General features: G+C 44.9%; 2 protein-coding genes and 1 long non-coding RNA gene across 7 annotated transcripts in view; 1 reads left to right on the top strand and 2 right to left on the bottom strand.

The window, feature by feature from the left end:
- Positions 1-2070: 2070 nt before the first annotated feature.
- On the bottom strand, positions 2071-14891 carry TP53INP1 (tumor protein p53 inducible nuclear protein 1). Of its 4 annotated transcripts, none has more exons than XM_028736469.2 (4): positions 14736-14891; positions 8194-8484; positions 6625-7054; positions 2071-4557 (listed from the first exon to the last, which is right to left on the bottom strand). In XM_028736469.2, exons 2-4 carry the CDS (start codon positions 8303-8305, stop codon positions 4308-4310), a joined length of 792 nt encoding a protein of 263 aa, XP_028592302.2. In that variant the 5' UTR covers positions 8306-8484; positions 14736-14891; the 3' UTR covers positions 2071-4307. The 4 variants fall into 4 exon arrangements, with proteins under 4 accessions (XP_028592302.2, XP_028592303.2, XP_028592306.2 ...); XM_028736470.2 differs by having other exon boundaries at positions 14702-14882; XM_028736473.2 differs by lacking the exon at positions 14736-14891 and adding an exon at positions 13058-13471.
- Positions 14892-25830: 10939 nt separating this feature from the next.
- Positions 25831-41170, bottom strand: LOC144328679 (uncharacterized). Its single transcript, XR_013393878.1, has 3 exons — positions 41051-41170; positions 26560-26648; positions 25831-26372 (listed from the first exon to the last, which is right to left on the bottom strand). It is a non-coding gene; the product is annotated as an uncharacterized LOC144328679 (long non-coding RNA).
- Positions 41171-59290: 18120 nt separating this feature from the next.
- The window catches only part of NDUFAF6 (NADH:ubiquinone oxidoreductase complex assembly factor 6), a 21335-nt gene continuing 19677 nt past the window's right edge, over positions 59291-60948 (top strand). The window contains exon 1 of one of the 2 annotated variants that reach the window (XM_028736461.2): positions 59291-59515. In XM_028736461.2, coding sequence (XP_028592294.2) covers positions 59307-59515 — 209 coding nt within the window. In that variant the 5' untranslated portion in view covers positions 59291-59306. The remainder of the gene's footprint in view (positions 59516-60948) is intronic. The other variant, XM_028736462.2, reaches the window with a different exon arrangement.

Genomic DNA, 60948 nt, shown 5'->3' with positions numbered 1-60948 from the left:
GCCATCAATTCAGTTGGCATTAAAAAATAAATCAGTGTACTCAGGGTTGTGGGCCCAAGCTTGTGGTACTCTCCGCCACCTGAAATTGGACAAGTACTCTCCTTGCTGAACATCAGGTGCATGACTAAGGTTTCATTGTTCCAAGATGCATGCTAAGGTAATGTCTGGTTTTATAGAAGAACCAAACCACTTGAAGCCAGTCTTACAGATGAAGCCCTTGCAAAATGACTGGGGGAATAATGCTTACATGTTTATGAGTTTTCAAAGGAAGCAAGTTCTCAATGTGAGGGGGCAAGTTCTCAATGTGAGGGGGCAGACCACCTACAGGGCGCTACGCCATGTAGCTGGCGCTATTAAGGGAATGTTCTTGCTTGCAAGCTTCGGTCAAAAGAGACAGTAGGTAATGGGGTAGAAGTACCTCCGTGCAGAGCACAAGAATATCCAGCCAAAGGCTGGCTCTGCTGGAAACCCTCATCCCATCTGGCTTATTAGGTGTAAGGATTTCTCTCCCCTCCCAATCCTGTGGGTTTGTGCAGTCACAAACTTGCGGTGGCACACTCTGTAGAGATGTGCATTGATTTTCACAGTGAAATAAATGAGCTCTCTTCATTTTTATAATGAAAACGGAAAGGGAAGAAAACAAACTGCAAAGTGGGGAAAGGGGTGTGTGAAATCTATTTAGGGCAGGCACCCTCAAACTCGGCCCTCCAGGTGTTTTTGGACTATCATTCCCATCATTCCCGACTACTGGTCTTGTTAGCTAGGGATGATGGGAGTTGTCGTCCCAAAACATCTGGAGGGCAGAGTTTGGGGATGCCCAACTCAGGGCTTCCCCAACCCCCATTCATTTTCAAGTTGCTTTGCACTGGCTACATAGTCTGAAATGTGGTGTATATGTGCATCTCTCTGGGGCATAGAGAGCGTGTGAAATCAAGTAAGACAAACTGTAAAGCTCTACCCTGTATGTGGATAACCCTTATGCTATGTCTGTACTGGGCGCTTTTAAAAATTGGCTGGTTCCTCATCTAGCCTTGGCCACCCTGATGTGCTTTAGATGTTTTGAATTACAGTGGTACCTCAGGTTACATACGCTTCAGGTTACAGACTTCGCTAACCCAGAAATAGTGCTTCAGGCCAAGAACTTTGCTTCAGGATGAGAACAGAAATTGTGCAGCGGCGGCGCAGCAGCAGCAGCAGCAGCAGCAGGCCCCATTAGCTAAAGTGGTGCTTCAGGTTAAGAACAGTTTCAGGTTAAGAACGGACCTCTGGAACGAATTAAGTACTTAACCCCAGGTACCACTGTACAACCCCATCAGAAGCGGCTAGCACAGTTTAAGCCATGGGTAGACAAACTAAGGCCCGGGGGCCAGATCCGGCCCAACTGCCTTCTAAATCCGGCCCGTGGACGGTCTGGGAATCAGCGTGTTTTTACATGAGTAGAATGAGTCCTTTTATTTAAAATGCATCTCTGGGTTATTTGTGGGGCATAGGAATTCATTCTCCTCCTCCCCAAAAAATATAGTCCGGCCCACCACAAGGTCTGAGGGACAGTGGACCGGCCCCCTGCTGAAAAAGTTTGCTGACCCCTGTCTAAACTATCTGAAATGTGCAGGTCTGATATTGTTTGTATATATGAACAAAGGCAAATCCTATGCCATTTAAGTGGGGATCACCAAAAGGTTGCAATCTGCCGAAGATTGGATGGATCTCCCATTGAAATCAATGCAGAAAAAGAAACAAGAATAACCATCAAGAAACAAAAGGAATGCAATTAATATAAATGGAAAATGTAACTTAATATGGAATTAAATGGGAAAACAATGCCCCCTGCCCCGTATAAGCCAGATCCTATAGATGTGATGGAACATGGGGGAAATATATAAACACATTGAAGTCTATAGACAACTTGTTGCCGTTGAGCTGCTTGTTGGACATCAATCCCAGCAGATATGGGCAATGGTCAGGTATAATGGGAGTCACAGTTCAGCAACTTCAGAAAGGCGACAGGTTCCCATCACAAAACTAAATGGTATACAGAACCAGCTGAAGTATGCACCTGCTATACTGCAATAACCATTTCCAAAGGGGTTATGTTTAATAAGTACCATAATAGCGTATCTCTGTCTCATTTTTTGCACAAGAAACAGATTTGCAGTAACTACTCAAGCACAAGCTACATTGAGATATTACTGTATATTGTAGAATCAGGGTGCTAGAACCTTGAATATCTAAAGAACTGCTACAAGGACAAAACAAAAATGTCTCTAGAAAGAAGCTGCCATTGGTAATGCATAGACTGGTGTACAGTATTTATCCCAACAGAAATATCCCTTTTTTTAGTCTTCAAGTTCAAGTCTGCTGTATACAAGTCACTTAAAAAGGCACAGTTTTGTTTACAATACATATGAAAAAACAGTTTAAGCAAAGTTATTGAATCACCATTCAGTACAGCACAAGGCCCCCACTTCTACAAGTTAATACATTTTTTTAAAAAAACCCCACACACTATATAAAAAGTCATACCTACTCACAAAACACATAGCATTAGAAAAGCAAAAAAATTCTAACAGTCCAAGACTTCCAGGCACATTATAGAACTAGTAACATAAATATGCAAGACAATTAAGAGTCAAACATAATGATGTAATGCAATCATTCCTTTCCCAACTGTATTATTTCCAATATTAAGAACCAAAAAGCACATATATTTGTGCAACAAGCTTGTGTGTCTACCTCAAAAAAAGATAAGCTTCCATCACTAGAAAGTTATCCAGTAAAATAATGGTAAGGAATATTTGTATATCTCAACTAGAAAGCCTAACTTCAAACGTTTGCTAACATACGCAAATAAGGTGGGCAAGGTAATCTTCATTTTAATATTCCTATAAACAGGAAGGAGAATGGTTTCTGGAGACAAAAGATCAAGGCTAAGAACCTACGCAGAGCTATTTGCTAATACTTTATTTCAGTTAGGCAAACCTCTAAACAAGTGTACCTAGGACCACAGTCAAACACTGAAGCGTTCCTGAGTTTATAAATATATCTGTGGTGTTTGTCCATGAAACCAAGAGAAGCTTAACAGTATTGGGTAACCACTGAAATAAGGTAAAACATTTGTGTAACTTTAAAAAATGAACAACTGGCTGAAATTCAGGATATCCTAGTATGGAAGTAAACAGAAAAATGGCTCTGAGGAACTCCAGATGTCAAGCATTAGACTCAAAATATTAATTTGTAGACAGATGAAGACTACCACCACATATTTCTTAAAACTTCTAAGTTATTTGGACTAACAGGTCAAATTAAACCACTTTATAATAGAATGTTTGCTGTTTTTTAACTCGTTAAAAATATATATTAGTTAAGCAGGTAGTATTTCAAGTGAAGGCGAGTATTGGTCAAGTGATCATCTGTCTCTATACTTATATTTTATAGCCTGAGACACTGGAAATGTTTGTCGCTGTCTTTTGGGTCTAGAAGGTCCAACATACCACAATGACCCTCACTTGCATGCCTGCTTCAGGCTCTGCTCTGTGGAGGAAGCTGGCTAAACCACACTGAGCAATGGAGGTTAAGCAGAAGTTGATGGGAGGAAGTCAGGTCGCACAAGATTCTTCTCCTGCCCCATAGACAATTCGCTCGTCATTCAGAGTTCAACACCATACAGTCTATCTCATTTTAATAACCGTGTTCAAATGTTAACATCAAGGGTGGGGGAACTGTGGCCCTCCAGAAGTTGCTAACCTGCAACTCCCATCAGTCCCAGCGAGGTTGGTCAACAGCCAAGAATGATGGGAGGCGTGGCCCAGCAACATCTGGCAGGTCAAAGGTTAGCCACGCCCATTAGGTTAAGAGGCTATACAGTATACACAGATCGTTGCAAGTGTATGGCTGACCCTGAGTAGTTCTGTAACTGCATTTGGACTACAAAGTGATGTGTCGCCTGCTCTGCCTTGGTTAAAAAGGCCAATATAAAAACAAACCCACCCATCCATCCATCCGTCATAAAAAGTTTCTAGAAAGTCATGTACAAAAACGAAAAGAGCAAACCCCCAGTCACACAAACACTATTGTACTGATATGTTTCCGAACCATGAATAAAATGTAGTAAAGTCATTCTGTGAGGCGCACACGGCTACAACAATGTGGTTTACAACCTAAATGTAACACTTAGTGATTGTGTAGAAATAACTGTTGATCAGCCTAAGATTGATCTCGCCTTCATTGCCTACACATGAAAAATACAAACAGCAAGTCAACCGATAATATTTTTTTGAAGGAGGAAAAAACAACAACGCAAGATGCCCTCAGTAATTATACTGACGCTGGCAAGGCTGGTGAACAAACAATCCGTTGTTCTTGAGTTGCCGAGAGTAGCAATCCCTGGTGAGGTTTTGGCGACGGAGGCAGTTTCTGTTCAGATATTGTCTTTTGTTGTGTTCTTTTATCCACTGGGAAGGACGGAAACTCTTGGTCTGTTCGAGAAAGGTTGAGTGAGCAGTGATTGCTGCAAAATAGCATCGGATGTGTTGACCCCTTTCACTTTGGGCTTCTGATCTAGAATTCAAAGGAGAGAGAGTTTATGGCACAACCACTGATGGCCTGCATGTCAAGACACTCTGGTGACAGCGACACAAGTCAGTGTGTGCTTGTGGTTGGCACAAAGGTAGCTCTTTGTCATGTGGTAAAGATCTGGTCCTGTGGGTTTAAGAATCCTGTTTAGGGGCAGCATCAAGGGTGGGCATGGCTGGGCAGCTGTCATGCCCCAGTGTGTGTCTCTCGGAGGGTGGTCTCTGCTGATCTCTGGCCCTGCTGCTGCTCCTGAGAGCAAGGAGAAGAGACCTCTACATATGCCTTTGCCTTCTCTCCTCGGGAAGGTGCTATGGATTGGGTCCAGAGGGAGAGGCAAATGAAAAGGCCCAGGGGACCTAACATGGAGCCCCCTTCAGAGGTTGCTGGATGACATCTCTCATCTATCGCAGCCTGCATAGCCAATGGTCAGGGAGGGCGGGAGATTTTTAGAAGAAAAGTTGTGATGGTGGATTGGCATTACAAAATGTTTAAAACAAATACACCCTTCCAATATCCTATCCTATCCTAGTACTGTACATATACAGTTAAACGAATCTTGTTTATATTTTTGGCAGTATTCAGCAAATGAAGTGGGAAATACTTAAGTGTGAGGTGGTCTGTTGCTGCTGGAATTACTGAAGCCTTTGTTGCTTCTATGATATACAGTGGTACCTCGGGTTACAGACACTTCAGGTTACATACACTTCAGGTTACAGACTCCGCTAACCCAGAAATAGTACCTCGGGTTTAGAACTTTGCTTCAGGATGAGAACAGAAATTGTGCTCCGGCGGCGCAACAGCAGCAGGAGGCTCCATTAGCTAAAGTGGTGATTCAGGATAAGAATAGTTTCAAGTTAAGAATGGACCTCCGGAAGAATTAAGTATTTAACCTGAGGTACCACTGTATTTAATAAAATCACACCATGTTAAATATCTTTTTTGTTATGCCTTTATGTAAACACATGAACTTTGGATTAACTATTCAGATAGGGTCCAGTTCACGGTTCTATCCTACCAATATTCTAAAGTGGAATTTTTCAAATATTTCCAGCATCTTGTAAAAATTAACGAGCTGCTAATAGAAGAAAACGGATTAGATCCTTATTCTTGCAGTCCGTATTTTGCCCATCCAAAAGATTTACTAGTGCAAGCTCCCTAGGGTGGATGGGAGATGAAATCCTACAATATATGGAGGACCCTGTACCCTGTTTCTGCTTTAGGCAAAGGGCTTGCACAGATTAATGTTCGCTATTGAGCTCAATGTACGTGAACCCCCTTTGGGCTGGTGCTGGATGCATGTGATGGTGGACTCCATTATGTGAAGATGTGCTCTTGAGATAGATGGGAAGAAGTATTTTTTGTGTGTGCCTGCAAAAGGATGGATAGATGGATGGATGGAAGAATTTATGTATGCATATATGGTCTGGAAGGGAGCGATGTGTGGTCTGAGTGTGCTTGTTAAAGAGAGGGGGACATGCATTGTGTATATGTGTGTCTGTGAAAGGTAGACAAAGTTAAGGAGAGGAAGGCAGGAGAAGAAATGGGGTTCATTCAATTACATCAGAACATTGTAGTAGAAGCATTCATGACGGGGGATGAGTAGGAAGGAGGCTGTACCATAAGGAGAAGAGAGGAAAATCCTTGCATGTACCAAGGATAAAAAAATCACGGGGGGAGAGGATGGGCATATACCAAATGGGAAATTTGGTTGGGGAGGGAGTAGTGTCACAAATACAGAGAAATAGTAGAAATGTACCAGTGGGAAGAATTGGGGGGTGAGGGGAAGAGAAATAAGAGAAGGAAAATGGAGCATACTAAGGAGATTAGTCATGGGATGATGTGCGGGGTGTTCTGCACATGTTTGAAAAGCTTCTTTTGCACACAGGGAGTTTTGCTAGGTGTCTTGGGCTCATCCCACCACCAATGGAGGGTAACATTTCATACGTCTGATGAAGTTGACTGTATTCCAAAATGTGCTAATTTTAAAGGAATATTTTTCCCCTAGTGAACATTATTTGATTTTCTGTACAAATCAAGGAGCAAATATCTTACCTAGGATTGCTTACATCACGAGGCTCTGTCTCCTCCTCCTCCTCTTCTTCTTCTTCCTCCTCCTCCTCATCACCACCACAGCTCGTCTTGTTGAGGCTGTGGCGGGTATTATGGACTGCATATACAGACATGCTGGGATGCTCGATCAGAAGGTTCTCCAAGGGGCTGGTTTCCACTTTGAGAGCGGTCAGGCCACCCGCAGTGAAACACGGAGGTGGCGTGATGAACCAGCTCTCCTCCATGGGGCACGAGTCAAACTGGATAAAGCAAGATTCACTGGCATCAGCCAAACATTCCAAGGAAGGAGGCGGACAAGAGCAGACGGGTGAATTGTCCACAGGCGATGCTTTATGGATATCTTCTTCTTCTTCCTCCTCCTCCTCCTCCACCTCCTCCTCCTCTTCAATCATTGAGAAGTTAGTACAGGTGTCTATTGGGAGTTACAACAGCCATTGAGATAGATGGGCGAGGTTGATTGACGCAGCCAGAGTTCAGATGGTTTACAGTAGGTGCAAAGAATATGTTCCCCCCTCAAGATATTGTTGGACTACAACTCCGCAAGCATTGGCCGTTCTGGCCGCATCTGAGAGTTGGAATTCAAGAACATCCAGAGAGCCATAGGTTCCCCAGTCTTAGTTTGCAAGGAACAAAATATCCACAATTTTATACCGCTAATGGATGCTTGGAAGACCTTTTAGGTAACAAGTGTCTAATAAATGAAATAATCGGTTGTACTCACCTATGATTATTGTTGCCAGTGCAATTTTTTTTAGTAGTACTATGGAATATTCTCCCTTTCCTCCCCCCCCCCACATGCCCCCTAAATGTGTCCTGGGGTTTTCCCCAACCTCTGGAGCAGATTTGGGGATGGCGTGAACATTCATGGGGGCAAAATCCCACTAATTCTTGCTAGCAGAAGAATAGGGGCACTAGTGCAATAGGCAGTGTAAAAACACAGGAATGACAAAATCTGTTCAGGTCTTTACATGGGATGATGACTCTCCTTCCATGGTAGAGCAGGGCATAAATGCCCACTTCTCTTCTATAGGGATAAGGATACAGATGGTGACCATTTTGCGTGGGGGTTCCAATCCCAGCCCCAATGCATAAGCATGCATTGCCCTGTTACACCCGCCATGCTCCTCTTCTGGGTCCAAAAGGACCTGCATGTTGGTGATAGCATGTCAACTGGTCATCGGCCGTTTTACGCAAAGGTAAGCATCTGAACCAACCCACAAATCCTTGCAGAGGGTGGGGGGTGGCTTACAGTCTACAATAGTTGAACAAAGTTGGGGCAAGGGAAGGGGGAAGAGAGGAGAGATCAACCATTTATAATTACTGAGTTGTGGAAATTTGTTGGCAGTATAGAACTTGGCCCAGGAAAATGCCCTGTGATGGGGGCAAGATACTTTCCCAGCTTGAACAAGCTGTTTTTTATTCCTTTTTCCCCCTTACACAATTTCATGTTTAACATGAAATATTCCCTGCAATTAAAAAAAAAAACCCTTTGTAAACAGAAAATAAAACTTGCTTCCTGATGCAGAAATTATAGTGAAATGGAGATCTTACCGATAAAATCCACCAGAATCCACTCCTCCTCTTCTTTCTCGCTGAACTCTGGCTCTTGCCTGGGCAAATTATTGATTTCTCCCACGAACATATTATTCAGCCTCTGGAACATTACTAAGGCAATAACAAGAATCTGGCTGGAACGTCTTCGTATGCAAGAGTTAAGGTACAGGTTCACAATGTACTAGCCAAGGGCGCAGGTAGAAGATTAAAGTGCACAAATACTTTTATCTGCTTAGGCACAGAACACGGGGAGGCATTGCTTTCTTTGTAAACGGTTGCTACAAAATCCTGCAAAAAAGAGAAGAAAAAGTCTTAATGCTACATGCACACACAGAAAACATATACTGTTCAGTGGTTATTCCACACATCACATGGCAGCGACCCATATTTGTCACTGAGCCATGTGGAGCTGCAGGCACCATTATCAAGTAGATTCAATGGCACAATAAAAGGGCAGTTTCAAATTTCTATAGAGGGGAGCTGGTTCCAATGGTGTCTTCAGGTATAAAACAACCAGTGGCTTTTCAAAAGCATTAGTTCCATTTTTTAAAAAAGAGAAAACAATAGCACTATAGAAAATCTGAGATAATTGCAGGACAATTAAGATTCCTCATCTCTTTCATCTTTATACTTGCCCATATAGGTGAAACCATATGGGCAGGGGTACCTTATATAGCAGGGACGCGGGTGGCGCTGTGGGTAAAACCTCAGCGCCTAGGACTTGCCGATCGTCAGGTCGGCGGTTCGAATCCCCGCGGCGGGGTGCGCTCCCGCTGCTCGGTCCCAGCGCCTGCCAACCTAGCAGTTCGAAAGCACCCCCAGGTGCAAGTAGATAAATAGGGACCGCTTACTAGCGGGAAGGTAAACGGTGTTTCCGTGTGCTGCGCTGGCTTGCCAGATGCAGCTTGTCACACTGGCCACGTGACCCGGAAGTGTCTCCGGACAGCGCTGGCTCCCGGCCTCTAGAGTGAGATGGGCGCACAACCCTAGAGTCGGACACGACTGGTCCGTATGGGCAGGGGTACCTTTACCTTTATATAGGTGAAACCAGGCTCACAGGGTAATCAGCTCTGCCCCTTTAACCATCATATTGTGCCCCCCACCACTGCTCCATAGATTCCCCCCCCCCAGTCCTGCCTGGAGGTGCCAGGATTTGAACCCGGGACATTCTGCATATAAAGCATGTGCTGTATCACCAAATTAGAATGCTTTCCTTCTCTCTAGTCTCCAACAGTAGTTAGTTTCCTGGAAGCGCTAGGGCTTAAGGTTGTATCTAAAGAACAGCCCGTGTTCTGGAACTCCTGGTTCTTAATCCAAATATTTTCTTCAGAGATGTTTCAACTCAGCTGCAAGGACAAACTTATCAGCCTCCTCCTCATCTCTTATTAAGTGTTCTAGGGATAAGCTTTACAGAAATAAAAGTCCATCAGTTCTATAGTACCACCTTCACCGTTTCAAAGATAAGCAATATCACTGTTTCCAGCAGGGGGCTCAGAAGCGCAGGTTTTAAGTTAAAAGTAGCATTCCCCCCCCCTTCACTTATCAGGATAGCATTCTGCAGCGAGATTCCAGTTGCACAGGTAGGGGGTCTCACTAGTTTATGGAAATTGTCTTAATGCTAATGATATTGAGACACTGAGTTCTTGTTGGAGGGCATGTGGCAGCCAGATACGTGAAAGTAATGGCACATTATACAGTTTACATAATCTCAGTAGGCCTGATCTATGTTTCCCAAACTTACTGTAAATGGGAAGTATTAAAATGTTGAGGGGAAACCAAGTAAGAAACACAAAGATTGGTAGAAGGCAGAGCAATGGAATAAGGTCCAGGACAGGCTTCTCTAAGGAGGTCCGATCCCTGCCCTCTTATGCATTGACTGGAGAACACAAAAGCTACCCCAATATTTCCCAATCAGGCACCATCCTGTACACAGCATTATCTGATTCCCTATATTAATTTTCATAGCTCCAGTGCTGGGGGCTCTTTTTCTTCAGGGCTTTTGCTACTTAGGAATTCTTTCTCAGATACACCTTGATGCACCCGGTGCGGGGGGAGAGAAGAGAAGAGAATCACCCCCCATGTTCTAGGCATTTGGGTAAGCTGCCTGGAATTTCCCCCCAGATCTACCTTAAATTATACTTGTGCATCTTCTCACTACCCCTTGCTTAAATCTACTTCTCCCCAAGGCACAGGCTAGAGCAGGCTAGAGCAGGGGTGGGCAAACTTTTTCAGCAGGGGCCGGTCCACTGTTCCTCAGACCTTGTGGGGGGCCGGACTGTATTTTGAAAAAAAGAATGAATTTCTATGCCCCACAAATAACCCAGAGATGCATTTTAAATAAAAGCACACATTCTACTCATGTAAAAACACCAGGCAGGCCCCACAAATAACCCAGAGATGCATTTTAAATAAAAGGACACATTCTACTCATGTAAAAACTTGTGGATTCCTGGACCATCCGCGGCCCGGATTTAGAATGTGATTGGGCCAGACTGGCCCCCCAGGCCTTAGTTTGCCTACCCATGGGCTAGAGTGAGTGACTTTTTTTGGCAGGAGAACAATAGATTAAAAGGTACCAACAGAACACCAAGTTAACTCCTCCACCTTTTCCCCATAAGCCCTTCAGTTTTTAACTCTGCAGCCACCCCATTGTCCAAAAGCAAAAGCCTTGCAGAGAGATTCTCAGACATGAGTGGGCAGATTCAGATCACCCATCAGGCCTGTGCTCAGGCTGGCAGATTCTCCAGGGTCTCTCAGGGAGGGGGCACTGTCTTGAGTGGGTTATTTAGTGTAAAGCATTGTTTGCCCTTCACCCGACAGGCCCAGGGCAGAAATATGCACATTCTAAATAAAAATGAAACAGTACTATTAAAACAGCATAAAACCAAATATGCAGCCGCAACATTAATTCAGATGTGCAGTACACCTCAACCCTCCACCAAAGACTGGGCAAAGAGGTATATCTGTGCCTACTGCCAAAATGATACCAGTCTCAAGGCAGTGAGATGCATCATTGCAAAGACCTCATTGCAAAGCCGAGCTCATTCAAAGCTGTGCAGCAGGCAGCAGCCAACAGGTAAATCATTTGATAAAATATTTTTTTGCACCATTCAGGACTTTTCTTCTTGTTGATTTTCACTGCTTTCAAAGGCAGCTCCATGAAAACTGAAAACAGGTTGCAAAAGCTTGAACAATGGCTGGCTCCCTCTAATCCAATCAGCACAACTTTGGTCTGGTCGACATATAGAAGAGAATGAAGTTAACAGAAGAGACTGTGATATATCAGGCTGCCATTAGAGGGTGCCATCTTTTTTTTTTAAAAAAAGTACTGTATTTGTATTTGCATTGTTTTTTGTTACCACTGAGACAGAAACAGACACCAATTAAGGGGAGACACAGATATGTTGAAAGACAGGAAAAAGATGGCCATGAAGAATGGACTGCAAATCAAATGATATTTACAATAAACATAGTGAAGGATAAAAAAAAAATGATTCCTGCCCTGTGTGCAGTTTGAAGTGGTATTGTTAATTTTACCATGGAAGAATTCTGCTACCACATTCCACTATATGGGTGGGCAAAAGTCTTAAAGAGAACTTAGAAGTTTGAAACTGCCTACCGTAAGAGCTGAAAAGCAATCATGCAAGCATTCTCCACCCACCCACCCACAACCATCTCCAAAAGCCCTCGGAAGCCTAGCAGAATGCTCAGAGGTTGCATCAAATGTGAAATGTTCTTGCAAAGCAAAACAAATGCAAGTCCAGAACAGTTTGCCAAAGACTAGATCCTTCTGTGGAAAAATAAAAACTTGTGAAACTTTAAAACACACAGGGGGAAAAAACAACTAACTTCCTTGCCCCACAGAGCATCAGGAACTCCTATTGGAAAGTTGCACAGCAGAAGGCCCACTATACTCAATGGGGAGGAGCCATGAAGTCTGATCAGCAGCTGCATGCAAAAGCAGAAGGTCCCAGCTTTGTTCTGGTGGCATCTCCAGGTAAAGCTGGAAAAGATCTCCATCTAAAAACCCTGGGGAGCTGCTGCCAATCAGGGCAGACACTGGGTGGACCAATGGGCAGGGGTCTCAAACTGCAGTCAATGAACCAGAGCTTCATCCAGGTTGTCCACAGTGTGGATCTGTGGTTGTGCCCATACTGTATTGATTTTTATTGCTGCTTTTACATTTTATTGCATTGCAATCTGAATTCTGTAAATCGTAATACCATACAAAGCAATTGAACTGCAATTAAGAATAATAAGTCTAGCACGACACATCACAATTACTACAGGCAGAGAAATCTTGAGTGGTCTGCCAGTTTTCAAGTGATCTATGGCAGTGTGTGTGCGTAAAATTTGGGAAGCATGGCCAAAGGCAACTTCCTAATTGTAGTTACATAAAGAGTGACTTACACAACTGCTTATCCACAGGGGGTGCTGTGTGTGTGTTATAGGAACCAACTCCTGGTAGCTGAGGTCCCTTTGGGGACCCCATAAAATATTTGAGGGGGTCAGGGCCCCCCAAGCTGATAGGCACTGTCATTCAAATGGTGTGTGCGAGCCACATCTTGTGATCAATTATGTAGGGCAGGCTTACCTGGCCCCCCCAATATTTTAAGTTGGCACTCCCGGGGGGGGGGTGCGTGCTTACTAGAGCACATAGCTTGCTCTTGTCTGTTCATGTATATTGGGCTTCAGGGTGGGGCCTCGGCAGGTATCACGCCTCGGGGTGCCGACCCGGATTGCCCCCCTCTCCCCTCCCTTGGCGGCCGTGAGTCACCAGTTCCTGGTTTGTTTTGATCGCGCAAGTTGCCTCTTCCCCGGGCGGCGCCGCTTGGCTTCTCCGGCGAGGTTAGTCACACACCTGAACCCGACTCAACTTCGGAGTCCAAGATCCGCCCCGACGGGAAGAGACGGAAGCCTTACACCAAGGGAAGGGCGGTCTCTCGGCACTGTCAACAAAACAGGATATGCGGGAGGCGGGGGGGAAAGCAACCCGATCCCTTTCCAGCCCCCTTGGGCGGATCAGGCAAACCCCAGCTCCTCCTCGGCCTCAGTCCCCCCACTCCCTCTCCAGGGGGCGGGCAAGGACGGAGACAAAAGGGAGGGGGAGTTGCTCCAACCGCAAGGCCGGGTAGAAAGCGGGGAGAGGAAGCGGAGGGCATCCACAAGGCGCGTGAATTGGCTGCACTGCCTGGGCAGTTGGCTTGGAAAGGACATCTCCAAGGCCGGAGAGCTCTCTGTCCACGCCCCACGGCCCTGGCCGCAGGACGACCTTCACCCCCGCCCTTTAGGGGGAAAAGGGAGGTCCCCTCCTCTCCGCCCGCCCAGATCGGCGCCAGACTCCACCCTGCGCCTCCCTCGCCAGCAGTTTGAAACTCCGCTCCGGGGACGGAGCGCGCAGGGTAGGTGGGCAAACGCTCGCGCCCTTCTCCGCGGGTACATAAAGTTTGTCCGCGCCGGATTATTATTCCGCAGGAGCGCGCGCGGAACGGTGCCGGGATCCACGCGCGCCCCCGCAATTCATATTGAAAAGGGGATCCCGAGCCCCGATCCTACAGATCTGGCGATAGTAAGGTTGAAGGATGCGATCCTATGCGAGCTCGCATCGGGATAAAATCACTTGGCACTAAGCACACACAGGAGCCGTTTATTTGAAATATAAAGTCGCACCGAAATCAGTGGGGCTCTCCTTTCAAGTTAGTATGTTAGGGATAGTGTTGTATTATTATTTTTTTAACTACTAATTTATATTTAACGGGCTATGGGCTGCACTGCTAGATTTCACGAAAATAAGAGTTAATTCCGCGAATTTTAATAAAACAACCCCACCACCATCACCAAACGAAAACACCCTTTAAGGTACTCGAGAGGACAAGTTATAAGACGCCTTTTCTTTTCTTTTTTTAACGATCTCAGCCTCAGATGAAACCCGCAGCAGTTTCATTAACCAGGAAGTAGGAACAACTGAATTTTGCAGGGCTCGCTTCCAGGGAAGCGGCTTCGCTGGCTGCGAGGCTGGCTGGCAAAACTACGCCACAAGTGGTTTGTGAGCAGCCCAGTCGGAAGGCGCTGCCGAGCGACGGACAAAGCTGGGAGGAGGATCGCGCAGTAATTTACCTTTAAGGAAGTAGAGCCGGGGGGGGGGAGGAGGAAGAGAAGATAAGACTTTGAGAGTTAGTTCTCCCTGCATGAACTCCGGTGTTATTCGCCCCCCTCCCCGCATCTCTGCATACTTTGCAGAGGGACGAGACGGACCCTTCCCAGAAAGCGGAACGCAGGAAAGCGCCAGTGGGTAAGCGATTCTGCCCAGCAGCCAGATATATAAATATACTAAACTTTATAGGCGGAGGAGATGGTGGGAATCCCCCTTGCCCAGTTCTTAAAATAGACCAGATTTCCTTTTCTCTCCCTCCCCCCCCCCCGGCCGCATCCAAACGGAACGCGCACCCAACGCCAAGAATATCGCGCCTAAGGTCACTTGTGGCCAAAAAACGCCCACACGCACCCGGTACAAAGGACGCCCGCAGCCCTTCACTCACCGTCCGCAAAGCAGCCGGGCAAATCCGGAGCCTGGACGGCGGCGGAGTGAGGTAGATGGCGGGGAGTCTGCTCCTGCGGGCGCCCCGAGCCCTGTTGCACCGGCCAGTCTGCGCTCCCCGCAGAGCCTTTTGTTGTTATAGAATCCGGCGAACAGCTGATCGGCAGCGCCCGCCCCCTCGCCCCGCCCCGCCCTCCTCTTTTGCCTCGACGTTCCCACCCCGCGGCGCGCTGCTAGCAGGGGGCGCGCGAAGGAAGGGAAAGAGGGCGGGCCGCCCAGCCGCGCCTGCACCAATTGGGAGCCCCGCGGTGCTCCGGGACGCGCCGGGACAGGCTGTCACTAACGCACGTGACGCGGCTGTGCGAGCTGCGGAGCCAGACGAGGCGGCCTGCAGCGTCCGGGATAGCGAGCCCGGGCAACAAAAGGAAGGCAGGGAGAAGGAGAAGCAGAGAATAGGAGAGCTGCGGAAGGAAGAGGAGGAGAAGGGGTGCGCGGAACGAAATGGGGAGGGGGGAGGGAGGGAGAGGCATGGCCCAAGTGGAAAAATACAAGAGAAGTTGGGCAAGGTGCGGGGAAAGAGCCTGGAAATGCACAGCCCTCGTTTATTGCTACCCTCTCGTCTTCAGAATACCCAGTTCCCACCCTGGGAGCCGAGGAGACGTCATTCTGACCAAAGTGCCAGGCCACTTTGGAAAGTCCCCTGCACGCAAGTGTCTCCACACAATTTTTCCAGCCTGTCTTGACCAAGAGAGAGAGTGAGAGGGCATGCTAGGGGCATGCTCAGTTTGGAAGTGAGCAAGGTCTTGAAGGATTGGGCACACACACTTAACAGCCATGCACCCCAATTATTCAGGGCCTGATGTTAAGTACGGTTTTTCTACAAGCCACTTGCAGCAATTCCACAATATGTTTTGATGCCTGGGGCTGAAAATCCAGTGGTTAAAAATAATGGAGTAGGAGTTATTTGGGTGCCCATTAATGAGACCCCCAGAACTGTCAGCTAAGGCTGGCCCTGAATCTCTTGGCAAACCCTTGCGAAAGGACTTCTGTAGTGCTAAATCAAAAGCCTGCATTTCCTTTGTGCGTGTGTCCTGGATGTGTACACTGGCTGTTGTTGCCCACCATTTCACTCCTGCAGGGATAACACTGTCAGTATTTGAAAGCCCTCTATAACCCAAGAGCGTTGTGGCCAAGGAATGAAACTTATTCATGTCTGTTTTGTTCTGGTTTGGGTTCATCTGTGACTTAAGGTCTTTCACTTTGGTTCATGCCAACCAAGTTTCACACTGGGACTCTGCTGGCCTAAATGGCAAGCTTTTTGTAAAACAACTAACTCCCTCTCAAATGTATGCTAGTATATAAAAGTGGGGACCTGCAGTAATAGGTTGCAGTGTATTTCCAACTCCTCTAGCAGGAATACTCCTTTTCAGGGCTCTAACTAGTGTGGAACAGGAGCCTTGTAGCTGTTTGTGATTTGCAGGGAAGGTGAAGATTAAAGTGTTGGGGGGGGGGGGGAGAAGGGAAAATTACCTTGAAGTATATCCAGAATTAAAAGGAGGCGATTTGAAGATGGGGAATAGGATTGGGTAGGAAAGCTATATTTGTGATGCAACAACTTGCAGATGTGATGAGAAAATAAAATAATACTGATTGATACATGTTATTTTGATGCAGTAGGTTTTTCTGTTTTTTGTTTAAATGTAGAGTAATATTACTATGTAAGTAGAGTCCACCAAAGAACGTCATCAGAAGTCCAGTTGACAAGAAAGCATATGGCAACTCAGGCAGGAGAAAATTCTTGTGCTTTGCAGCCAAAGTCTGCAGGGAAGAAAAAGAAAGCAAGAAAGGGGTCATATAAGGACACTCAATATAGGTTTTTGCTTCCTCTTTTATAAAAAAGTGGAAAGTTAAGGGCAATCTTTCTAGAGTTAGTTTCCTGGTTTGCTTGCATGGTGTTTACATGTCCTTTTGTTCATCCCACAGTTTTCGATGCATTTTCCAATCACTTTTGAAACCACAGAAGACTGTTTTTTTAAAAAAAATAAAAAGTGGGTTCTCTCTGTAGCACTAAGTACCACATCCCATCAGTACAAGGATTTCTGCTTGTACAGTGGAATGCCTTCTCTCCCTTTTCCCTGCACACCCTTAAATCTGTACTGGGTTTTCTCCCAACCTTTCAGAGCAGATTGGGGGAGGGGGGAAGAGTACGTGGGGAAAGGAGGAGGGAAGGTTCATTGTGCAAGCAGAGATCCTTGCACTGCCAGAACTCAGTAGTATATTGTCCAGTGGATTTGTTGCAGTTGGGTGATGGAGTGCTTCAGTCCACTTTAATTTCACAAACCTAGTGCTCTGGTATGTGCTTAACTCTCTACTGCAGAATATTGATGGTCTGGTGACCTCCTCGGGTAGCTTCCCACGTACACTAACAGCTTCTGAGTCTCCAGCTCTTGTGCTGGTAAGCCTCTTGTCCAGGAAGAGAGAGAACCATGAAGAGACATGTCTGAGATAAGGAGGCTATTTCAGCAGAACAGAGGCAATGATGTGATTTGTGGCTTTTCAGTTTGCATTATATGTGGCTGGTGCAGATGTGGAAATTCATCCCACATCTGCAAAACAACAACAACAACATCCAAAGCATGCAAAATCTAGAGCAACTCCAAAAGGGAATCTTTAGGCCCAAACATAAATGCTGCCTTTTTTCTTCTTCAGGAAACCTTGCATGTTCTATCTGACTGGCCAGAGAAACAGGTTTGGTGGGTCCTGTGAGGTGATGTAGTGACTTAATTAGACCAAATTGCATCTAATCAATCTGTGAACTCCTCCCTGTGAGCTCTTGTTATACAGTAGAGAGTATGCAGGGCTTAGGGGACATCACACCCAATCCCTGGTTAGCCAAAACCTTGGTTACCCTGAGTGGTAAGCCACCAGCTTTCAGCTTCTCCTACCTCACAGAGGTGCTGTGAGGATAAATAGTATAGAACACCTTTTGTAAATAGGTCAGATAACCTGCCGCCCCTGGTCTTTGAGCTGCCCCCCCCCCCCGCCAGCCCAAAGAAAGGTGTCTTCTCACACTGCCCCACAGGGGTTTGGGAAGAGGATTCCCCAGTCTTAGTGGCCCAACAGAGACTGGCCAAAGGTGAACATGAGGCCAACACCTTACCTTGGGAGGCAGCAGCAGGCGCTGCTGGGCCTGCAAGTTGGAAAGACTCTCAGTTTCCAGGCAGGCCTTGAACACAGCAAGCACAAGAAAGGCCAGCACAGCGCCTGCCTGGCCTCACACTTGTCTGTCCGTTCCCAACAGGCTCTGTCCGTTCCCAACTGGCTGGGCTCCCTTGCTCGCTTTCTTGCTTACTCCAAGGCCGCCTCAGCTCCTGGCAACCAGCACCCTCTGGCCAGCCCCAGAGGCAACATTCGCCTGCGGAGCTTGTAGCCAGGGCTGCTGCAGCAAAGAGCTGTGCAAGCCTTTGGGAGGCCGAGACGCATCAGAGGAGGGAGGGAAGGAAAGAGGGACAGAGGCCAGTGTTGCCTGTGGCACACCAACCATAATTCAAGGCACCCTAGGGTGCCACGGCACACTGGTTGAAAACCACTGTCATAGTAGATGGGCAGCCTGATTCTATGCATGCTTAAATGTAAAGGTAAAGAGACCCTGACTGTTAGGTCCAGTCGCGGACGACTTGGGTTGCGGTGCTCATCTTGCTTTACTGGCCAAGGGAGCCAGCGTACAGCTTCCGGATCATGTGGCCAGCATGACTAAGCTGTTTCTGGCGAACCAGAGGAGGGCACGGAAACGCTGTTTACCTTCCCGCTGGAGCGGTACCTATTTATCTACTTGCACTTTGACGTGCTTTCGAACAGCTAGGTTGGCAGGAGCTGGGACTGAACAACTGGAGCTCACCCCATCGCGGGGATTCGAGCCGCAGACCTTCTGATCGGCAAGCCCTAGGCTCTGTGGTTTAACCCAGAGCGCCACCCACGTCCCCGCATGCTTACTCAGACACAAATCCAACTGAATTCAATGGGACTTACTCCCAAGTAAGTATTATAGGAGAATTAAGCCTTTACTCAGCTGTAGCAGCAGTAGTAACTGCTACATCACTTAAGGCTGAATTTCAATTTCTATTCCGATGTAGTAGCAGTGTTCTCTTAACTTTACCTGGTGTCACAGTGACCTACTTGAATGCTAAAAATCTTTTTTGAGTGCTATTGAAGAAGACTGGAACAAATATAGGACAAAGCATTTAGGAGGTGGCTTTGCAGTTTTGCTGGTAGGAACAAACTAAGATTAAACACCACATTTTAAAAGACAGTTCAGTTTAAGAAATGACCTGACCTGGAAACTTGAGATTTTGCCTTCAGGTCTCCTTGCCCCAGAGCTGCAGTTCTTTCTCAGTATTTGCCTCTGCTATCAACATTCTATACATATATTTATTTATTGTATGTCAGGAAATTAGAACCATTTCCAGTCCCTTTATTAATCATTGACATTGGCTTCAACCATGTTGGCATCCGTCTGTCTTGAGAGACAACAGAGTGCACGCCCAGGGGTTAAATCAAAGAGCTGCATCATCAGCACTGAAGTGACCTCCCTGGGACGCAAGCCTGGGCAGTGTGTATGGAGGTCCTGGGCTGCCCAGACGATAAGAACCCCCCCTTCTTGGCCTCACTGATGTGGTCCAGAGGAAAGCAGAGCAATGCATTTGACACCAGCTTGGCCACAGGAGTTGCTGAAAGAAGGTGTACAAGGTGCCACCCAGCGGCCTTAAGGGACTCCACTCCGCTCTTACGGTGGCAATATTAGCAGCCTCTCGACTCACAAGTCTTAGATTCCAAGATGGGTATGAGTCTCAAAATGCAATCCAGGAGACATTTAGCCAGTGTGCCTAGTGAGACACACTAGCAGGTACCCCCAAGCAGGCCAGTATTATACATCTAAAGCACATTACTTTCCCCCAGGACTAAACTGTTGGGGCCTAAATTGTTAAGGGTGCTGCCATTTGTATCTCTGTAATCTACAGTTTCCAGGATTCTTTGGCGGAACCCATGTGGTTTCAATGTATGGGTTGTATACCATCTTATACCCTGCGCATGTGCATCTCTACAATCTGCTCCAATATGTGCATTCTCCAGTTCCTTTCTTCCTGCCTATTTGGGGATGATTACCCTTGAAAAGCCAGGGCTGACACACTGATAGTGCGCAATCTCTGGACAACACCACCACCATCCCCACTTAAAAACCCCCAACAACCTTGGAAGACATGCAAATAAATGATGACATCCACACCACAAAAATAAAAAAAGCAACTCTGCTCTTGACCACACCTGTCCTTGTCAAAAGAATGCAAAGTAGTTTGCTGTTGATGCAGAAGTAGGCTAGAACACACAAAGGGAGTGGTCTGAAGTTCAATGAAACATAATAATAAAACAGCAGCTAGCAGAAGGGCAGCGTTTTTGGAACGCAGCAAGTGGCCTTATACAAGAGCGGAGTATTTATTCATCTAGCCCGGTATTGTGTATTTCTGATGGGCATCTGCTCTTGGGCTGTCTCGGGTTACAGGACTTTCCCATAACCTGCTACCTGATCCTTTGAACTGGAGACGCCAGGATAAGACCCAGGACCTTCCAAGCACGTGCTCTACAACAGAGATAGGCTCCTCCTCCTTATTTAGAAATATACATACTGCAGGAAATGGTGCAGGGAAAGGGAAAGGAGAGTCCCACAGCATCACATTACTCATTGTAAATTTTTAATAGCTGCCTAAGAGCAAGAGGCCAAAGCGCTTACATAAGTTCAGTCAGGAGCTCATTCCCTGACTACATGAACTGCTCTAACAGGCCACACTGTTTAACATGCATTTGTGGTGTTCACTATGTGGTTCTGCTACCTCTGTGACACAGGAGCTGGTGGTGGCACATGGCCTGCTTCTCTAAGAAGGTGACAATGGCTTGTGCTGTCTGCTCAGCATGGTGCTGCTGTGGCAGCTACCCATAGATATGGACATTGTTAGACTGGCAGGGGGTGAGCCAGAGGAGACAGTGCGGAGACAGTGCCTCTCTGGCACTGCCCCATAGGTCCATATTGCTGTGGAGATCTTTGGGCTGTGATGCTACTTGCCCCAGTTCTCCCCTGTGGAGCATCATGCTGTTTGCGTACTCTGGCCTCAGGCCCGTCCAGTACACATGCCACCAGCTGACCCCCCCCCCCCCAGGCAACACAGAAATCTCTCCTGCTGCTTTCTGTCACCTTGGCCTTATGCCCCTACTGTGCCCCACTGCCTAGGCCTGCTCCAGGACCTACTGTTAAGACCACCCTGTGTCCCCCACCCCTTGGCCTCCCACCAGTATGGTGGTTGCAATATCCAGAGAGCATTATTATGGCTGGCAAGTAAAGCAGTTTCCTGGATAAAGCCCAGCCTTCCCCATGTTCCAGCCTTCTGGCTAGTGCAGGTGTAACAGGTAGGTTCACATACAATTCCTCATATTTATGGGCACAAACTGCTGGATAATATTTTCTGATGCTGCTGTGAGCTTTGTCCTTCTAAAGGCAACATGTTTATCCAAGTCATACAGAAGACACTCTCTACTGGCACATCCTCATCGTGGACATGAATCAGCAGTCCAGACACCTATTTCTCTCTCATTTCATCATATACGTATTGGGAAATAAAGGAGATAATGATCTGAGCTTTCCACTGTGTACATTACATTAAGTTTTTGGCTACAGGGGTATTTGCATATTGCCCTTTAAGTGTGGTAGATTAGACAATTACCAAGGAGTCTACTTGGAAACCAGGATATCTGGATTTAGTGCAGTTAAACATTTCCTGTGTAATTGTAGCAGGTTGATGACCCAACTTGCTAAGGAGAAAGGGAATAACCACCATTACCCAGCTTGATCTGGGCATAGAGAGGATCCAATTCCAATATTGTGGCTTCCTTCCCGTTAAAAGTGGCCATGTGAACAGAATGTGATGTCACCGACATGCAGAGTTTGCTGGAGCTCTTAATCCACAGATTGTAATGATCCGTCCCATTTTTAGCAGGATTACTTCAGCAGACCTCTGGTGCCAATGTTCGAATCATTAGAAATTACCTCAGCAGGCCCTCACTGGGAAAATGTCCAGTGAGACTTAATGGATGACTCAAGAGGGTAAACGGCGCTCTGAGGAACCAGTATGTCCATCAGAATGCAATTGCCTCAGAAAAGCGGTTGTCAGCCTGTGTGCCAATAAATAAATGGTATGTGTCTCCTCAAGGTTAACTAGAGCCAGTCCTACCATTAGGCAAAATGAGGCAGCCATCTTAGACAGCAGATGCTAGGCGCTGGCAGCAGTAATTCCTCATGGGTAAATGGGGTGCCCCCCCAAAAAAGAAGGGAGGGTGGAACAAAGCATGCTCAAACCCATAGAATATGCAGTACAGATATTGACCTCTTGCTCCACCTCAGTGATTTGGGTTTGGGGGGCCATATAGGTAGAGAAAACAGGCAGCACGCTAGTGTGGATTATATATGCTCTACCTATTGATCTAGAATAAAATATTATTTTAAGCCCAATTTTGTGCAACTTGACCTGGAAGGGAGAACACACCGTTTCCTACTTGACTTTAGGCAGCAAAATATATTGTACCCATGCTGAGATAAAAGTGTTTTAGGTCTCTCAGCATGTATCATTTCAAGGTTCTCATTTGAAAATGCCCCATACAGACTCCATGTGTAAATTTGTAATCTCTGAGAGAAGGCGAGAGAAAAACCTGCAACATGTCTGGACATGACTTCTGATGGGGCTTTAGAATTCTGCGTCTCTTTGACCCCTTTCCAGGATAAACAGAAGCAAACTGAATTATGATAAAGCAAGAAAAATGCAGGTGTATTTAATTTGTATAATATACAGTGGTACCTCTGGTTACAAACACCTTGGGTTACAGACACGTCAGGTTACAAACTCTGCTAACCTGGAAGTAGTACCTCGGGTTAAGAACTTTGCCCCAGGATAAAAACGGAAATCATGCGGCGGCGGCACGGCAGCAGTAGGAGGCCCCATTAAGCGAAAGCGCACCTCAGGTTAAGAACAGTTTCAGGTTAAGAACGGACCTCCGGAACAAATTACCGTAAGTTCGTAACCAGAGGTACCACTGTATAGAGAATGCCCAGCTATGTGTCATTCCCTGATGCAAACTGAATTATGATAAAGCAAGAAAAATGCAGATGTATTTAATTTGTGTAATATATAAAGACTGCCCAGCTGTATGTCGTTCCCTGATGCAAAATGGGCACAGATTTTGTTCTAAAGTTCAGAGACTATTGAGGCTCACGTGAATCCTTATCAAGTCATATTCAAAGAGGGGAAGGCATGGCAGAAGCCATTCTGCCCAAGATGGCTGCCTGAAGGTGGATTTTATGACCATACACAATAAGTTGGACTGTTGGTCCAGCAAGCTCAGTGTCATCCACACAGAATGGCAGCAGATCAGCAGTGTTTCAGAGTTTTCCCTACGCTTAATGGAAAATGTCAGGGGTTGAACCTTGGACTTTTTGCATACAAAGGATATATTCTGCCACTGAACTACACCCCTTGTAGCCAATGCCTTTTCTGATCAACTTAAGTTAATATGTGATGACGGAAACCAACATTACTGAGACAGGGAATTTTGCCCTGGCAGACAGGAGTGGATTTATTTTATTTTATGTCTGGCTGGTGTTACTTGATTTCCAGCTGCTGCATAGTAGTTAAGGTCTGCACTATGTCTGGTATTTCAGGGAATGCACCTGGGGAGGTCACAACTTGTACTTCTGGAATGACAAGATCAACTCTCTCTTGTCTGTCTGTCAAAATTTGCCAGTACAGAAGGTGGTTTTTTCGGTCAAACCGAAAATAACTGTTCTGTCCAAACTGAAAATCTATGTAATGCAAAGTTGTGTAGTGGAAAATTTTCAGCTGCCTGCTGGAGCTCGTCATTTCAGCCTTCATAGCCACAATCCCAAGGAAAGTATGAAATGCAGGTAGCTGGGTCCATCAACCCTATCCCAAAAGAGCAGCAGTACATAACATAATGCTAAATCTATAAGGGCTGGCATGACTTCAATCCTGATGCATAGTTTCATATGAACGTAAGACAAGCCAGCTAGATGAGGCCAATGGTCCATCTAGGCCAGCATCCTGTTCTCACAGTGGCTGATCAGATGCCCGAAGGAAGCCCACAAGCAGGACATATGTGCAACAGCACTCTGCCCACCAGAGATACCCAGCAGTGGAGGTAGAACATAGCTATCATGACTAGTAGCCATTTCCTGGGAATACACTCAATTGCATTCAGTGGAGCTTTCTTTTGGCTGCATACGTTTGTCTTGTAAACCACAGTTTTAACAAGAGATCTTCAGGTAGGTGAAATGCAACCCTTGGCTTTTCATTAGATACTTGTCTGATACTTGTCATTAGATACACAAATAAGTGTTACCATTTAAACTGTGAGCATTAAGGAGGATTATTTTTCTTAGGCTGCTTAATTGTCACTATTTTTCAGACAGAATGCAATTTCATACCAGCTGATTCAGCTCACACAGTTATTTCTATTTTTTGCAATATGGAAAGTGATGGGAAAATGCACTGGAAATGGTGGGTAGTGATAATAATAATAATAATAATAATAATAATAATAATAATAATAATAATTTATTTGTACCCCGCCCATCTGGCTGGGTTTCCCCAGCCACTCTGGGCAGCTTCCACAGAGACCAAAAATACACTAAAATGTCACACATTAAAAACTTCCCTGAAGTTTAACAATTGCTTGTGATGTAAATTCCCCACAAATAAATCAGAACAATTGTTCAGTAAACAGTTGGACTTCGCATAACCTCCCCACAAACTTTGCGCAAACAAATCAGGATGAACGCTCAATAAACAGGTTATCTGGAAGTGACCTTATTCTCAGACTTTCCCCATGCAATTAAAGCAAAACCTGAATGCCTCATTCACTTGTCAGAGCAAGGAGAGTCTATAGATTAACCTGGCACTCCAGCCGATGACATCACCACTCCTTGCTCTAAAAACATCTGAGAGCCACACTCCTCTGCATTCCCTCCCACTATAACCACTAATGCAGTGAAACTGCGTACAGTACTGTATATGCTTGTGCATCTTGGACATGAATTTGTTCAAGGAATCCGTACTTCTGTACAAGTTCTAGAAGAGCCACATTCCGAGAACTGGAGCCAGCCATAAGATTTTCCTTCTCTGCCTTGAAACATCTTCCAGCCTTTGGAATTCTGAACAGCCCCATGATTCAGTCAAGAAAGAAATGCATTTACAGAAGGGCACTCTTGACTGTATGGAATATTTGACAATATCTGAGTGCAACCAAATAATAGCAGGTCAATTGGGCTGGCATGCTGACCCTAGACGGCTTCCAATCCATTCATTGTCTACGATTGATCTGGGAATGACTTATGGCCCACTACAGTGGAGCTGTCAAGTCTAATAAGCGAGCAAAGCAATCTGACTGCACTGCTGAAGACAAATGGTTTGCACCTATAAATCTCTAGTAGGCAGGCTGTCACTCAAGTTTTTACTGGAGATAATAATGGAACTAAGGTTTGAACCTATAATGCACCAGGGTTATTTTCCATGCCTTTAGTAGGAATCAATACATTGTGACAGAAGCATTTTGCAATTGAAGTCTTGCAGGGTGCTCTGCCACAAATCCTTCCTGGACAGCAGAGGCAGCTTTTGGAGCTGTGCTTAATGCTAGTTTAGCCAGAGAATTCAGACAAGCTAAAGTAATGCCAAAAGCATTGTGATTTTCCCTGGACAACACAGAATTTCAGCACTCGGGAAATTTTCATACACAAAGTTTGGATTCAATTCCCTTAATGGATCTTAATGTTGACAAAAATGTATCACCTATTGAACCAGCTCCAGCATTGCGCAGACCCCATGTAAAGTGCTCTCTGGTGGGCCCCATATTACACTGGGCTTATCTGACAGTGGCAACAACAGCAGTATTTCAAACTGGGGCAGAGGGCTATGAGTTGCTGTTTGAATTTCCCACAATGCCCAGGAACCTCAGTAATGCTATTGCAGGGAACTTAAAATAGAGTCTAGCCAACTCAGCAGTGTGAAATGGGGAGACCTGAGGCAGGCAGGCGTCAGCTCTGGTGGGGCCTGCTACTTTAGGACGACAGGTGCCCACATCAGGCCTGCATCTATTTTTCTTCTTCATTAACAGAATTCACATGTGGAGCCAACAAAGCTTCTTAGTGTCTCAAGTGAAACATACATGAATGAAAACAACCACCACATTAGAGTCAGTATGTTATGGTTGGCTCCCTACTTTCTAGTTTCTTCACCCACCCTTTAGTCTCTACTATTCATTGGGTAAGTTGTCAAGTTTATTAAACACTTTCAGAGAAAGAAGATAAATTCCAGGGCTCCTTAATAGTTCAGGGAATTTCCATGCAAGCACATTCCACAGCTGGGAGGCGAGAGAGCTGGGCTAGAGAGAGAGAGAGAGCTATCTCTGCAACAAAGGAAGGGTACCTTACATGACCACTTTGTGAGTAATTGTACTATCATACTGCTCTTTGCATGCTGCTTTTCAAAACCAAAAAAGCCAAAGCAGCTCACAGTCAAGAGGTTACCTATGAAAAATATCAGAAAACACCATCAAAATGCTGTTATTAAAATTGCACGTTAAAGAAATTAAAAATCTGAAACTATCACAGCAGCATTTTAAGGAGCACATAAAAATCCAGTATGGGGTTGTGGTTAGAGTGCTGGACTAGGATGAGGGAGGTCTGGGTTCAAATCCCCCATTCAGCCACGTACCTTGAGCCAGGCACTCTCTCTCATCTTAAGCTCCCCCAAAGGGTTGTTGGGAGGTTAACATGTGGACAATGTACACCACCTTGAAATCCCTGGAGGAAAGGTAGGATATATAAATGTAATAAATAACACAATCAAATCTCGAAAGTGACCCCATTCCCCACTTTCTCCATCACATCAGATCCGTCACACAAATCGGCCTCCAAATCTCCAGCTGTTCTCTGGCCTCAGCTTATAGCAGCAGAGGGTGTGTGTGTGAGAGAGGGGGGGGGGAGAAACAGACAGACAGACAGACAGACGGACAATCCCCCCTCGGCCCTATTCTGTTCAGATGCCCACCCCTGCTTTTCTCACTAACAGGCTTGGAGTAAAATATCTGTTCCCAGAGTCACTGCTCAGATGGGAGGGCCAGCTCCTCCCAGTTTATTGCAATGGTCTCCACTAACACAGGCTACCAGCCACTGGCAAGCCGCTTAGGCACAAACAGGAGGTGCCAAACACTAACAAAAAGTGGTCGGTTGCAATAGAGTCCCTCAGTCAACCCTGCTCCCCACTGCCTAAAATGAGCCAAGAAACTCATATGTCTACTGGTTCAATCAGTTTGGTCTAACTCACTCTAAATAATAACTAAGCATACAGACTCCAGTTGCCGAATGTACCTTAATATGAATGCTTTTGCGATATTGCTCATGTGGATACCAAACACTATTTCCGTGAAATGTGTTTGATATATTTACAGCTGTTTTTCTTGTACCTATATATTATTGATTGGTTTACGGTTCTTGTGAGCTGCCTTGAGCATCGGTTGGAAAAGTGGCTTATAAATTAACTTGATGATGCTTGGTGACTTCTTAATTCATGTTACTTAAGTTGCCCTTCAGACAAAAACATGTTTGTATTATTTTCTATACAGATGGCTTCCATGCAAGAGCAAAGTAATGTCTGAACAAATCCAAAATCTTCCTGTGGATTCATTCTCTGCATTTATATGCATTCTAAAAACGGAGGGGGGGGGGGGGAGAGAAGAAAAATAGATATGGTCCAAGAGGATTCGAAGACTTTTTAGCTTGGGTGCCCAGAATAAACACTGACAAATTGAAATGGCAGCGTGGCCAGAAAACTCTTATTGTGGATACTAAAAGTTGTGTATGCACAGGTGGGAGTTTCTATTTAGATCCAGCTGTTTCCCCCACACCCAGCCAAGCAGACAAACCACATTTTCGACTTGCATGTTTAAAACAGTTTGCAGTGTTCCAAATCTAAACCAAGATAACCAGCTGCTTAAAGGGTTAATTTTTTTCCTGCTGCTGCATCTCTTTTGTGCACAACTGATGTGTTTACAAGTTGACTACAACAGACTTTTAACATTCTGATAAAACAGTTGTTGTTGTTTTTTTTAAAAAAAACAGCAGCAACAACAACCCACAAAATTCTAATCACAGGCTTATGTGCAGTGGGCATGGATCAGTTTCATCCAGAATGGTAGTTCACAGTACACACATTGTAGGCTTTTCTTAACATGCACGTTGTGGCCACGTTGTTACAAAGAAAGGTAAAAAGTTTAGGATCATAATTTATCATGGTGAAAACACAGAATATGCACTGTACTGTACATGCTAGGACTGTTGCAAACCCCAGAGATGTCAGTCTTGCACTGCCAACTTGTTTGGCACTTTCTCTAGTTGTGAGGTTACAAAATATCATGCTTTTCCCACACAAAAGAGGTTGCAGAAGAATTCTGTATTTTTTGAGATAGGCCAGAATACATTTTGGGAATGGTGAAGCTTTCCCGTCTTTTCTGGTTCCATAGATGTCCTATATGTTCTTTCTGTAAACTGCTTTGGGGTGGGGTTTTTAAAAAAAACAATCATGCAGTAAATTTTATAAAATATTTTTTTTAAAAAACACTGAATACCTAATAGTTTTGGCAGATTCCCAGTCAGATTGGGAAATAGTCATTGTATACACACACTCATATAAACATAGCATAGGGAGGCTGATGGGATTTTCTTTTCCTGTGTAGCCCAAGTCAGTGAACTGGAATAAACAATCATTGACAGCCTAGAATCTCTCTCTTGAACACATGCATTGTGATGGAAGATTTTTTAGAAAACCCGTTTTTGGAAAGAAGTTTCTCTCTACGTGCATATTTTAGGCTTGCAGTCCGTTGTGCTCAATGGTGCTTACTTTTTTTTTTTTTTTTTTTTAAATATTTTATTAAGGATTTTCTTGTTTTACAGAAGTGTAGTGCCTCATATATATTTTTCCCCATGTAACATTTTTACAAATCCGTTTCATTTGTTGAGGCATTAGGGGGAGAAGAAAATAAAAATAAAAATAAAAAAAGGAGAGAAAAGAGAAAGGGGGGTGGAGAGAGGGAAGATGGATAAGGGTGGGATTGGGTGGCGGTGTTTCTATTATGTTTAATGTGTGTAGAGTTTGGTGTCAGCGTGCTTGTGTTGTTCACTTGTGTTCCTTTGGTGGTGAGAGAGGTTGGGGTTGGCCTAGGGTGTGATTGTTTGCTTGTGATTGGCTGTGGTGATCTTTGTTTTCGTGTGTGAGTGAGGTGGGTGGGTGTTTTGGATCAGGTTAGCCATATTGATTTGTATGCTGTTGGTGGATTATTGTCATTGTCCTGTTGGGCTGTGTGTGTGATAAAGGGGAGCCATACCGGGGTGAAGGCATCTTCTTCTGTTTGTCCCCGTGTCAGTTTCAGTTTATTAGTTAATTTTTCTAGTAGGGCTGTTTCCCATACTATTTGATACCATTGGTCCATGCTTACTCCTGACAGGTCTCTCCAGTGTCTGGTTATGGTGTTTCTGGCTGCTGAGAGCAGGTGGGTTATGAGTTCTTTGTGGTGTAAATGGGCATTGTTGTCTTGGAAGATGTTTAGTAGGGCCAATTCTGGGGTGGTGTCTATTACTTGCTTAGTTATTTTACAAATTTCTTGTATGGCTGTTGTCCAGAATAGTTGGATTTTGGGACACTCCCACCACATGTGGAAGTATGTGCCTGTGGAGGTGCACCCTCTCCAGCATTTTGGTGAGGTTCCTGGGTGTATTAGCGCTAGTTTCCTTGGTGTTAGGTACCACCTGTAGGTGAGTTTCAGTGTGAGTTCTTTTCTTTTCGTTGATATGGATTTAAAGGGGGGTTTAGACCACATTCTGGTCCATTGAGTGGGGTTTATCTCATAGCCTATGTCATTCTCCCATTGATTTTTGATTGCGTCTAGGGGATTTGCGAGATTTTGGAGTAGTATTTTGTATATTGCGGATACCATCCCTTTACCGTTTCCCTTTGTTGTTAGGAGGAGGTTTTCGAAGGTTGTCAGGGGCCTAGTTGCTGCTGATTTTACTGTTGGGTTGTTTAAGAGGGCATGTAGTTGGTGTTGTGTTAACCAGGGCATTTGGGTGTCTTCTAGTTTGTCTTGTATTTCTTGTGTTGACAAGGGTTTGTTATTTTTATAAAAGTCTATTAGGCGATACAAGCCTTTGGTTCGCCAGGTTTTTATCTGGAGGTTTTGTGCTGCATGGTGGAATAATGGGTGGTATGCCAGGGGGATTAGTGGGGATGGGGTTGGGGATAGTTTGCCTATTTGTGTTTTCCATGCTTTGAGCATGGTCTGTGTGTACCTGTTAAGTGTTGTGGGAATTTTCTTTAGTTTGTTTGGGAGGAGTGGGTATGTTGTGGTGCAGGTGTTTTCAATTGTGTCCTTCTCTAGGTGTACCCATTGTTTTGTCTCATCTTCTAGTATATATGGGATTATATGGCGTATTTGGTTGGCGTTGTAATATGCTTCTATGTTGGGGATTCCCCATCCTCCTTCTGAGGTGGGGAGGTGCAGGTATTTGGGGCTTATTCTTGGTTTTTTATGTGAGAAGATGAAAGAGTGTAGTTTTCTTTGCCAACTGTGAAGTTGGGTTGAGGGGATCCAGATTGGGAGGGTTTGGAATAGGTAGGTTAGTTTTGGGAGTGTGATCATTTTGATCATGGCTATTTTGTCTGAGAGAGTGAGGTTCATGTTATTCCATCTCTTTAGGTCTTTGTTAATTTGTCGCCACAGGGGCTTGTAGTTGTGGAGGTATAATTTATTGAGGTTTCTGGTTATTTGTACCCCTAGGTATCTGAACTTGGTGTGGCAAAGTTTTATTTTGGTGACCTTCGTGAGTTCTTTTTGGGTGTGAGGAGGGGTGTTGAAGCACATAGCTTCTGACTTTGTGAAATTTACCTGTAGGCCCGACACCATTGCAAATGCGTTGAGTTCTCTGATTAGGGAGGTTGCTGTGCTTATGGGGTCTGGTGTTGTGACCATTAGGTCATCTGCAAAGAGCCCTAATTTATAGGTCCTGCCTTTTATTTCCACTCCCTTGATGTCTGTGGCTGCTCGGATGCGGATTGCTAGGGGTTCCAGAGCCAGGATAAATAAGAAGGGAGACAGTGGGCATCCTTGTTTCGTGCCTCTTTGGATAGCTATAGTGTTAGAATCCATATTGTTAGTTCTGCATTTTGCTGAGGCTTGGGAGTATATTTGTTTGAGGATTTGTAGGAAGTTGGGGCCAAATTTCATGTTAGTTAGTACTGCTAATATGTATTTCCACTCCAAGCAATCAAAGGCTTTGAGTATGTCTAGGGACATAATTGTCAATGGGAGTTTGGTTGCCTTGCTGTGTTCGATCAGGTTCAGTAGTTTCCTGATGGGGTCTGTTATATTGCGGCCAGGGACAAAGCCAGTCTGGTCTGGGGCTATTAACTTGTGTAGGAAGATTTTTAGGCGGTTGGCCAAGATTGATGTGAATATCTTGTAGTCTTGGTTTATTAATGAGATTGGGCGGTATGATTCTACTTTGAGGCTGTCTTTTAGTGGTTTTGGGATGGAGACTATTTTGGAGTGGGTCCAGGTTTTGGGGATGGGGCCTCCTTTTATGATGTCGTTGAATAGGCGGGTCATGTAGGGCATCAAGGGTTCTTTGAATTTCTTATAGAATTCTGCTGTGAAGCCGTCTGGGCCTGGGGCTTTGTGTGGTTTCAAGTTTTTGAGGACCGCATCTATTTCCTCTGGGGTGATAGGGCTATCCATGAATTCCTGTTCCTCATCAGTTAGGGTAGGCATGGTCAGTCCTGCTAGAAATTTTTTGATTTCCCTCTCTGGTGGGTTATGGGAGGTGTATAGGTTGGAGTAAAATTCTGCAAATTCTGAAATTATTTCTTTGGGGGAGAATGTTATGTTGCCGTCTTTTTTGGTGATGCAGTGTATTCTTGTTTTGAGTGCTTTTTTCCTACATCTATTTGCTAGTATTCTGGAGTTTTTCCCTCCATATTCATAGAAACGTTGTTTAGAGTATAGAATGTTGATCATTGTTTTGTTGATTTCTAAGGAGTCTAGTTCTCTCCTTTTCTGTTCTATAAGTTTGAGGAGTTTTTTAGATCCTGTTTGTTTGTAGCGTGATGAGAGGGCTGTGATGTCTTGTTCTATTTTGCTAATTTTTGAGGAGGTTTGTTTTTTAAGGAATGTTTTCTCTTTTATGCAAGCTCCTCTGGTGACCGCTTTCATTGCGTCCCATAGGAGGGGGGTTGTTGTATTGTTTACATCGTTTTCTTTGAAGTAGTTTTGGAGGGTTTTTGTGAGACTCTCTCTAATTTGTTTGTTTGTAGTTAGGATGGGACTGAAGGACCAGGATGGGGTGGTTTGTGTTCCTTCTCCTATTTTAACAGTGACTTCTACTGGGGCGTGATCTGTGATTTTAATGTTACCTATGTTTGTTGATTCTACTGAGGGAATCAGACCCTGTGTGAGTAGAATGCTGTCCAGTCTGGACACTGTATCATGGCGTCCCGATTGGAATGTATGGCTGATGTCTCCCGGGTTTTGCTCACCCCAAATGTCATAGAGACCCCTGTTTTTTAGCATTTTTAGTAACTTGTAAGAGTTCCTGGTTGTTGGGGGTTTCCTTCGGAGGAAGGTTGCCCATGGGGTTGTGGGGTGGATATCTTTCAGGGATATACCTTTCATATTTAGATTGAGGTCCCCTCCTAGGATTGCTTCCCCTTCAGAGAAGGAGAGGAATTTGTTTAGTGTTTTCTGGAAGAATTCTAGTTGTTTCGTGTTTGGGGCATATATGGAGCCGATTGTCAGTTTGATTTTGCCATCTAGTGTCCCTTTAGCGAAAATGAATCTGCCTTTTTTGTCCTTGAGGACTGTTGTGGCAGTGAAGTTCAGGTCCCTACTGAGTATTATGGCTACACCACGGGCTTTCCCTGAGCCTTGTGCGACCCACTGTTGACTAAAGCGGGGGTCGCTCAGGAGTTTGCTGCCTTTGGGTGGATTGTGTATTTCTTGTAGGAAGGTGATGTGTGGTTTCATGGTGTTTATGTATGAGGTGATGCGTTTTCTTTTGATGGGGTTTCCCAGCCCCCTCACGTTTAATGTAATTGCTTTTAGGTTAGCCATTTTGTTTATCTATTATGTGGGGCGATTCCATGCCAACCCGTTCGGGTTGTCTTGTGTCTCTCTCTTCGTGTTGTTTAAAGAACCAGTGGGGTTGCGCTGACCTAGGGTGTGGTGGATGGGGGGCTAGTAGGATTAGAGTGAGATTTGGGTTAAAGAGTAGGGGGTAAGTTGTAGGGAGTTTCCTATATGTAGTCATATAGGTGTTTGTTTGGGGTATTTTGGGCCATCTGGCATTTAGCCAGTTGGTCCTAGGTCTCAGCTGGTGTGGAAGGCCGTGTTCAAGGACAGGCCGTCCCCCCTGTTGTCTGCGATAGGGGGTGATCAGCGAGACAGTGTGAAGTGACTTTGTAACGTCGCTGTCAGGTATAAGGTTTGTAAGCAGTGTTGCCAGTATTATGAGCAACATTGTTGGTGTGTTGGGGTGGGGATGTGGGTGCTGGTACGCTCTGGTGCCACCATAGTGCTGGTTGGGTATCAGATTTTAGCCTGATTGTGGGTTGTGTTATTAAGGTTGGAGTTGTTTTTCCTTAGTATGGAGTATGAGGATGTTGAAGGTGTGGGTGATGGGGAATGTGGTTGAGGTCGTATGGACTGGTGTTGGGGTGGGGATTTCTGTGGGGGTGCGGGGCTGGGGGGGGTGTTGATGGTGTTAACTAAATCTATGTTTTGGGGGGGAGGGGGAAAAAAAGGGGGGGGGGAAATCACCAGTCCTTCAGTTTGTGGTTTTTTCCTGGTTGCTTCTTTCAGCCGGGGTTGTTGTTGTTGTAGGGTTGTCCATCTGCGATGAGTTGGTTTGGTTGATCTTGGTCTGGTTTCTTGTGTCGTATGGTCGGCGGGACGGTTCTGAGCATGATGCTTGCCTGTATTGGTTTGTGTTGTTGCGCCGCTTCTGTTGTATCTTTTTCTTCTGTACCATTGTCCAGTTGTTTGCTGTTGTTTCCTCATGGTTGGGGCTGTCGCTTGGTGGGTTTGTCGGTTTCCATTCCGGCGGGAGGTCGAGTTCAAGGTTCTTTAGTAGTTGCAGGGCCTCGGGTATGTTGGTAGCCATGTGTTGTGTTGTGTTCGTTGTTACAATGAGGCGGAAGGGGAAGCCCCATCGGTATTTGATCCCTGCTTGTTGGAGACGCTGGGTGCATGGGCGCAGGCTTTTCCTCCGGTTTAGGGTATCCTGCGATAGGTCCTGTAAGGCCAGAATGGGGGTTTCTCCATATCGAAGGTTGCTTGAGTTTCTGAGTTGATGCCATATTTCTTCCTTCTTTCGGTAGCGTGTGAAACATACAATGATGTCTCTTGGGGGGGCGCTGGGTTTTGGCATAGGTTTTAGGGCTCTGTGAGCCCTCTCCAAGTCCTCTGCCTCAAGTTTCAGGCTTGGGATTGTGTTTTTCAGCCAGCGTATAATTAGGTCCGCTGGGCTTTTCTCCTCTGTTTTTTCAGGAAAGTTGCGGAAGCGGATGTTACAACGTCTATTGCGGTCTTCAAGGTCGGCTTGCTTAATTTTCATCTCGTTGTGTTCTGCTTCCATTTGGTTTACCAGTTCGTCCAGTTTCTTGTTCACACGTGCGTTCTCCTCCCGGTATTGTTCTATTATTCTTTCTTGCATTTGGTTCTTGTTCTCTAGAGCTTCCACTTTGGAGGTTAGATTGTTGATTAGTACCTGCATGGGAGCCATTGTGGCCTTCAGTGCTTCTTCTAATCGTGCTTCCATTTCCCTCAGATCTCGTTTCGTTATTGGGTGGTCATCATCTTGAAGGGGAGCTACCATCTTAGCATTGTTTGCCATCTCCCTGGTTGGTGTCATCTCGGTCTCCCTGATGGTTTTGGTTTGAGGTTGGCTTGGCGTCCTCTTGGGGTTGGGCGTGTGATGGTTAGGAGTTGTGGCAGTGGTGATTCCTGGGTATTGTTGGGTTGCTGAGCTGATCAGGCTTTGTTGGCTGGTGGCTTTTACAGAGCGTTTCGATTAGGTGGTCATTTGTGTCACTTCTAGCCTGTGTTTTAAGAACTTCTCTAGGGCTTCTGTAGATGCCTCAGCGGTGCCGCCGAGGCGGGGGGGGGGGCAGGTAAGCAGAGATGGGTAGACTAATGGACAGACAGTTCATATAAAGGGAAGGGGGTTAGCAGGTAGAGATGCAAGAGATTAGAGGGTATATGTTTAATTTTCCTCCATTTTTAATTACTTTCCCACAAGCAAAAAATAACAACAATAACCAGGGGGAAATATTATTCTTAAGAAAAACAAATCAAACAAAACCATGCAGTTATTTTTTGTTCTCCAAATGGGTATATGGAGGAAATTTTTGTTTTAAAAGAGAGTGGTGGTCGTAGCTGGGGGCGAAAGATTCCCCCCTCAGGAGCAGGCGAACAAGAGCTTTAAAAAGAGAAAGAAAAGAAGAATAATTGTATGGCTCTGCTCTGTCTTTTAAAAAATAATAATAATATGTCCCCCCAACCACCGCCACCACTCTCCGTCTGCAGAAAAGCAACCAAAAATGTACGGGTAAAAGATAAAAATGAGAATTAAAGGTAAAAAAAAAAAAAGGGGGGGGTGTCTTTAAATAGAGCTTTTTATTTATTTATTTATTTTTTTAAATGAGTAAAGTATAGGTAAAAGAGGGTAGGTAAAAGAGAGTGGAAAGTCTGGGGCGGAGTGGCAGTCCCAGGAAATGGCCTGTGATGGTTCAGGGCTGTTTTCTGGATACTGCCATTTTAAATCTTAAGAGGGGGGTTTGAGGTGGAAATAAAGTGAGGTTTAAATTGAGGATGTGTGTGTGGAAAAGTGTGTCTTTAAATAGTGAGTAGAAAAGATAGAAATAAAAGTAAAGATTCAAATAAAGGGTGGCTGCAGCAGCAGTGGCCCCTCTTTTAAAAAGAAAAGTGGTAAAAGTAGGTATATGGGGGGGGAGGGATAAGAAAGATGTATATATATATTTTCTTTAAAGGGAGGGAGGGAGGGGGAGGAAGGGGTTAAAAAAAGGGGGTGTTAAAAAAAAAAAAAAAAGGGGGGGGGGAAGGTTGTTTTTTCTTTTCTGTGGTCTCCTTTGTTATGCAGCTTCTCTGTGTTCTCCTTGCCGCTGGAGCTCCCGGTAGGGCTCAGCCACGTGCGTTGTTTTTTTTCTTCCCTTCCTCCCCGAAGCCTATTTTGCCTTCACCGTGCTCACCTACCTCTCCTCTGCTTTCCCGTCGGCAGAGATGGGGGCAGCAACGGTAAATTTGGGGCTCCTTTTTCTTTCTTTCTTCTTCTTCCTCTCTCTCCCTTTCTTTCTCCCTCTTTGCGTTAGTTCCACTGTCCTCCGGGTTTTGGAGCTCCTCTCGGCTGTTGGGGGGGGGTCGGGTGCCTTTCCGGCTCAATCAAGGTCGTGGGGGGGTGTTTTGGCTCCTTTGATAGATGCCCGGGCACCCCCAATTCCTCTCCGTTGGCAGTGCTGGCAGCAGCAGTTCTGGGGGGTCCGGGAATCGGTCACCAGAGCCTTTTACTCTGGCTGGCTTCAGGAGCTCTTTTCTTCTGCTGCTGCCGCCATGCTGCCTCGCCGGAAGTCCCATGGTGCTTACTTTTGAATAGATATATATAGTTGCACTTTTAACACATTTTAAAGAAACGTTGTGACGATTTTTTTTGCTTTGTTTTTGGAAGATCATTTTGGAATGATCTTTGGGAAGATCATTCAGGTTGAACCTACAGAAAAGTAAATAAACACTATTCTTCCTGGATATACTCACAACCCATACTTTGTCTGTTCCAGATGCCAAGATGAAAAGACCCAGCTGCCAATGGTAAGATTCACATTACTCCAGGTGCCTCCAGACCACCGAGGTTTCATTAGTGCTTTAATACTGTATTTATGGTCCTATTTAGCAGTATCTTTTATGATTTTGCTGTTATCATCATGTGAACCACCCTGATAATTTCTAAACTGAACTGTGGTAGAGTATGTATATTTATAAATCATATTAAAACATATTTTAAATAGGTTGGGGGCAATCCAGATGATACTCGTGGGTTCTTTCCAACACCATGATCCTGTGGCTGTCAGAATCTACAAGGGGAAACCTGGTGAGCCAGTCCGACTAGATCCTTTGTTAAGCTAACCAGTTAAGTCCTTCCATGTGCATGTCCAAAGAGGTTGCCCTGTTGCCATAGAGACAAATGGATAGGTCTTTTCCCACTTCACCTGGCTGGTCATCGTAGGCAAGAGAACAATAAGCCAAGGGACTGCATTGCTGCTTCACTGTGATGCCATTTTTCCTCCCTAGGGGAGTTCATTCATTTATTCATGATTTGGCTGTTGGGGCAAAGAAGGAATAGGAAACTTCCTTTCTATAAACTTCCTTAAGTACACTTATTATAGAACTGAAGCCAGTGTACTTCAGGAAAATGACCTTTATCTTATTGTGTAGGTAAGTTGACTGTGTAGTGCCCTTAAATGCTCAAAATGCCCTATAGGGCTCTCTGAATGGATTTGTATACTTCAGTGTTTCCCAAACTTGAGTCTCTAGCTGTTTTGGACTACAGTTCCCATGATCCCTGACTACTGGTCCTGCTAGCTAGGGATGATGGGAGTTGTAGTTCAAAAACTGATGGGCGACCCAAGTTTGGGAAACACTGGTATACATGAAAGCACTATTATCTGATTTGGCAGCAAAGATATTTATAGCCAGTGAATCTTTTCAGAATCCCTCTGTCCACTTTAATATGAACTATAATATGGACTCATAAATATATAAGTCATTTTAACAGTAAAGGTAAAGTGACCCCTGACCATTAGGTCCAGTCGTGGCCGACTCTGGGGTTGCGGCGCTCATCTCGCTTTATTGGCCAAGGGAGCCAGCGTACAGCTTCCGGGTCATGTGGCCAGCATGACTAAGCTGCTTCAGGCAAACCAGAGCAGTGCACGGAAACGCTGTTTACCTTCCCGCCAGAGCGGTACCTATTTATCTACTTGCACTTTGAGGTGCTTTCGAACTGCTAGGTTGGCAGGAGCAGGGACTGAGCTACGGGAGCTCACCCTGTCATGGGGATTCGAACCGCCGACCTTCTGATCGGCAAGTCCTAGGCTCTGTGGTTTAACTCACAGCACCACCCGCATCCCTTATAAGTCATTTTACCTTACATTAAAGCAGGGAAGGGAGAGGGGAGCTGTGGCTCTTTAGATGTTGTTGAGACTCCAGTTTCCACCAGTCTCAGCCAGTAGTCAGGGATGACCGGAATTGTAGCTCAGCATCTTCATGGCCACAGGTTCCCCACCTCAGATATATACCGTATTTTTCGCCCTATAGGACGCACTTTTTCCCCTCCAAAAATGAAGGGGAAATGTGTGTGCGTCCTATGGGGCGAATGCAGGCTTCAGGAAGCTATCCGCGAGCCGTGGGAGAGCTGCGCGAAGTCGCGCAGCTCTCCCACGGCTCGCGGAGAGCTTGCCTGCATCCAGAAGCTTGGGGCGCGCTGAGCTCAGCACGCCCCAGGCGTCCGGCTTCGCGCAGCTCTACGCTAGGCAGCTCTCCCAAGGCTAGCGGAGACCTTGCCTGCACCCAGAAGCTTGGGGCGCGCTGAGCTCAGCACACCCAGGCTTCCGGCTTCGCGCAGCTCTCCGCTAGCCGTGGGAGAGCTGCGCAAAGTCGTGCAGTTCTCCCACGGCTTGCGGATAGCAGCCTGTTCTGGGGGCTGGGGTCGGGGGAAGCTCGGGCTTCCCCCGCCCCAGCCCCGCACCTGGGGGGGAAATAATTTCCCCCCCTTTATTTCCCCCCCAAAAAACTAGGTGCATCCTATGGGGCGAAAAATACGGTATATAAATATGTGCCTTTTTGCATTGACAAAAACACACCTGTTTAATTTCTTTGTGTCAAGCTACTGTTAAAGGCACAGGGCTTTAACAGTTGGCAACCTTATACAAGTTATGCGGAATCACTGCACTGCCTGTTTGCATAAGAGCTCAAATAATGCCTTTAGGGCCTGATGCAGTGGCCATAAAAATCAATGGCAGGAACATCTCAGAATGTTTTTCTTTCTGAAAATAGCCTTACCTTAACATGAAGTTTGGCCTACAGTTAAGGAGAGTTGAGGGTGGAGAAACAAGTAGGTGGAGCCTTTCTGAACAATGGGTATAAATCTTTCCCCATCATTTCCTGTTGAATTTCTGCCAATATATTTGTGCTCTCATCAACATTGCTTTGTGTTTCATCACTCTGTTTGTTACGTACATTTAAGGTTTAATGGTCACAATCCCTCCTCTTTGAATTTCATTTCCTACGGACCTCACTGCTTCTCTATTTCCCTCTCGCCCCCAAATATGTGTGTATGTGTGCAAAGCCACACACACACACACACACACACACACACACTCACACCTGTCAACTTAGAATAACACCATGCATTTGATGAAGTGGACTCTAGTCTACAAAAGCTTATGCCGTAACACATTTGTCACTCTTTAAGGTGACATTGGATTTTTTGCTGGGTTTTGCTTTTTACGCAGTTAAAGACTCTTTTCTTCTTTATTTTTTTAATGGAAGCATTAACCATGATCCATTTTCAATTGTCCATTAAGCAGTGCCTCCTGACTGTGAAACAATTAACCTTTATTCGAGGCGGACACAGCTGTGTGTGGAATCTGCTTCTCCGTTCCATTGGACACCTGTTTCCATTACATTTATTACCATCCCTGCAGAGTCGCAACAACTAGATTGCTGTGGACAGAACTTCTCTGATTCCCATAAAGGCAACATTAACAGAGGCAAGCTGGCCAGGAAGACAAGCAGCTTATTCTGGTACAGATTGTACATACATTCCTGTTGGCTGAGGAGCAGACAGCTGTTTTATGGTTTTAAAGGGCTGGTATTACCCCGCCTGATCTGCTTTGCTTCACCCTCACACACCACAACATCCACACCTGTATGAGTTTATTTTGTATTTCCAATATTTTCTAGAATCTTCTCTCCAGCTCATATAAAGGACTTGACCTTGGCCAGAGTTGGAAACTGAAAGGGGAAAGGGGAATCACTGTGTGTTGTCTAATCCATGGGTAGGCAAATTAAGGCCCGGGGGCTGGATCCGGCCCAATTGCCTTATAAATCCAGCCTGCGGACTGTCCAGGAATCAGCGTGTTTTTACATGAGTAGAATGTGTGCTTTTATTTAAAATGCATGTGGGTTATTTGTGGGGCCTGCCTGGTGTTTTTACATAAGTAGAATGTGTGCTTTTATTTAAAATGCATCTCTGGGTTATTTGTGGGGCATAGGGATTCATTTCATTCCCCCCCCCAAAAAAATATAGTCCGGCCCCCGAAAAGCTCTGAGAGACTGTGGACCTGCCCCCTGCTGAAAAAGTTTGCTGACCCCTGGTCTAATCCAAGTAGAAGAGGCAATGAGAAACACTTGACTTCTGGACAGAGGTGCCAACTTGTGCCAAAGATTGAGGGTCCGGTTGACATCACACATGCGTCATGTGATGTCACATGGCATTTTGGGAGGAGCCAGGGGACGAAGTCAAAAGCAGTGGCCATTGGCTCCTTTTATCTCATGCTCAGCAGCATTCTGTGGCAGAAGGAGCAGCAGCTGGCCACTGAAGCGGTGCTTGGCCTCCTCCACCCCCTGACAGTAGGGGACATTGGGGATGCAGCCCAATGAGCCTGCCTGGAGCAAGTCTATGGGAGGGACATTTATTCTTCCAGATCTGGACTAAAGAAGTGCCACTGATGGGATGTGCCCACAGCGTAGAAGAGACCTGTGTGTTCCTTCCCTGTTTCACTGACATCCCATCCTTTACTCTGTCCTGCTTTAGGCACTCTGCCACTATGACGGCATAGAATTTTGCATTCTGATGGTATATTTGCTTATTCAGTTCAAAAAAATTCTTTCATAAAATTTATGCACTTGAAAGCGGTTTACAAAAGATAAAATCAGTAAGGTCAATTAAAAAATACAACCCTACTTTAAAACATACAATCATTAAAATACCAAAACATTGGTAGCAGTGCACCCACCAAATCCTATTGTCCCTTAGCCAGCACATCACCAGTACACAACTGCTGTTACGCTACGATCCTGTGCACTTACCTGAGAGTAAGCTTGTTTATCAATCATTAGTAGTACAACTGCTGGGTTGCAGTGTTGTTTTATGCTTAAGGCACTCTGGTAGCTTCAGCAGAAGAGAAGCCAATAAACACTTTAAAGAAATAAAACAGAAAGACATTTAATAAGCAAAGGCTCCCTGCAAAAGAAGGAAAGGCCATTTTTAGTATTTTCTTTTTCATTCATTAGTATAGCGACACACCAGGTCTACACAGAGAGAGAGAGACTTTACCTTTAACCCCCCTGGTTAAAACTGGTCCTCAGCCCAAGTTTTAGTGGGCTGATCTAACAATTAAAACTTGCAGTTTTACTTCCAGGGATTTTAGCAAACACCAGTAGCGTAGCTGTGGCAAAATCAGGAATGCATTGTTAAGGCAGAAGTGACAGCTTGGGAAAAGTGTTAGGCAAAATGCTCTTCAGCGTCAAGCCTTCCCTTGTGGCTTAATTTAAAGCATTAGCAGTGAAACCTGAAAAAGTGAAAGCAGCAAATATTAAATTGTAAATACCAGGCAGACTGTGGTGTAAGCAGATGTAATTGCCAGACTCGCAAGGACAGCAAACATCGTCCCGCTATCAGAACAAACTCAGCTGTTAATGGGGCTGCCAGGTCAAAACACACCACAGTATCTGAAATGGAGGGCCTGTGTATAGACTTAGCATGAACATATTGTACTTGCGCTGGAACAAAGATACCGTTTTCTAGATCTCTGAGTAATAAACAGAAGGTGATGTACACATGCAGCTTCTATGGGTAAAGTAGAACACAAGTTCTATGTAAAGAATCAGAGTTAATGCAAAGCTATAAAGTCCACATTATTAAGAATAACACAAATTGTCATCATCTGAAATTTTAAAAAATATATTCTTTTTAAAAAATATTACTTTTCCCTTTCCCTTTTTGTTTTTAGTCTGAGAATTCACCAGTTAGTTATAGGAAGAAGAGAGAGTATAGAATTAACCTGACTTGCTGCCAACACCCATAGCCCCAACTTCTCTCTAAAAATAATGAAAGGTGGGGGAAACCAGGAAGGCTCATCTCACAGAAATGGCTGTGAATAGTACATGTACAGTTTGTTCCATCACTTTATTTAATAGTACATGTACAGTTTGTTCCATCACTTTATTTCCAAGAGGACTAGACCAACTTTTTTTAAAAAAAAAGGGGGGGGGGAGCTCAGAGTCTGGGGATCCAGCTGACGGAAGGCTTGCAGTACATCCGTACAGTCTATGTACCCACTTCTCAGTGGTCCTAATTCATAGACCCAGGTTCAAATCATGTGCATGGCCAGGGGGGCAGCTGCCCCCCTAAATCAATAAAAATGAAAGCCAATACAGTGGTACCTCAGGTTAAGTACTTAATTCATTCCAGAGGTCCGTACTTAACCTGAAACTGTTCTTAACCTGAAGCACCACTTTAGCTAATGGGGCATCCCGCTGCTGCTGCGCCGTCAGAGCACAATTTCTGTTCTCATCCTGAAGCAAAGTTCTTAACCTGAAGCACTATTTCTGGGTTAGTGGAGTCTGTAACCTGAAGCGTATGTAACCTGAAGCATATATAACCCGAGGTACCACTGTACAAATATGAGGTTCTGCCCCCCCAACAAAAGCCTATCCTACCAACAAAAATCCTAGCTACGTCCATGGTTCAAATCCCTATTTGATTCCTTTATTTAAATATTTATAGGCCACTATTTCAGGCCAAAGCAAAGCAGTTGACATCATAATACAACAATAAAATACAACCTCACATTTCAATAAAAATAAGCAGTTAAAGCAGCACGTGCTGGCATTACAAATTCTGAAACGCTGCACAACAAATCCTTCAAGCAAAAAATGCAACCTGAAATGATGAGACTTCTAAAACTCATTTAAAAGCCTGGATGGATGGGGCCTGCTACAACCTGTATTTTCCTCCAACTGCTTACCCATTTGTAGCATGGAAGAAAAGTTAAGGCAAGAGTGACATGTTCTGGTTGGCTGGGCAGCCTGATTTGGAGCCGTTTCATTAAAGGTTTTGCACAAGTAAATAGCGACATGGTAGGTTGCATTGCAAATAAAAGATAAGCAATATTGTCTGACTAGCACTTGCACTTGATATCGATCCTGAAATGCGTTTCAGTATCTTATGTATGAAAACAAAGCATCTTTCTTCATGCTGAAGGTACTGTATTGGGTTTCATTCTGGAAGGGCACCAGTAGAGTTTCCCCAGGACAATAAAGATGAAAGCAAAAATATATTCACAGCTATCCATTTTTTAATGCTGTATTCCAGGGGCAATAGCAGACAGGTTGGCGGCAGTGTTGGTGGAAGAAAGTTACCAATGGCTAGGGTCCTGGGCTCCCTCAGGTTTCACATGTACACAGGACATGTACACAGGACGGCCATACTTTACACAATGTTTCACCCACATTTGTGACTTTACGGATGCTGAGAGTTGTTAGGAGACCCCTATTTCCCTCACAGAGCTACAGTTCCCAGAATTCCTTGGGAAGAGGGACTGATTGTTGAACCACTTTGTGAGGGGAAAAGGAGAGGCTAAAAACCCCCACATAAAATAATACCGAGTTTTCTCTTTCTGGAGTTTTTGATACTGATTTCAATTCCATGGGAACAATACTGATTTCCTAAAACCCCCATTAAAAAAAAAAAGTTGAGATCACTAGAAAAGCATATACTGTATTCTGGAACATTATGATTTACACTTGCATTCATTCTCCCTCTCCATCATTTTGGCAGGTGTTAAAAATTATTATGAACTCCTTAATGAGGGTTCATCCTTGTTACAACATGTACAAAGTGCCTAGCTTCTGAAGAGGAGCTTTACAAAAAAAAAAGACACAATGCCTTTACATATGATAATGTCTATTATTTTGAGAAGGGTGAAGAGCATTCTGCCTTTCTCCCCCATTACTATAGCAACAGACATCTGTGAGTAATAGCTCTTTTAACTGTGTCAATTAGGCTTACATAAGAGTATTTTAATGACAAAAAGCCTGTGCAAAGTGCAGTCTAAGGTCTGGCAGAAAGAAAACTTCACACTCCAAGTGTTAAAAAAAACCTTTAAAAAACCCCTTGCTCCAACTTCCATGTGCAATAATTGCCATGTTCTGCATTCGTTAGCTACGGTTCACTGACGTGTTGTAGCTTTCCATTAAAATCTGGAAGTCCGTTTGCTTCTCAGGCTCCAGGAGATAGAGCGAGCACTTGTTAGGTGTCTTCTATAAAAAGACAACAGTATTAGGGGGTGGGGAGGAGAGATGGCAGGCATGCCATGCCAGGTGGCTGTGCTATGCCAGGACTATTACCACCATAACATAAACTTTCTTCAGGAGTTAGGACTCCCCACAGAAGTAGCATCATGTGGAGGAGAGCTGGGGTGAGTTGTGCCAAGAAGCTCTGCCTCCCTATGCCACCCCACATGAGCTGGAGGGCAAAGGTGTGAGCAAGGGAGCCTCCTCTACTTGTATAGAGGCCTATAACACAAGTTAAAGTCCTGGAAGGCCATAGCTCTCTTGGTAGGCCATGTTGTAAACAAAAATCTGCTCTTTTCCCCCTTATGGGGTATCCAAGAGCCCATATAGAGTCCTTACATAGGTTCCCTATTGGTAGGAGAAAATAACAGCCAGAGAATATTGAGAAGCAAAGCAGCTAGTAAGCTTGATCTTTATTGATCTGTTGCAACAGGGTGCTCCCCTCACTCGCAGGAAAGAAGGAGGAACCCAGAACAATGGCGCACAAGGCCTTATATAGACATTTTAAATTCCCTGCCCTGGAGCTCAAGACCACCCCTCCATACATCATACATACATCACAGAAGGGGTGTAACCTAAGACCACCACCCCAGATACATCATACCTACATCACAGAAAAGGCGGTCTACAGCAGAAATGTGAGTGACTTGTTTATCTCGTCTGACAGGTTACCTGTTTAATGGTCACTTGATTGGATTGCCTGGGGAGCCTGGCCAGCCTTTTGTAATGATAAATACTTAGTAAATTTACAATATAAAAACCACAAAATACATAGAACAACAACAAACCCCAATAACCCCGCCCCCTCCCACAGCACATTTTTCATTTTATTTAATAAATGAAGCCATCCAAGTAGGTGGCCATCATTGCCTCCTGTGGGAATGAGTTCCACAGTTTAACTATACATTCCTAAGTTGGAGGGCACCTATCTGAAATGGTCAGCTGCCCCTGGCAGTGGAGACTCCCCATGTGTTTCAGCATCTTGATTTTCCAGGACATGTAAAAAAACAAAACAAAGGCCTATAAGAAAGCAAAGCTGGTCCGAAAGAAAGAAAGAAAGAAAGAAAGAAAGAAGACAATGAGTGCTTGTTCATTACTTCATGGCATTTCAATTGGTCATAATAAATGTATTGCTCAACTGTGGAAAATGTCAACTGGTGTGGTGATGACATGTTCATCCCTGCACACACATGCCACACGTTTACTTAACATGACGGGAGAATGCCTGGGATTTTACTGCTGCCGATTACCCAGAACTGAACAGGAAAGCTGGTTTGAAATGAAAATCAGGCTTGCTCATTCTGCCTGTTTATCATCAATGGACAGTAAAGCCTTTCACACACTTTGTGTGTGCTTCTCCCTTGCTCATGCTATGTCCATGTATGATCATGGCTGCATACATAACATTGGTGCTTTTTTCTGGGGGTACGCATACCCCCTAAACATTTTGTGAATCTAAGTTTGGCCTCATTGTGGGGCAGTATTTCAATATGAGTAGGAAAATGAGAGTACCCCTAAACATTTTTTTTTAGAAATAAAGCACTGCATAACATATATTTAAAGGACATACCCACCCACCCCCCAAATTCCTGGGGACTGTAGTTTACCCCTCACAGAGCTACAATTCCTAGCACCTTTAACTAAAGTTCCCAGGATCCTTTGAGAGGAAGGAAATGTGCTTCAAATGTACAGTTGTGTAAGCAGCCCGCAGCCATGATCATTTTACAGCTCTGCTTGCATGGTTGAAACTAGTCTTCATTTACAAGCTTCTCATAAACAGGCAGGCCTCCAAAACAATACAAGCTTCAACCACGCATATTTTGTGTGAGACGCTGCATTGTTTTTACCAAAATATAATTTACCTTTGAAGAATGTCAGACATCCAATTATTGTTTTATGATTGATATATTATATCGTGCTTGAATACCAAAGGATTTAGTTTTAGTTGTTTCAGTTGTTTGGATTACAGTACTTTTTTTTCCCCTAGATAGAACATCCTGGAACAAAAAGGTCTGTTAACCTTTTAAAGGACTACTGACTCATACTTTTACAGTACATAACAGCTATATAACCACAATGCTTTGTAACAACACTCTTCGTCCCTGAGGAAATTAAAGTACATCATAGACTAACATATTAATCTGAGAAGTGATATTTAACTGGAATGCTACTGTCTCATCTTGTTTTAACAAAACTAATAGCTTTATTAGGGAGCTGAAGACAATTTAAACCAGAAAGAGGAATGTAGCTGAGGTAAAATATAACTTCCGAGTGCAAGTTTGTTTTGCATTCAGATTCACTGAGATGTCTTCAGAACAATATTATTATTATAACAACATTTATAATATAGCAACATCTTTTTTGAACCTTTTCCAGCTCTACAATATCCTTTTAGAGGTGAGGCAGAACTTTATTTATTTGAAGTATTTACGTATCAGTTATTAACAATACTAGGGACGTGGGTGGCGCTGTGGGTTAAACCACTGTGCCGTTTGGGCTTGCTGCTTGAAAGGTCGCGGTTCGAATCCCTGTGATGGGGTGAGCTCCTGTTGTTTGGTCCCAGCTCCTGCCAACCTAGCAGTTCGAAAGCGCACAGGGCAAGTAGATAAATAGGTACCATTCCGGCAGGAAGGTAAATGGAGTTTCCGTGTGCTGCTCTGGTTTTGCCAGAAGCGGCTTAGTCATGCTGGCCACATGACCCGGAAAAACTGTCTGCAGAAGCGGACAAACGCCGGCTCCCTTGGCCTTTAAAGCGAGATGAACGCCACAATTGCAGAGTCGTACACGACTGGACTTCATTGTCAGGGGTCCCTTTACCTTTACCTATTAACAATACTAAGCAGTGTACATAAAATTACAAAAAAATCCAACAATTCAAACAATAAAGGCCAGTAAAAATGCATCATAAAGCCGGAAGCTACCTTAAAATGCCTGCTGAAATAAGAAAATATTGGTCACACACCCAAAGTTTAGCAAGGAGGGTGTCTGTCTAATCTCAACTGGGAGGATGTTCTAGTTGTTACAAGAGGTGCTCCTGAGCCATGAGGTATCACCAAGAGAGACGGTACACAGTATTCCAAGTGCAGACCATGGATTTTTATGCTGGCATTATGATTTTGACTGTTTCGTTTTCAATATGTTTCCTAATGATCCCTAGCATGCCAATCTGTCTCTTTCGCAGCTGCCAACTACAACCCCAAGCTCTTGTTCCAGGCCCCATTAGTGTGTATGTCAAGTTATCAGATTTTTTTTTGTCCCAATATGCATCAGTTTGCACTTTCTTACACAGTCTGGGAAGATCCTTTTGGGGTTATCTGCAATCCTGTTCTGTTTTAGCCACCCTAAACAATCTGGTATCATGAGCAGAGTTGGCTTCCTCACGGCTCACACCAAATCCCCGTAAATTAATGAACTTCAAAGCAGAATGCTAGTATTACTGACAGAGGAGTCAGCCTCATACACAGTGCAAATACTGCTTAGGTTACTGCAACAGCACACTGCAAGCAACATTATACAGCCTGACTTTAGCCGAGAGGAAGAAAGAAATGGGAAGACTGAGAAGAAGTTGCTTAGCTTGGACAGAGAAACAAGCAAGCTTTAAACAACTGGCGATGCCTTATAGCACCTCCTCTATTGGAGCAGACTAATCACACTTTCAGTAGTTAATGCATGGATCCAATTCCCATGTTCTCATTAGTCTGACATATTTTCTTACTAGCCTGCTGAGTAGCTAGTAGCCAGCATTTTAATGCTCCTCTGCAACCAGGATGGAAACACAAATAGCCAAATGTGGCCTTCTTCCAAGTAGCAGAGAGGAAGGATGAAGAGATCCATGCTCCACTGGACTGTATACTTGGCCCATGGTTACCAGGCAAGTTTTTTAATTCAAGGCTGCAAATCCTATACACATTTCCTGAGACTTACTTCTGTGTAGACATGCGCAGGAGACCAGTGTCAAGACAGCTAGTTCAGTTTTCTGGCCTTCTCATCAGGGTACCCTGAAAAGCATCTGAAGAACCCCATCGTTCCTAGGAAAAACAGTTTGAAAAACAATGCCATAGAAATTAAAAGCTAGGTTTCACTGAGTAAGGGTTAATGGTTTTATCTTTACCTCTGTCTATATGTTTGTGTTTGGCTCAGAAATCATCCTGTTAAAAATGAAGTGTCTGGTAGCACCTTAAAAAAGAATGTGTTTATTAGATAATACCAATTCAAGGTGATTGTGTTGACAGGCAAAATCCTAAACAACTTGGGTCTCAAATAGCTGAAGGAGTGCCTCTTCCAATCTTCTATGGCGACCAATCATAGCAAAGTAAGATTGTCTTCCATGAACATGGTCTTAACAGTGAGTCCGTAAGTGACTGTAGGGGGCCAATTCTGGATCCACGTGTCCTTCCACAGTGGGGACATAGGTTTCCAGGCAGGAGCCGATTACAATGAGGGTTTGTCAAACATGACTTTCTCTTAGCTCTTTTCTCCTTTTCACCCTGAGTTTATGCTTTTTCCAAGTCCATGACACCTTTGGTAAAGGCTGTTCTCTGACTGGAACGCTCGCAGGCCAGTGTTTCCTAGTTATCAGTGCTTATGTTACATTTTTAAAGATTTGCTTTCAGAGCATTTTTAAACCTCTTTTGTTATCTACTGGTATTTCGCTTTCCACTCCTGAGTTGGGAATAGAGTAGTTGTTTTGGAAGATATAGACCTGCAAGGATGACCCTGCTAGCAGTTCTGACCCTATGCGAAGTTTTGTGAGAGGGCCTTTTCTGTGGTGGCCCCCAAATTGCAGAATGCCCTCCCATCTGAGGCATATTTGGCTTCATCACTGTATATAATCAGTGTCAGGTCATAGAACTGTAGAGTTGGAAGGGAACACAAGGCTCATCTAGTCCAACTCCCTGAAATGTTGGCATCCTTTGGCCAGTGTGGAGTTTGAACCCATGACCCTGAGATTAAGAGTGCTCTACTGACTGAGGTATCCAGGTCAAGATGCACCTTTCCACACAAGATTTTGGGTGTCAACAAAATTACATGGTTTAATTGTACTGAGCTGTATGTAACCCGCTTGGGGCCTCATGATGGAAGTGCAAGCTATAAATAAGTAAATAAAATTGTGGCACAAGCTTTTGTGGAGTCTTACTGTGTAACTGTCCAGACTTAATAACCTCTGTTGGGGGCTCTGCAATACCAAAATAATATCAAACCGGTTTCAGTTGGTTGCCAATGGTGGAGGATCAAGCGAGGGGGTGGGGGGACGACGAAACAAAAGGGGCAGAGAAGTTGCTTGGCTTAATGTTTCCAATTCAAGCATTGACCTATATTGACCTGCTTCCTGGGCCTAAAAGCACACTTTCCCATTCTGGTGAAAAAAGATTTACTTCCCCGTGGCTTTTAATCGTCAATCTCCCAGCAGACCTCTGTTTTTTCCTTTAAGGCGTTCAATAATTTGTCTGTTTCAGCAGCGCCCACGGAGTCGCCATAAATCACTGTTTACTTAAATGCTTTCTTCCCCCCACTGGGATGTCTAAGGGTGTTTTGTCATCAGTGCATTTAGGTTATCGAGCCTCCCCTCCCCACCCTTGCGCACAGTTTGGAGGGCCATTCACAATGCTCACTCAGCAGAGCATAATGCTTGGGATCTCATACTAGTATTTTTTTTAACAATGCAGAGAAAGGCTTTAAAAACACCAGTTAGTAGAAATCTATGTTAGGTGGAGAAGGGAGGGGGGAGAGTGGGTGGGTGGATTAAGTTTCGGATATGAAAAAGAAGGTTCAGTAAGTACCAGGACTGCAGTGCTGAATAAAGAATCTGCTAGAATATTCTCAATAGCTCTGTACATTTCCTGCTACATTTTCACACACCCGTCTACTCGAAAGTAAATTCTATTGAGTTCCCAGTAATTGGCTTTAAGATTGCAGTGCTAGGCTGTGCATATATCACAATTTATTCCAGTTCTAGTGTACTCTTACTACTGGTGTTCATGTGACATTAGCCACAATCCATATGTATCCTGTAGTTTCTTGAAAAACACCGCTATTCGGTGCATTTTCCTTTAAACCAGCTTCCATCTGATTTAAAAACATAAGCTGTGGTTAAGCTGAGGTGTGTACATTTGAGACACCTGTACCGTGTGTGCAGATGACAACAATATGCACAGACGACTGCTTCACTGAATAGTTTTGGGCGCTTGCATGGGGAAATCAAATGACATAATGTGCATTGGGTGAAGACATCCCTGCCCCCTCTCCTGTGTGACTTCAAAGGCAACGTGGGCGAAACGCCCTTGCTACATTTTAATCAGCTAATGCACACTTAGCCTTAGTTGACTTAAAAAGTGCCCTTAAGGAATCACATTAATAAAAGCTAAAATTTGTAGCCTGTATATCATTTATCTGAATTAAACAAATATTCATGTATGTGCTTAATTAATCTCTTTCAGTGAGTGGTGCACAAGGCTTTGGAAATTGTGATTGAGCCCCCTCATCCCAGCTTGCAGCGAACTCATAGAATCATAGAGTTGGAATAGACCACAAGGGCCATCGAGTCCAACCCCCTGCCAAGCAGGAAACACCATCAGAGCACTCCTGACATATGGTTGTCAAGCCTCTGCTTAAAGACCTCCAAAGAAGGAGACTCCACCACACTCCTTGGCAGCAAATTCCACTGTCAAACAGCTCTTACTGTTAGGAAGTTCTTCCTAATGTTTAGGTGGAATCTTCTTTCTTGTAGTTTGGATCCATTGCTCCGTGTCCGCTTCTCTGGAGCAGCAGAAAACAACCTTTCTCCCTCCTCTATATGACATCCTTTTATATATTTGAACATGGCTATCATATCACCCCTTAACCTCCTCTTCTCCAGGCTAAACATGCCCAGCTCCCTTAGCCGTTCCTCATAAGGCATCGTTTCCAGGCCTTTGACCATTTTGGTTGCCCTCCTCTGGACACGTTCCAGTTTGTCAGTGTCCTTCTTGAACTGTGGTGCCCAGAACTGGACACAGTACTCCAGGTGAGGTCTGACCAGAGCAGAATACAGTGGCACTATTACTTCCCTTGATCTAGATGCTATACTCCTATTGATGAGGCCCAGAATTGCATTGGCTTTTTTAGCTGCTGCGTCACACTGTTGGCTCATGTCAAGTTTGTGGTCAACCAAGACTCCTAGATCCTTTTCACATGTACTGCTCTCAAGCCAGGTGTCCCCCATCTTGTATTTGTGCCTCTCATTTTTTTTGCCCAAGTGCAATACTTTACATTTCTCCCTGTTAAAGTTCAACTCCCTCACCTATCTTTTGAAAGAATACTTATGAACTTATAAACATAAGTAAAGTCCTGCATGATCAGATGAAAGACCTGTCTCATCCAGCTGCTTCTTACAGTGAGCAGCCAGATGGCTCTGGAAAGCCCACAAGCAGGGCCTGAGACCAATAGCCCTCATCCGCTGTTGCTCTCCAGCAACTGCTATGCAAAGACAGAATCACAGGACTGTAGACTTGAAAGGGACCAAGAGGGTAAAGCTAGTCCAACCCCCTGCAATGCAGGAATCTTTTGCCCAACAGGGGACTCAGACCCACGACTCTGGAGTTTAAGTGTCTCATGCTCTACCGACTGAGCGATCACCATATAGTCACCATGGACAGGAAGTAGCCTTTGATAGTCTGATCTGCCCTGAATATTGTCCAATTCCCTTTTACAGCCATCTAAATTGGTAGCAAATTCCGTAGTTTAACCACGTAGTGTGTGAAGATGCTTTTCCTTTGGTCAATCCTGAATCTCACACAATTCAGCTTCATCAGATGACATCATCTGGGAGAAAGACACCTCTCTACTCACTTTGGGGAAAGGCCGTAGTTCCTGCTCCATCTCCATCTCCAAAATATTGCTATAGGCTGGGTGGCTAGCCTGGGGTGGTTAGCTTGGGGTTGCATATATAGTGGTTTTATATTTATAAGATGGGTTTCTGCAGAAACAGACTACAGTACTACACTGGTAAATTCAGTCTCCCTGGCTCTAGCCAAGATTGTTAAGCATCTCTTTACAAGACTAAACAGTTCAGGGCTAAATGGGGCAGGATTTCGGCCCTCCCTTGGCTGGAAGGGACATGGGTGGCGCTGTGGGTAAAAGCCTCAGCACCTAGGGCTTGCCGATCGAAAGGTCGGTGGTTCGAATCCCCGCAGCGGGGTGCGCTCCCGCTGTTCAGTCCCAGCGCCTGCCAACCTAGCAGTTCGAAAGCACCCCCGGGTGCAAGTAGATAAATAGGGACCGCTTACTAGCGGGAAGGTAAACGGCGTTTCCGTGTGCGGCTCTGGCTAGCCAGAGCAGCGATGTCACGCTGGCCACGTGACCCGGAAGTGTCTCCGGACAGCGCTGGCCCCCGGCCTCTTGAGTGAGATGGGCGCACAACCCTAGAGTCTGTCAAGACTGGCCCGTACGGGCAGGGGTACCTTTACCTTTACCTGGCTGGAAGTCAAGTCACTGGCAAGTGAAAGAGGACATCTGGGGTCAGTCCTGTCTTGGACTGCCCTGGGAAGAGTCCCTGCCTGGACTTTCTCTCCATGCTTCATCAAAAGATATGACTTTGGGACCCGCTTGGAAACCTAATAGGAGAGCAAGATCTGTGCTAATGCTGGGGACCATTGCTTCTTATGCTCAGTCTGAATATGTGTCTAAGTAAAACTAGTATCACAAAGACACCACCCTCTCCAGTGACCTTCATTCTAAGGAAGCTGAACCTTTAATATGAGTTGGCGTCCTTGAAATCTCTCACTGCTTCGAGATTGTTGTTGTTGTTTAGTCATTTAGTCGTGTCTGGCTCTTCGTGACCCCATGGACCAGAGCACGCCAGGCACTCCTGTCTTCCACTGCCTCCTGCAGTTTGGTCAGACTCATGTTTGTAGCTTCGAGAACACTGTCCAACCATCTCGTCCTCTTTCGTCCCCTTCTCCTTGTGCCCTCCATCTTTCCCAGCATCAGGGTCTTTTCCAGGGAGTCTTCTCTTCTCATGAGGTGGCCAAAGTATTGGAGCCTCAGCTTCGAGATTAGGAGGTACCTAACAAAATTGCTTCTGAGATGCAACAACCAGAACTATACACAGTACTCCAAGTGTGATCATGCCATAAATTTATATAGTTATTAAGATTGTGGTAAGTTTTATATTTTGATCTCCTTACTAATGATTCCTGGCATGGCATTTCCCTTTTTCACATTGCCTGTTGATAGGAATTTTGAGGTCTTAGATATATGTTGAATGTTCATAAGTGTACCAACCAAGCACGTACATAGATCAGCACAGGAAGACCAACCTGAAACCATTTTGATTCCCAAACTGAGCAAATGTTTTCTCTGCAAGTTCAAAGTGGGAAACCTCCCAATTGTCTTTTTCCTCACAAATCCTGTCTTAAGGGCATATTTAAGATATGAATAGGGTGTGAGCCTGTGACCTGGCCCAGGAACTAAGTATTTATCATTACAAAAGACTGGCCAGGCTCCCCAGGTAATCCAATCAAGTGACCATTAAACAGGTAACCTGGCAGAAGGAGGTAAACAAAGCACTCAGATTTCCTGTAGACCGCCCTTTCTGTGATGTAGGTATGATGTCTTGAGCTCCAGGGCAGGGAATTTAAAATGTCTATATAAGGCCTTGCGTGCCATTGTTCTGGGTTCCTCCGCCTTTCCTGCGAGTGAGGGGAGCACCCTGCTGCAACAGATCAATAAAGATCAGGCTTACTAGCTGCTTTGCTTCTCAATATTCTCTGGCTGTTATTTTCTCCTACCAATAGGGAACCTATGTAAGGACTCTATATGGGCTCTTGGATACCCCATAAGGAAAAAAGGGCAGATTTTGTTTACAACACCTGGCATAACTTTTTTCAAGCTAGCCACCATTACCCCAAGATCACTTTCCTGGTCAGTCACTTCTGACACACTCCACCAGTGATTATGTGTATTTATGTACTTCTGCTCCACTCTCCATCACTTTACACCTGCATAAATCCTTTGAAGTTCTTTACAATCCCAATTTTTTTACCAAATTGTTTGGTGTCACCAGCAAACCTGGCCTCACTGCTCAACCCTAAGCCTCAGTCATTCATGAACTAGTTAAAAACCTCTGCTGCTTCCAGACTGTCACTATTTTGTAGGTGGGGTTCAATCATTTACCAGCAAATTTACACTGTGCAGTTCAGGTAAATTTGACTCTCTTGTGCAAGAACCACAGCATTCAGCTAACAACTGACACTTTTTCTGAAATAACACAATACAGTACACTGTTTCGCTGCGCTTTGCAAAACAGCACTGATATATCTTTGTCTAAACAGGACTTTTAAGCTGGAATCCTACAGACACCTAGGGGGAAAGTTCCACTGAACCGAACAATGCGGACTTCTCAACAGACATGCAAAGGATTGTTCTGTTTTGGTATACACAGTCCTTCCTGTAGAAGCACATAGCCTTGCTTACTTTTCCCTGTTGGAAGAGTTTGTGTTGTTTGGCTAGATCACCTGCAAATATTTATGCAAAACTTTTATAATACATGATACCAGGTGCAAGATAAGCGAGCATTAACAGTATTAACAATGAATACATTTGCATCAAACACAGGCAGAATGACTCTTATCTCATTAGAACCTGTGTAAATGCCACTCATGTGCTCTCTTTAATTCCATCTGCTGTTTATGCCATGTCACCCCAGGCAACAAGAGGGAACAAAACAGCATATCCTTCACTTGCTGCACTCCTGTGGAGAGTGACAGGAAGAAAAATAATGTTAGAAGTCAGATTTATTAATTTATTTTTTAAAAAAACCTCCCCCAAAATGTTTTCATGTGATTCCCATTAGTTGAGGCTGTCACAACAATTAACATTATAGCCATGATTCCCTAACTTTCTCAGTTTGCAGAGCACCTGGATAGCATAGTGCTCTCTGCAAAACACCAAAAATATTCTTTAATGCCATCTTTCATACTAGGAACAATGTTAATAGTAGATAATATGATGTCATATTATATTATGGTCATATTATTATATGTTAAGATATTGTATGGGAAAAAATGAGATTTGGGGAAAAAATAAATCTAGCCATTAGCTATTTTTTCTGCTGATTGGGAAAAGCCAACCTCTACCTGATTTTACTGGTGAAACACCTCAGTGTTCTGTGAGAGCAGAATTTGGGGAACAGTGTGGGATAAAAGAACTTCTCACATCACAATATGGCAGTAAAACATCTCTGCCCTGCCCTCCTGCAGGGTTGTGTCATCCACATGATGTTTCCCTCAAACAACACCTGTCTCAGTGTTTTCCCCCTGTAAATTCCGGTTTACTCCTCTTCCCATGGCCCCTACTTCCTCTATGCTTATACAGTGGTACCTTGGGTTACATACACTTCAGGTTACAGACTCTGCTAACCCAGAAATATTACATCAGGTTAAGAACTTTGCTTCAGGATGAGAACAGAAATCGTGCAGCGGCAGCAGCAGGAGGCCCCATTAGCTAAAGTGGTGCTTCAGGTTAAGAACAGTTTCAGAACGAATTAAGTACTTAACCCGAGGTACCACTGTAATTATTTTCCAGCATTGTTCATATTTCCAGCACGGTCCTGAATGCAGTCTTATTTTATATTCCTAAGATTTGCACAAAACCAGAAAATTGTACAAACAAAGTGCATTAAAAATTTCTGCACCAGTTATTGCAGCAATTAAAAAAAATCATGTGTGCTAAAAATTTACAATCGCTAGGAACATAGTTTTATATTCTTTTGATCCCTTAAATTTTCACAAAACCAGAAAAATGCACAATTTATTTTACAGTTGCCTGACTATGTGCTTTTGCACACTTCCTGGGTGGGTTTAAAAAACAAAAAACTTGAAGTATGCAAGCAGCTATCCACACACATACCCTGCCAGTAGTCTTACAACATAACAAAATCAACAAATTAGAAGGCAGAGACAAACACAAAAGAGAAGTATGAGTTGCTCCTCATATACGGGTTCAAATAGGTGCAGGTGAGGACTACTCTGGTCTAATTCTGTGAATGAATTAACAGCTCAACAATGCTTTAATGTGGACAAGCCCACACACAATCTCAGGTGGTACGGAGTTCATTTTAGGCGCCAGGAAAATATGTATTTATTGTTCTCCCAGGCATTAATATCTTTTAAATATGTCATCCATGTCACCTGAGGCAGTAGGCAGAATAATTCATTTTATTCTAGTCTCTGCAGAAGAAGGGCAATTTGGGCGTTTCTTAGCTTTTGCAGCTGGACTGAGTTTTTCAGGACTGGTTGCTAAGGTTTTCATTTGTGTCTGGCTACGTGGGATTTTATGGCCGGATTTTATTGTTATATTATTGCCAGGTTAGCTTTTATTGATTTATGGTTTTATGGAGATGTTGCATGGTTTGTTTTAATTTTGTCTGTTTTACTGTGTAGAATATTTTCCATGAGGCAACTTATAAGTTGAATACATAAAATAAAATGATGAAGCTTTAGGCTGGAAGTGCTAACGCAGTCTTCTCAAACCTGAGACCCTTCAGATGGTTTGGACTACAGCTCCACGAGGCCCAGCCAGCATGCTCAAAACATCTGGAGGGCACCAAGTTGGAGAAGGCTGGGCTAAGATATCTGAAAGGGGATGTTTGATTTGAGGTGTCTCAAGGCTTAAACTGAGGTGCACTTTATTTTTATGCATTAGCTTGGGGCCAACATACATTAAATCTAACATGAATCTTTCGACTGTGTTCTGATGGCAGGAATGAACGATTTGGTTGGGTTTGGTCCAAAATTTACTTTGGGCAGTAGTACGTAAATGTCATTCCCTTATCCATGCTGCTCATACACCTTTGCAATACAGCACACAAGCCACCCATTGGAATAATTGTTTTCTGGAGCACTGCTGGGAAGTCTTATATCACCCCCTGTGATGTGTGTGGGCAGTTAATATGCTTAGAATAAACTGACAGGAACATTCTGTGACATGCAGGAAGCAGCAACTGATGACAAGAGGAATGTTATGTCAGTATCATCATTTTACAGCCCTTCTCAATTTATTGAAATAAGGTGTATTTAGGAATAGTTTTACTTTAATATAAAGAAAAATAATTAAGTGTCCATCCTTTGTTTAATAGTGCAGCCCCTATGCATGTCTACACAGGAGTGGAGTATGTCCCATTGAATTCAGTGGAGCTAACTTCCATTGCAAAGGATTGCAATGTCTGGTGTGTGCATGTTAAATGTAACGTGGAAAATCTAGTATGGAACATGGAAAATAAGATCAGGAGTTCTTAGCAAGCACATTGGCAACTGGGTACATTCGGAGATTAGCTAAATTCAGTAGGGAGTTGGGAGAATGCTAACATCTGATTCCACTGCGGGTGAGTAGCTCCTGTGTCTGAGAAACTGGTCAGCTGCCAACCCTGGAAGGGGGCAAGTGTGCAGTCTAGGGGTGCTTCTGAATCCAGCTCTGTCACTGGAGGCTCAAATAGTGCCTTTGACCAACTGTGGCTGGTTCGACAGCTTACAGCCATTTCTGGACCAGGAAAACCTTGCCACACCAGTTCATGCATTGGTTACTGGATTACTGCAATGAGCTCTATGTGGGGCTTCCCTTGTACTTGATCCGGAAGTTGCAATTGGTACTGACTGCCACAGGACAACCGCTGACAGGAATGAGGCCTTGTCAGCATATAACACCCATGCTCAGAGATCTGCTCTGTTTGCCAATTTGCTACTGGGCCAGGTTGAAGGTGTAACTATTAGTATATAAAGCTCTTAACAACTTGGGGCCAGTTTACCCATGCGATAACAATCCTATATGCACCCACACAACTGCAGCGATTGGCAGAACCGGCACTCCTACAGTTGCCACATAATACCCGTTCCGCATTTGTAAGAACTTGATCGTTTAATGCAGCTGTGACGCGGGATGCGGGACACCCGGTGGGACGCAGGTGGCACTGTGGCCTAAACCACTGAGCCTCTTGGTCTTGCCAATCAGAAGGTCAGCGGTTCGAATCCCTGTGACGGGGTGAGCTCCTGTTGCTCTGCCCCAGCTCCTGCCAACATAGCAGTTTGAAAGCATGCCAGTGCAAGTAGATAAATAGGTACCGCTCCGGTGGGAAGGTAAATGGCGTTTCCATGAGCTCAGGCTTCCATCATGGTGTCCCACCGCACCAGAAGTGGTTTAGTCATGCTGGCCACATGACCAGGAAAGCTGTCTGTGGACAAACACCGGCTCCCTCGGCCTGAAAGCAAGATGAGTGCCGCACCCCATAGTCGCCTTTGACTGGACTTAACCATCCAGGGTTCCTTTACCTTTACCCTAATGCCGCTGTGCCTACACTTTGGAACTCCCTGATATTGAGATCAAACAGGAGTCTCTTCATTGTACTCTTTTAGGCACCTGCTAAAACATTCCTGTTTAGACAAGCCTACCCAGACCCTTAGAAAGTTGAGGTGATTTTAACCTGCTTTTGCATTTTAACTTCTGCATATTTTAAAGTATAACTGTAAGTTTATCTCAATGGTATTGTTTTATCTTTTTGTAAACCACTTTGAGGCTGGTTTCTTTTTTTAACAGTCAAACGGCGCATAAATTTTATGAAATCAACAGAAATGTGACGCCAATCCTTTAGCAGTGCAATCCTATGTTTTGCATGTCTACTCAGAGGTAAGCCCACTGAGTTCAGCGCTCGCAGGTGGGTAGCCTACGGCTGCCACTCTAGATGCATTTACCTGGAATAAACCCCGTGGGCCGCAGCACGACAGGAATTAACCTTTGCGGAGTCATGCACAAGAACGCACTGCAGCTTTTCACGAGGTGGAGGCGGTGGTAGGACTCTGGCCCTTTAAGTACGTAAAGCAGCGAAGGGCGGGACTTAGTCTGGCGCTGATTAACTGGAGGAGGGGCGGAACTGCCCAGCGGAGCATCCGATTGGTCGGCGCGAGGAGAAGGCCCGGGACAATCCCTCTCTGATTGACAGGCGGGGCGGGGCCTGAGCAGAATGGCGGCGGCCGTGGCTGCAGTGGCAGCGGCTGCTCTGGGCCGAGGGCTGCGCCCGTCTCCCTCCGCCTGGCAGCTCCGAGGTCCGCTCGCAGGCCGCAGCCGGCTGCTCTGCCCCGCCGCCTGCGGAGGGGGCGCGCCGGCTGCGGCCGCTGCCTCTCACCAGTCGGGGGCAGGGGAAGGCGAGCGCTACTGCATGGAGCTGCTGCGGTGAGTCGCTGCAAAGAGCTTTTCCCCGCCCAGATTCCTCCTACTCGCGGCTCGGATTTTTCGTTTCGGATTATTTTTGAGACGCTGCGATGATATGTTGGTGCATGTGTGCTGTTGGTGCATATGATATGTGCAGCGCATTCGGCGCGGCTCGGTGGCCCCGGGAGGGTTTTCGACCTTGGGCTGCGATCGTGTGAAAAGAGGGAGACCCGTGTACATTCCTTCCTTGGGGGTCTCCTCTAGTGGAGCACATGGTATCTACCCCTCCAACCCACCCCAATTTTATCCAGCCTGGTGCCTTCCGGATGTGCTGGCTGGGCCTGGTGGGAGTTAATGTTTATTTTCTATTTTTTTCTCTCTGTCCGCTTCTCCTTTAAGCTTCACAACGATTCTGAGAGCCAGTGACAGGCTCAAGGTCACCCAGCCAGCTTCATGGCAGAGGGGGGATTTGAACCCTGGGCTTTCCCTGGTCGTAGTCTGACACTCTAAGCATTACGCCACACTGGCTGCCCGTCCAAGCTGTGTTAACCTTCCAGTTGGATTACTGCAACGAATGCACTTTATGCAGGCCTCCTTTTTAAAAGCAGTCGAGAAACTGTAGCTGGTACAGAATCCTGTCTGCCCATGCAATGTGTTGGACAGCAAGATGGGGGATCATGTTATGCTCCCCTTCGAAAGCAATGCGCTGGCTGTTAGTGAGCTGCTGGGCCCAGTTCAGGGTCAACATCTGGAGGGCACCAGGTTGGCGATGGCTGCCTTGGAACAACTTAGTGAGTTGGGTTAGCCTGGCAGCTGCTGCTGACTGGCCCAAGCTCACTTACTGAGCTCCATGGCTAAGTGGAGATCTGAAACTGGGTTTCCCCCGTACTTGTATGACACCATAATCCTTACTCCAGAAGTCATTTAATAAAGTTTGTTGCTCGGTGAGGAGCCTTATCAGAAGCTCTTTGCTCTGGTGGATCCTGCATCTGAACTAACCTACCGGACAGTGAGATTGATAGAGAAGGGGAGTATCTCAGTGGTAGAACCATCTGCCTTGCATGCAGAAGGTCCCGAATTCAATCCTCAGCGTCTCCAGGTAGGGCTGCAAGACCCTGGAACGAAATCCTGACTCAGAAAGAAACAGCTTCCTATGTTCTTATGAACAAAGGCAGGCACAGCTTTTCTCTAGAATCAAAGTTTTCAAAACACGTACAGCAGAACGAGATTGCAAAAGGCTGGCTTGAGGCTGGCTGATTTAGGGTGAAGCAAGTTGCTACTTACGTAATTGATTGTTACAGTAGTTTTACTCCCTGGGGGAGGTGTTTGTGGAATTTTCCAGCTTGGCTGCCAAAATTACTTGGGCAGCCTTGGATTATTCACCTTGACTTTGGGGTCTAGTGGCCGTGAGCCATTTTGCTGTTTTGTCTCATGTTGCGAAAGGCAGGAGGCTT

This window comes from Podarcis muralis, chromosome 8, assembly GCF_964188315.1.
Source record: "Podarcis muralis chromosome 8, rPodMur119.hap1.1, whole genome shotgun sequence".
Lineage (NCBI taxonomy): Eukaryota > Metazoa > Chordata > Lepidosauria > Squamata > Lacertidae > Podarcis > Podarcis muralis.
Note: the sequence above shows the minus strand (reverse complement) of the source record. Positions and strands in the feature narration are given on the sequence as shown.

Excerpts from the sequence above, each read along its gene's own strand:
- TP53INP1 (XM_028736469.2), bottom strand. The coding sequence starts at position 8,305 with ATGTTCCAGAGGCTGAATAATATGTTCGTGGGAGAAATCAATAATTTG. Across the intron at positions 7,055-8,193 it reads GATTCTGGTGGATTTTATCG|ACACCTGTACTAACTTCTCA; the intron begins GTAAGATCTCCA and ends AACTCCCAATAG. Across the intron at positions 4,558-6,624 it reads CGTGATGTAAGCAATCCTAG|ATCAGAAGCCCAAAGTGAAA; the intron begins GTAAGATATTTG and ends TTTGAATTCTAG.